Source organism: Perissodus microlepis, chromosome 6 (assembly GCF_051167445.1).
Source record: "Perissodus microlepis isolate ML-2025 ecotype Zambia chromosome 6, ASM5116744v1, whole genome shotgun sequence".
Lineage (NCBI taxonomy): Eukaryota > Metazoa > Chordata > Actinopteri > Cichliformes > Cichlidae > Perissodus > Perissodus microlepis.
The window spans coordinates 18,119,643-18,190,318 of record NC_140466.1 but is presented as its reverse complement, the minus strand read 5'-3'; the positions used below and the strand labels follow the sequence as shown (position 1 = coordinate 18,190,318).

The 70,676-nt window shown below is 38.4% G+C and overlaps 6 protein-coding genes and 1 pseudogene across 8 annotated transcripts; 5 read left to right on the top strand and 2 right to left on the bottom strand.

Moving 5' to 3' along the window:
- The first annotated feature begins 1,788 nt into the window (after positions 1–1,788).
- On the top strand, positions 1,789–7,331 carry LOC146385489 (uncharacterized). The gene is made up of 5 exons (XM_084929990.1): positions 1,789–1,838; positions 1,961–2,398; positions 5,427–5,570; positions 5,798–5,859; positions 6,998–7,331. Exons 1-5 carry the CDS (start codon positions 1,802–1,804, stop codon positions 7,118–7,120), a joined length of 804 nt encoding a protein of 267 aa, XP_084786116.1. The 5' UTR covers positions 1,789–1,801; the 3' UTR covers positions 7,121–7,331.
- A 16,656-nt stretch (positions 7,332–23,987) lies between these two features.
- On the top strand, positions 23,988–25,405 carry LOC146385488 (uncharacterized). Its single transcript, XM_084929989.1, has 4 exons — positions 23,988–24,372; positions 24,865–24,996; positions 25,131–25,192; positions 25,286–25,405. Exons 1-4 carry the CDS (start codon positions 23,988–23,990, stop codon positions 25,403–25,405), a joined length of 699 nt encoding a protein of 232 aa, XP_084786115.1.
- Positions 25,406–29,674: 4,269 nt separating this feature from the next.
- Positions 29,675–30,525, bottom strand: LOC146385487 (uncharacterized; annotated as a pseudogene).
- A 2,072-nt stretch (positions 30,526–32,597) lies between these two features.
- Positions 32,598–33,861, top strand: LOC146385486 (uncharacterized; the record flags this gene model as incomplete). Its single annotated transcript, XM_084929937.1, has 3 exons — positions 32,598–33,006; positions 33,496–33,642; positions 33,779–33,861. Coding segments are annotated over 3 exons (639 nt in total), but the record flags the coding sequence as incomplete, so codon positions are not given.
- A 4,015-nt stretch (positions 33,862–37,876) lies between these two features.
- LOC146385485 (uncharacterized) lies at positions 37,877–39,386 on the top strand. The gene is made up of 3 exons (XM_084929988.1): positions 37,877–38,029; positions 38,329–38,805; positions 38,918–39,386. Exons 1-3 carry the CDS (start codon positions 38,000–38,002, stop codon positions 39,134–39,136), a joined length of 726 nt encoding a protein of 241 aa, XP_084786114.1. The 5' UTR covers positions 37,877–37,999; the 3' UTR covers positions 39,137–39,386.
- Positions 39,387–44,474: 5,088 nt separating this feature from the next.
- Positions 44,475–49,339, top strand: LOC146385484 (G2/M phase-specific E3 ubiquitin-protein ligase-like). 2 transcript variants are annotated; one of them, XM_084931236.1, is made up of 13 exons: positions 44,475–44,648; positions 44,988–45,088; positions 45,182–45,491; positions 45,592–45,674; positions 45,849–45,892; positions 46,048–46,081; positions 46,197–46,258; positions 46,571–46,654; positions 47,042–47,253; positions 47,430–47,611; positions 47,827–47,996; positions 48,243–48,457; positions 48,574–49,339. In XM_084931236.1, the coding sequence occupies exons 1-13, from the start codon at positions 44,528–44,530 to the stop codon at positions 48,804–48,806; spliced, it is 1,851 nt and encodes a 616-aa protein (XP_084787362.1). In that variant the 5' UTR covers positions 44,475–44,527; the 3' UTR covers positions 48,807–49,339. The 2 variants fall into 2 exon arrangements, with proteins under 2 accessions (XP_084787362.1, XP_084787361.1); XM_084931235.1 differs by having other exon boundaries at positions 47,042–47,358.
- A 34-nt stretch (positions 49,340–49,373) lies between these two features.
- LOC146385483 (uncharacterized) lies at positions 49,374–53,502 on the bottom strand. Of its 2 annotated transcripts, XM_084931239.1 has the most exons (5): positions 53,106–53,502; positions 52,793–52,898; positions 51,449–52,178; positions 50,240–50,458; positions 49,374–49,626 (listed from the first exon to the last, which is right to left on the bottom strand). In XM_084931239.1, the coding sequence occupies exons 2-5, from the start codon at positions 52,893–52,895 to the stop codon at positions 49,551–49,553; spliced, it is 1,128 nt and encodes a 375-aa protein (XP_084787365.1). In that variant the 5' UTR covers positions 52,896–52,898; positions 53,106–53,502; the 3' UTR covers positions 49,374–49,550. The 2 variants fall into 2 exon arrangements, with proteins under 2 accessions (XP_084787365.1, XP_084787363.1); XM_084931237.1 differs by lacking the exon at positions 53,106–53,502 and having other exon boundaries at positions 52,793–53,019.
- Positions 53,503–70,676: the final 17,174 nt, after the last annotated feature.

The following is a 70,676-nucleotide window of genomic DNA, read 5'->3' as shown; positions in this document are numbered from 1 at the left end:
GTAGAAGCCTTCGTTGTATTTGAAGTATGTTGTGGTAAGGCAGAGGTCTAACAGTGTGCAAATCTGATCGGGTGTGAAGTTGGTCCTGTCTTCCAAGGAGCTGTCTTCTTGTAGTCGTTTTCTGACAGTCTCCATGGATCCAGGGTAAGTTTCTGGACCTTGTCAGTGAAGTCGGTGGAGTTCTTGATGTGGTGTGGGGTGTTCCCCACGAGAGGAGCAAGGATGGTAGCAAGGTGTTTTGCAATGTTATAAGTGGCTGAGTTTATGCTACTGACTATGGGTCTGAGTGGGACAGCTTCCTTGTGGATTTTAGGAAGTCCGTAAATGCAGGGTATGGCATCCCCTGGGTAAAGGCGGTGATATGTAAGGCGGTCAATGATTTTGTCCTTTTCAAAGTCTTGAAGGCAAGCTATAACATGAGTTACATTTAGTAGAAATGTAACTCATGTTAATACTAATGACAGTGGTTTTATTCATTTTTCTTCAAGGAAATTCAGAAACTAATAAGATTAGAATGTATTTTTGTGAAAGCACTTTCACTTTCAACCTAGCTATGTAGTCTACAAGAAGTTACAACAATATAAAGTTGACAGTAAACCCAACGTTAACAACCCCCTGTTCTGTGAAAGTCACAGGAAACCCACAATGATAAACAGCCTCTCACAAGCACGCACAAACCTTCAGGCTGTTGAACTAGTATTAAGTGCAGAGTGTGATTTGTTTTATTGTCAGTAGTTTAGAATGTATTTTCAGAAAAAAAAAATATATATATATATATATACATACATATATATAGCGAGAGAGAGAGAGAGAGAGGGAGAATCAGCACAATTCAGAAACTAATAATATTAGGAAGTGTTATTTGTGACAGCACTTTCAAGATTACCTTTTTTATTTTTCCAAGAAATGATATTTGAAACAAATTGTAATCATTTTCCTTGTGTCCTTAAAGTCAAGGTTGGTCATCATACAGGCTCTGTCTCATGCTGCAGAATGACGGAGGATTGATCATCCAGTGTGGTATTATATAAAAAAAAATAATATAATCAACACCAAGTGAACTACAGCATCATCAAGAAACCTCAGCATTACTTTTCATACTGCAGTGTTTTGAAGGGTTTTTTTGATTCGGGCTCCACCCAAGTTATTTACACTGCCCATAGTCCCCTGGTATCTTGCATAGATAATATCAATTATGCGCTCCTCGTTATTGCTGCCAAATTTTAACACTGAGATCACCACCTAAAGGGAACCAATAACATAACGATAGATGGTCTGTTTAGAGGAGGATCTTAAATCAAAAAATTTGAATATAAATTTTTGATTCTGTTTGTGTCCTCCATCTTTGTTAATGTGGACATATTTTCTTTATTTATAACCCAACAGAGGGCAACTTCTTCAGATTCCAGTGATATAAAACATGGTTAAACAATATTTGTGCATGACTAGAAAGTCTAGGTATGTATAAATATTTAAAATGCTTGTATAAATTGATTTTAATAAAAGCTTTCAATAAAGTGTAAGGCTTATTGATTTTTTTTTTTTTTTTACAGTGTGTGTGTTTTTTTGTTGTTTTTCCTTCTTTTCTTTCTTTTTTTGTTCATTTTTGGAAAATGATCTTTCTGGTTACCATCATAACATCACTTAGTTTTGCACCTATAGAAAACAACCACAAAGAAATGTTCCATTCAGCAGGCCAATCACAACTTACATTTCCTTTAATGGAAAAATGTGCATAGGTCATGACATCTGTTAATAGGAAGTGTTGTTGTCTTCTAACTACAGGTTATCATCATTAGACATGGACGGGGTGCATGCATTTCTGGTTGTTCTTTTAGGTAAATCATCTAAATGTTTTTGAATATCCCATTTTAACAATAAACATTTTTCTCATTCTGAATGTTTGAAAATTGTGCATATGTGAACATACTTTAATTCATTGTTTGTTTCTATCTTCCAGGAGCTTTATCTTCGAGTCAAGATCTGAGAAATGCATCAGTGATAGAGATGAGTGTGAGACCAGGAGAAAACATCACTCTCTACTGTGATTGTAAATCATCAGTTGGAGTATACATAGTGTGGTACAGGAATTGTTCTCATGAGAAGCAGCCTTCCCTGGTATTAAAAACCTGGCATAATCGGAGATATCATGTCCCACACTCAGATTATGAGTCTACTTTCTTCCGTCTCCTGAATCCATTTCCTGATTTTTATCTGGTAAAGAACAATTTATCTCAATCTTATAACCTGCTGATCACAAACATCACTGAGACTGATGAAGGCCTTTACTACTGCGGAACTGAAGAGCCCAAGGTTAAGGATGAAGAAAAAATTATCCAAAGATATGTGCGCACATATAGTAATATCACAACAAAGATCCTGCTTCATAAGGATTCTGGTGAGTCTTGCATTATCTGTGCACTGTTTTTTAGCCCTTTGAAAAACTAACCACAGTAAGAAGATATGATCCTACATTATGATGCATTTTAAAATGGACAGTTTGATTGTTTAGTAGATAGTAGGTGAATGATTATGATGATTTGCATGCCACCAGAATAAATTTAAAATGAAACAAGAAAGATGCTTTTTTTTTTTTAATTTTTTGACAAACGCAGTTGTAAATGAAATGCAAATTTTTTATGTTTTCTTTGTGGTGTTTTAACACTTTCCGTCCCTCAGAATGCTTTGCTAGGCCTTAAATAAAACTGTCTTAAGCTTTTGCCAGTAAGCAAACTGCATTCTAAACTGAAATCAAGTCAATGACGTGGCCGTTACTAAATATTTTATTTATTTATTTATTCATTTTACTTCTTTAAAACAAGCTAGATGCTGTTACAGCACATTCTGGGTTATCCTCTATAATATCAACTACATCTGTAAAAAGCCCTCATCTTTGTGGCTAAAAGATGAGCCTGGTGTCAGAATGTAGGTAAAAATGAGAACATTTATACTGTACAACTTCGTCTGAAGTTTTAAAGCACATATCTTGCAAGGTTATATGATCTTTTGTACTCTAATTTCTACTTTGTTATGATAATTCATAGACAATTAGTTTTACTATTGAAACTATCATATATAGTAATGTTCAATGCTGGCAGTAGAGCAATAGAACAAAAAATAAACTTGGGCTTCAGATTTTGAGATTACTTAAAAACTGTTTTTCTTGCAACTTTGGTTGCAATTTTTTAGAGGAGCTGATATGTTTATTTCGAACATAAAAATTTTATATCACTTGCTCCTATATTTAAAAGTTGTATTTTGTGTTGTGATTCACTGTCCACAACCTAAATAGCATTTGGCTTAATCTGAGCTGAAAGCAGATGAGATTTTGGTGAGGTCTGATGCAAAAATTCACAGAGGGTTCCTCCATTTGTTTGGATTTTCACTCATTCACACAGGGTCAAAATTATATGTACAGGTTCAAATATGTATAGTGGTGGCTGTGACACATTAAAAAATAACACATTAATGTAATCACATTATATTTTCCAGTAACATTTTACTGTACAAATTCAATAATGCAGCACATTACAGTTACAATTATGTTGTCAGTTGCGTTACAAAGGTTCATTCATTTGCTGTGCGGCAGACAGAAACCATTTGCACATTGTTAAAATCAGGTGATTTCAGTTCATGTCTGAGAGGAGAAAATTGGTGGAGCAGTACAGCAATACAGCTTTTGAGGAGTGGACATTAATTACATTTTTATTGCACAAAAGGACACAAGCACGATGGTCAAGCGGAAACAGCTTCCAGGACAGAAACAACCCCATTATACTGCTAACACAACATTAACTCTTTGCAAGCATCTACATACACAACATGCTAACACAAAGCTAGCCAAGAACTGAGAGTAATTTTAAAGCTGAGAACAAACTGACTGATCTTCAACAGGGACAAAAAACAGTGATGAGCATTGAGGCTAATAGTCACCATTTCTACCTGTTCATGTTTCTAAAGTAGAATGACTGTGTCGATCATTTTCAAGTTTCTTTGAGCTGGTTTTAATCTTTGCTTTGTGTTGTCAGGTTAGTGTTCCTATCTAAAAACTGAAAGAAATATTGTACGTGTGTCCCCATTAAGATCGAAATTTGTGTTGGTACATGGGGCTGTAGCCTACATTAGCTGGTTATTATCAAATGATGTGTTTCAGGTCATTTTATGGAGTAATGACTAACTTAATGTAACATATGAGTAGTGTAACAAATAATTTTTCCTGGCAAGTAATTATGCAAAGCATAGCATTACTTTTAAGTAAAGTAACAAGTAATGTATTAAAAAGAGGTGCTGAAGGTTCTTAATGTCTTTGAACCAGACAAAGTCAAGGCATATTAATGTCTCATTAGTGATCACAACTGACTACATTTGGTAGTTTCTTTTTGCAAACATAACAATTTGTACAATAATTATAACCATAATAATTTATTTGTTAGCAATCTTTGGATTGACCAATACTCAGAACAATGGGAAAGTCCAAGGAACTAAGTGAAGACCTAAGAGGGAGAATTGTATAAGTTGGGAAGGTCTCTTGGAGACCTTTCTAAATGACTATAGAGTCCAAGATTATCAGTTGAGACAATTATAAATAAGTGCAACTTATTTGGATGTTGCCGTTTTGCCAAGGAAGAAGACCCAGACTAACCCTGAAATAGGAGGAATCTGGTTAAGCTGTTCAGGGACAATTCAGTGCTCAAACATGCCATGAACTGAAAACTCCTCAAATGCCAGCATCACTGCCCACAGTGAATTGAGTTTTACATTGCCATGGACTGAGAGGGTGTTGACCAGTAAAGAAGTCCCTGCTCCAAAATCAACATCTTCAAGCTCGACTGACATATGCAGCTGCCCACACAGACGAGCCAAATACGTAATGGATAAAAGTCAGACATGAAAAAGACTGAACTATTTGGCTACAATATTGAGAGGTATATTTAGAGGAGTAAAAGTCATGCTTTCAAACCTAACAACACTGTACTGTCAAACATGAAGGTGGTAGCATCATGCTCTGGAGCTGTTTTATTGCTAATAATACTCATATGTTGCACAAAGTCCAAGACTACAGCCAAATTCTTTGACTACACCTCAACAGCTATACGGTTGAAATACAATTGAGTGTTCCAATAGAACAATAATCACTGAAAGCCCTAAATTACCATGATATTTGTGCCTATGATGAGTTTATGTGAACCACAACTGTAGAAAGTATATCCCTCTACACGTCAGAATCATTAGGTTTATGTGACATATTCACAAACAGAACTGGACAGTGTGCATTACACTATCTGCACTATTTTTTACATGTGATGCCATATGCTTGGATCAAGAATTTTAATTGTTTTATTCCAGAGTTTCAAAATTGTCACAGTTTCTTGTATGTTATCATCAGTCTACACAATGAGCTAACCTCGATAACTTCTGTTTTTCAGGTCCAAGTGAGAACCGCTGTTTTACAGCTTCAAGTGAGCCCCGTCATGAAACTTGTTGGATGCTACTTTATTCCTTGTGTCCAGCTTTTGCTGTTATCTCATCACTTCTCTCTTCTCTTTTGATTTATTACTGTCAGAAGACAGGTAAGTCCTCAACGTTTAATTTGTCTACCAAATTATTTTTCATCTCTTTATTTCCGTGATCATTTTGCCATCATGATTAAATTAAGTCTTTGTCTCTAAAATTGAAATATTTTCACTTTCTCTATAATTCTGATATTATAATTTTACTATGATTTTTCCTTTAATCTGGTTATAGTTGTTTTCTTTTGGTGTACTGAATTATAATAACACTATGTTAATTTCTATAGCTAAGACACCTCAGGATGATGAGAAAAGATACAGCAAAAGAGTACAGAAAAGATGGAATGAGGTAATTAAGAACTTTCATCAGTCTTTATATGTACTGATATTTAATATTTATAATACCGTATTTTCTGCACTATAAGGCACACTTAAAATCCTTTAATTTTCTCAAAAATCGACAGTGCGCCTTATAATCCGGTGCGCCTTATGTATGAATTCTGGATTGTCGGAGCATTACGGCTACCGTAGTCAGGAGCCTTGCGGACTCGGAGTAATCTGGGTCCAAAACTCCGTCCGCTTCAGCTCCCAAAGTCAAACGAACACTGCAGCATCACTGAGAGTTAAAAACTGTCTAAATTATTTCAACTTTAATAAAATAATCAGCATTGCTGCTTTACCAAGTGTAACAATTAAGTTTAACATCCAGACATCCATGAAAACAGAATTTATTAAATTTAACAGAGTTAGAAGTTAGCAGGAAGTTAGCTTGCTAGTTTCAACCTAAACATGATATACCATGTTCTGACTGAGAGATTTCTGAAAAATTTAAAACATACTGCTCTGCTATCACTTCCAACATAAATGAAGACAGAAAACTAAACAGCAGTGACATTTGTAGGGTTACTGTAGTTGGACTAGCTGATATATAATGATCTGCTACGTGATCGCTAGCGACACAGCTATGTTAGCCTAACAAACACAGTGAAGCTGGAGGATGAACGCTAACTTTTTCCACTCCATAAAAGTTAACATGAGGGTTCCCGATGATGAGGGACAAATGCAATCGCATGTCGGGATGCTGTAAACTGACCAAACTTCAGGAGAACAACTGGAATAATCCATCCACAATACGCGGTTAGTCATTAATATACTCCAACAACACTGGAATAGAGCAGCTGCGAGAGGATTCAACATTAATGAATCAATGGTACGGAAGTGGAGGAAGCAAGAAGAATGAGTTGAGTAAAGTTTGACTTATCTGACTGTTTTGTTTCGCTTATTGCACCTTATAATCCGGTGTGCCTTATGTATGAAAACAGACCGTTCATCGACAGTGCACCTTATAATTCGGTGTGCCTATGGTCCGAAAACTACGGTACTGCTAGCATTTATTTTCTGCTGTTCCTCATTAATGTTTAGCAGTGAATTAATTTTAGCATATTAAATCAATAGATGATGATAATTCTAAATAAATATATCTTTAGGATGAAGAACTGTGTTATGCTGCACTGGAATTCCGCCAGTCGTCACAGAGACCAAAGAAGACGATAGCCCAGAGCTCAGATTTCAGCACTTACTCTGCCATTAATACTGACAGCATGCAATGAACCCATCAGTGCAACAGGCTGTATAATGAATTCTATACTCTATACTTATATTTTATACTTTTGGTGTTTGTACTTATTAATTCATGTTGTGTTCACAACAGTGTTATCACAACGGGATTTATTACATCCCACAGAATTGCTTAGATCTGTGAAAGTAAAAATATATTTACTTTGTTTGCCAAGAGGATTATGCTATAGTCTTTAAGTTAGATATGTGAAACAGTTTCGCTTTACTTTTTATGCAAGCAATGTAATACATCTGTAAAGTTTATTAAAAACATTTCACTTGTTTCCATTGTTTGTGATTATTCTTCATTTTTCTTACTGTTGGTCTTGAGAACTACTGTGTATTATTCAGCCAAAAAATAGAATAGAAGATTGGAAAAATGTTGCCTGGTTTGAGTCTCATATCTTAATTTCTGCTGCAAAATTCACGCATCATGTTTAGAATGTTGTGTAACTTTCAGGCTGGTGTAGAGTAAATGTGTAGGGGATGTTTGCTTGGCACATTTTTGGCCCGTTAGTACGACCTCATTTAAACACCACACTCAACCTGAGTATGATGAGTAGATGTCGTCCCATCCAGAACAATTAAATCCTTCCCCCAAGGGCATAGATTTGGTTTTGGCATTGGTGGGGACGGATGATTCAACCACCGAACCCTGCCCTGTTTCTTTTTTTCCCCTTTTTGTCTTTGCTTCTTGATAAAAAAGGAGAAATATACTTGCCTACATATGCTATTCTACATGCTTTTAAACCATTTAAAATTACAATTCATAGTTTTACACTTGAATTATATAATGTTAAATTACTATTAAACAAATGACTGACTAAGTATTTTAGAGTTTAGTTTTCTTCAGCCATATTTCTTATAAATCAGGTATCATACAAACATAAAAATAGCTTCAAATACAGTCATGACAATAAAAGAATATGACTTTAAGGACTTAACAACATTACTTCAGTTATACTACACCAACATCTCTTATACATTAGCACTAAGGGAACACTGAATGACCTGGTGGGTTTTGTCTATAAAACTACTCATCTAAGATTACCACAAAGTAAAAGATCTCTCAGCAAAATTATGCAACATTTTAGGCACACTATTGCCCCGATCAAATCAGTGAGCTGGGATTTTTTATTCCAAACATGAACTACTGTTACAGCAACAGACATGGACTACTGGTGTCTCACACAACAACTCAATGCCCACTATGTGAAGGGACCACACACATGCCTTCTCCTCTCGTTAACTGAGATAAACTGCTGGCATATTTGTTTTACATCTATACTGTCCGGTCTCTCCTGATGGACATACAGCAGCATTTTTTAATCTCATTTGAGTCATTGTTAACCTTAGCCATCTTTTTAGTCTTCTGAGAGCACTGAAGCTTCTTTTAGCCTCAGTACATGTGTTTTATCCTCAGATTAAAATTATTATTATTATGTGCTTGATGTGCCTCACCTTTGGCCCTGGCTCTTCCCCTCTGACTGCACTAGGACATATTGCCACCTGATAAAATAACACATTGATTCATGCCATATAAAAAGTGAGACGTGTCAATTCAGATTCTTTGTCAAACATACACTAATGAATCAATTTACATCAGCAGCCTAACAATTGTCATGATAATAAATACTAGTTAATCTATAGCACCAAATCATCAGTCAGTCACCTGTGACCTTGCCTCTTCACCTCTGTCCGAGCTACAACATGGCAGAGCTGCCTCTGTCACCTGATGAATAACAGTGAGACATTCCAAATACATGCAGTCACACATGTGCTTCAAATACAGTAATGAACCATCAAGTCATCATCCAATTTCACCTGTGATCTTGTATCACCATTGTTGGTTGGAATATTTGCAAAATCATGACTACCTCATGATATTTTGTCTCAAAAATTAACCCTATGAATATGTCAGTACCATTAGGATGAAATTATTGTGTCACCAACATTTGACGTTAGACATATAATTTTAACAGCCTCTGTAAACTAATATCCTGGCTTGCTCGAGGCTGCCGTTTTCTCTGACAGTTTCAATCAAAATTAGAAATGCTACTCTGGGAGTGCTGCCTGTTGCTGGGCAGAGAGCAACTCCCGCTATCTTTTCCCAGGAAGCTCCTGGCACTGGTCATCTTGCAAGTTTCGTCCTTCTACACCCTAACAGTTAGCAGATAACATAGTGAAACATAGTTAAGCAAAGCTAAGGATTTTTTCGCCAGGTCATCCTGACACATATACATACTTCATCTAAGCATACAAAGGTTATACAAAAATCGTACAGTGAAGTTCTAACCACCTACATCTAAATGTGAGGGTTAACTACAATTTTCCTATTACATTACCAGCAAAAGTTTCTTGACCAAGTACTAAGTCATGTTTTTGCTTATTTTACTCTGACATGCAAATCAGTTTATAAGTTTTATTTAATGTGGGGGTTTTTTTTCCTGGGTTTGGGTTGGTATTCAGTCTCTCTCCATTAAAATGAAACTACCATAAGATTTTAAGACTGTTCATTTCTTTGTAAATGAACAAAGTTACAAATTCAGCAGGCGATCAAATAATAATCTCCAACACTGTATATCTTTTTAAAACTGGCTTAATGCTATAGTCTTAACAGAGAGGTATTATCAGTTTCTCTTTAAACATTTTCATGTAGCAAGTGTAATATGTCTGTTATTAAAATATAGTTAATAAAATATTTCACCTATTTTATTGTTTGTGACTATTTTGCACTTTCCTTAGTGATGGTGGCATGGACTATTGTGTCACTGCCTGGCATTTGCATTTGCTGCTCTTACCACACACCTTACCATTGTTTTCCTGTCCTCATACATGTCCTGTACCACATATCACATATTTCTCTGCCAGTCCTGACTTCCCTATGTTATGGTATCATTTCACTAGATCCACAAAGACACAATATAAGTCCTTCTGACCTTCACTATACCACCAAGTGTCCTTGTCCTCTTTCCAGAGGATTCGACTTTTGTCAAAGAAGTAAGATACTGCCCCCTCCCCTCCCCCCACCCCCTCCCTCCACTTTTAAACATAGGACACACATGGGACGAGCGACTATTAAAATATAACGGGAAACATAAACACAGAGACGAAACCCAGACTCAAGACATACAACTAGACACAAGGAAAGGGTAACAAATATAGAGACATGACTAAGGACTAACATTACAAGACATGAACCAAGAACTAACTAAACTCAGAAGCACGAGAGAATAATATACAGTATCTCACAAAAGTGAGCCTTCACATTTTTGTAAATATTTTATTACATCTTCTTGTGGGACAACAGCAGGTGCAAATGAAGAACAGGTGTATTGAATTTGATGTTATTGCTCTCATACTCTCTCACAGTGGTCACTGGAAGTTTAACATGTCACATCATAGGAAAGTATTCTCTGAAGATATGAAAAAAAGAATTGTTACTCTACATAAAGATGGCCTAGGCTATAAAAATATTGCCAACACCATGAAAATGAGCTACAGCACGGTGGTTAAGACCATACAGCAGTTTAACTGGACAGGTTCCACTCATAACAGGACCAAAGAAGTTGAGTGCATGTGCTCAGCATCATATCCAGAGTTTTTCTTTTGAAAATAGATGTATGAGTGCTGCCAGCATTGCTGCAGAGGTTGAAGGCGTGGAGGGTCAGCCTGTCAGTGCTCAGATCATACGCCTCACGCTGCATCATGTCCCAGAAGAAAACCTCTTCTAAAGATAATGCACAAGAAAGCCCGCAAAAAGTTTGCTGAAGAGACTAAGGACATGGATTACTTGTGGTCTGATGAGACCAAGAAAATTTATTTGGTTCAGATGGTATCAAGGGTATGTGGGGGCAACCAGGTGAGGAGTATAAAGCCAAGTGTGTTTTGCCTACAGTGAAGCATGGTGGTGGGATGTCATTACTGTTATGAGATACTGTACATAGAGACTATTTTGAAGCTAAACTATTTTGTAATTTCAAAGAAATAAACAAAACCAAGTCTAGAAAAAATGAAAACAATGAACATACATGTATACAATCCAGCTGATCCCACAAGTGTTTAATCAGGTTAAGGGCAGGACCACAGTCAGCCATCCCATCATCTTCACTCCAAATACTGTATGCAGTGGCTTGCAAAAGTATTCGGCCCCCTTGAACTTTTCCACATTTTGTCACATTACAGCCAAACATGAATCAATTTTATTGGAATTCCACGTGAAAGACCAATACAAAGTGGTGTACACGTGAGAAATGGAACGAAAATCATACATGATTCCAAACATTTTTTACAAATAAATAACTGAAAAGTGGGGTGTGCGTAATTATTCAGCCCCCTGAGTCAATACTTTGTAGAACCACCTTTTGCTGCAATTACAGCTGCCAGTCTTTTAGGGTATGTCTCCACCAGCTTTGCACATCTAGCAACTGACATCCTTGCCCATTCTTCTTTGCAAAACAGCTCCAGCTCAGTCAGATTAGATGGACAGCGTTTGTGAACAGCAGTTTTCAGATCTTGCCACAGTTCGGTCCAATAAGGGATTGCCACGGGTTAGAAAATTTCATCTCAATATCTTTCTTCATTGAGATTGCCAGCAATGATGACACCCCAAACCCTCACAATTTCTCCACCAAAAGCTGTTACCTTATCAGTGCAACAATCAGCAGAGTTGACTCTGTCTTCTCCACTCTTTGACCCAACAGCGATAGGCAAACACAAGGAGGATAACTTGGGAAGAATCAAAAGAAAAGAATCAAAAGCTGGCATGACTAGTTACCACTGAGATAGCTGTAATAGAATAGAAAAGAACAGATCTTTATTGTCACTGTTACAAGAATAATGAAACACAGTACCATAACAATGTGGCAAAGATTGGTAGATGAAGGGGTGACTTAATGGGCAGCATGATGAGGAGATTGGCAAATCTGTCAATCCTGCCAGCTGCAGTGGCACGACTAAAGGAATCCCTGAGGCAGAGGAAACACCAGCAAGGACCTCAAAGTGGAGAGACAGAGAGGAAGAAAGAGGTTAAAGTACAGAGTGAATGGTGCCTTTGCATGTAACATGCTACCTTATAACCAAACTGGACTTTTAAAAACTCACTTGAAAATCTATTTTTACATTTTCATATTTGAAAAGACTGAGTTTTTATATATGTTTTAAAATAGAATTAAAAATGTATTGTTTATGTGTGACAAAAAATGACAGCTACAATCAGATAATTTCCAGTTGTTGTTGTTGTTGTTGTTTTTTCTCTAATCACTCATTAGTCATATTTTCTTCAACGTACAGTAAATATTAATGTGCTCAATGTATAATACTCAAATAATAACAATGTTCAAATATCTCACTGAAAGAAGTTAAAGGACAATACGAAGGTGAAACCCACAAGGTTTGGCCGAGTAAAGCTTACAGGAAAACCACCACTTTGCTTTAATGCACTGCAAAGTAGTGCAAATCATCTGATCTAGCATCCTGTCACTGGACATGTTGTTTAGTATCACACTAAGCTTATACCACAACAGAGGCACTGCAGGCACTGCAAAGTATCATTGTTACTTTGCAAAGTATCATGTATCATGCTGGTTAACTGTTTCTGAATAAATTCCCAGAAGCATTGTCAACAAAATCACCTACCTACCCCCCACCCACATCTACATATAGCACCTTCTTCCTGTCCACCTTCTTTGCATCAAATGGCCAAAACCAAAAATCAAAAACTTCATTTGATTCACTTCAGTCTTATTTATGTAGTGCCAAATCACAACATTTCCTCAAGGTGCTTTATTGTAAGGTAAAGACCCTACAGTAATATGAAGAAACATGCAGCCGGAACACATGATCAGGGATTAGCTGGGCTGGTTCCAGTGCAGATGGCAGTTTGGCTGGTTTAACCAAGTGGGTAACCTTAGAGAAGCAATCAACAATAGTTAGAATAATCATGCTTCCTTTCAAGCATGGGAGGCCAGTGATGAAATGCAAGTCTATGTGAGACCAAAGCTGCCTGGCAATCAGAAGTGGCCAGAGGAGTACTGCAGGTGGAGAACTGACATATTTATTCTGGGCACAAACTTGACAGGCTGACACATATTCATGGATGTCTTTTACAAGAGTAGGCCACCAGAACAAGTGTTAAAGGAAGGTTATAGTGCAGTCGTTACCAGGATGGCACATGGACTTCACAGTATGTCCCCATTGGATGACTTGGGACTGAACTGAGGAAGGTACAAAAAGAAAATAGTACCTGGGTGTGGTTTACAATGCTAAGCATTTGGTACCAGAGACTCAATCTTCCAGGATAGTGACATAATGATACAGGAGGGCGTCATGATTGTGGGTTCCTCTGCCATGGCGTCAGAAAATTAGAATTAGCAGGACATGGTGTTGGGTTTCACGTTCTGGGAACTGCTTTTATAAGTAATAGCAAAATTGAATTGAGCAAAGAAGAGGAGGTTCTTGCGGTTGGTCCAGACAATGGATGTTCAGCCCTCTCTAGGCAGTGGTGCCAGTCCTCCAAGGCCATCTTGACCACCAGAAGTTCCTAATCTCACATGCTATAATTGTGATCTGCAGATAAAAAGAAAGCACATGGAGCAGGAGCAGAAATCAATTAAGTAGCTTTCTTGCCATAATATTATTACTCACTGGCCATTCTGTCTCAGGTGTTCCACCAGAGAGAGGTGAGTAGGACAAAGTTGCACCTCACTCTTTGTTTCCCCTTCAAGGGTTTCAGACTCATTTGGAGTTGTACCTCCTCTCCACAGCTCTCTCAACAAAATTTGTTAAATCAGTCTTTTTTTTTTTTTAAATGGAAAAAGAAGTTAAATGATGGTCAAGGCTCAGTCATTGTAAGTTATATTGCAAACTGTCTTTTATTTGATTGTAAAAAAGCTTTTCTTCAAGTGTCATCTTGAGAAGAACTTTCATCTTTACATCTAGACCATCACATAACATTACACCAATAGAAAACAACCACAGAATACAGTTCCTTTCAACAAGCCAATCACAACTTACGTTTCCTTTAATGGAAAAATATGAGCAGGTCATAAGATCCGAGAGTCAAACCAGTTTTAGTGTCTTTTAACTACAGGTCATCGTCACACATGGACAGACTTCACATAATTCTTGTCCTTCTTTTAGGTAATATTTTGGATGGGTAAACTTTGTTAAACTCTGTTGAACTGAAATTCGAATACGATTTACATCAACTTATGTACTTGATTAGAAGACTTTTGTCTAAAAGACGTTTGTACCGTGTTTATTTTTCAGGAGGCAATTGCATTTCTGGATCAGTGGTGGAGAGGGCAGTGAGATCAGGAGACAATATTACTCTGTACTGTAACTGTAAAACATCAAGTAAGGAATTTCTTGTGTGGTACAGAAACTGCACCCATGAAAATCAACCTTCTCTTGTTCTAAAACTAGAAGAGGATTCATGGAAACCCACCACTGACCAAGCGACTTTTGTGAATTCCCTATCTCGGTTCCACTTTGTAAAGAACCAGTCGTCTGGATCCTATGATCTGCTGATCATAAATATTTCTTATTCTGATGAGGGCCTCTACTACTGTGGAATTGGGAAGCGCAAGGTGGAACAGACTTCAGTAATTAGTCTCAAATATATTTACAGATATGGCAGCATTACAACAAGGATCCTAATTAGTAAGTGCTGTGGTGTGATTTATCATTATTATTATTATTTTTATTAGTAGTAGTAGTATTAGTAGTAGTATTAGAAAAAGTAGTAGTTTAGTATTAGTAGTAGTAGTTTGTGTTCAGTGGAGAATTATATATTTGATATATAATTATATTTGATTCTCTTTAAAATAGTCTTTAAAGGATAATGATGTTTAGAAAGACTTATGTAATATGAAAATATTAACAAAAAACACAGCACAGACCTAACTGAAAAATATTTGTGAACAATTTAGATTCGAGTAACCAACACTACTCAACTTCAACTGATTGCCTGACTACACCAGACTGTAGCATGTGTTGGAAACTGCTATTCATCCTGTGTCCAGCATCTGCTGTTTTCTCCTTTTTTGTCTCTCTTCTTGTTCACCACATCTGCCAGAAAAACGGTAACTGCTAAATATAACACTTTTATTCAACCCATCCTTCAGTTCATTCAACCACTTTTATAACTGATTCAATCTGTTATCATAATGTTCTCCAAAAACTTCAAATATTTGTAATCATATTAGAAATTGTTGGAAAATAGATGCTATATTTAAATATTGAATGAATGAATGTGCCTGTATTTGTCACTTGCGGTTGCTTGCAGCGAAATTGAACATTGTGTGTTGTTGGATGTTTTTGTAATGATGTTGTATTTATTTCTGGGGTTGAAAGTTGATCAGCAAAAACCTGAAATGAGTGGAAAAGCAAGGAGAAATCAGGTAAATTGCATTAGTATCCAATTTCTGTTATATTTTCAGGGTTTTTTTTCATAATTAATTCTACAAACAAAAAATTTCAAAAAAGTTTCTAATGGATTAAAGTCAGTAGCGACTATAGATGCTGACATTTTTACATACAAATTTTATACACACAGCAAATTTATTGTTAGTAATTTCTAACAATTACTCAACACCTTCATGCAATGACGAATCAAAATTATGGTTTGTTTTCTTAATAATAGGCATATATTTCCATCTCTTAGTGCAGCCTTTATGCTTAAGAACGAATACAGGTTTCACCATTTACAGTGCTTATACTATCTTTATGCACCAATATACAGAATTATGTTTAACAGTGACTTACAGAAAGTCAAAGTCATTGCAATCATTAATTAATCCTTAATTAAAATGCCCATTCACAGGATGAAGATGTGTTTTACGCTACAGTGAAAACCGGTCAAGCAACACAAAGACCAAAGAAGAAGATAACCTATAGTTCTGAATTCTGTACTTATTCTGCCATCAATACCTCTAAAGTTTAGATATAAAAAGGTCAAAATTGTTTGAGAAATTTTTGTATTTTTCACCACCCAAAGTTGAGCAGTGACTAAATTTAAAAGTTTCTCTTCTCAATGAACTTTAAACTGGTTGAGGTTACATTTAAGATGTATACAACAATGGGTTAATGATGTGACATTACCAGAGTTGTTAGCTTTAACACAGGGATTTATAACAGGCCTTTGCTTTTAATCAATTCACTAAATAAATGCTGTAGTAATTCGGTTGCATTCTTGTGTTTATAAGTTATCATCCCCGACCCGGAATGGGCACTCCACCCTTATCCGGCTGAGAACCATGGCCTCAGATTTGGAGGTGCTGATCCTCATTCCCGCTGCTTCACACTCAGCTGCAAACCGTTCCAGTGCAAGCTGGAGGCCATCACCCGATGAAACCAACAGAACCACATCATCTGCGAAAAGCAGAGATGAGATTTTGGGGCCACCAAAGTGAAAGTCCTCCGCCACTTGGCTGCGCCTAGAATTCATGTCCATAAAAATAATGAACAGAATCGGTGACTTTATCAGTATCCCAGTTGCTACAGATACATAAATGCTTAGTACAGACTCCTCCATATCATTGTATGGAGTAAGGGTGAGAATAATAAATAAATATGTTTTTTTAAGATTAAACATATATGGGGGCACTTCAGAATTTTAACCTAAATTGACCTTCATATTAGAAAATTGACAAAGATAATTACCCCTTCCCTCTTAGAAGCGTGTCTGGTTTCACAGGTCAGAGCAGACTTCATTTCTAAGTGTAAACACAAAGAATAAAAATAGTACGCATCTTTAGTCCCCAAGTGCTAATTTATAGCTTATGATATGTTACCATTTGGTATCTAAACTTGTGATTACAATATACAATTAATCTTATAGGAAAATTGAGAGACCAATAACCCCATTGCCAAATATTAGAGAAATATTAGATTTAATAATTATGTGAACTTTTGAAGTGACTGTGTACACAGTATTTACATTGATCAGCTGAAATATTTACAGTAATTCCAGCCTGTTTCACTTTTTGCCCTTCATGTGCCTCAGAAAGAAATCTAACATGTAAAACTGCAGACTGTAGAAGACCTCTGATGGTGCCCTCTGGTTTAGACCATGATTTTAATAGGAGATGTGTTATAGTCTGTATCATAGGATCTGGTGATGTTGTAATTAATTAAGGTATTTGGAAGAACGGAATCTCAGCGGTGAGAGGGATTAGGGAAGGACTAGTCTAGACAGTGGTGGTGGAGATGAAGATTGGCTTGAATGGAGGAGAGTAACAAGGGAGAGGTGGAGATGGAGAGAGATGGGTTGCATGAGGGCATCTGCAAGGGAGAATTACAGATGAACAGACAGATTTAAAGTACATGGAGTGGAGGCTGATTGGCTCGAAGAATGTGGTATGATAGGATTAGACCAGTGATGTCAAAATGAGTTTGAGAGTGTGTGAAAGTGGAAATGATGTAATGCTTAGATTATCTACCAAACACCTGTGAAGCAGACAAAAGTGTGACTACAGATCTTCCCTATTGAACTTATATATAAGCTTCATTATGAGATGCTTTTGGAAGCAGATGTGCGTACATTTTTTTGTTTGGGTGATTACTAAAAAAAGTAATGCATTCCACATTACATTTTCTTTAAAGTAATGTATTGATTTTTTTTAGTAAGGACATATATAGTAATTAGTAAATAGATTTTGAAAACAGTCTTTATTCATATATTCGCTTAAAAATAAAGTCAATGTTAGTTATTACTTTTTCCCTTTTTATAATTTTTGCTTCTCCATGATATTAAAGTTTTTGTGGTAGTTAAGCTGTTCTCATGTAAATAGATTTCTTTTTTTTTTTTTCAATTATTTCAAATGGTTTTTAGCATTTTAAAGGCAGGTTAAACTTTGGTTAAACAATAGTATCTATATTATAAAACTTTCTGTGATTTTTCTGTGTTTGATTATTATAGGAATTACAGTGTTTATTATTTGAAGCAGCAGTTGTTTTCCTGTCACAGTTTTTCAAAAGATTGCAGGGGGGGGGGGGGGGGGGGGGTGATCATACTACAGGTCTATATACAATGTCCTTTGTAAAATATATAGCTTTTCTCTTTAATTGTTGATTTATATCATTGTTTTCCAAAGTATTTTGTAAACTCTGAATAACAGTTTTCATCTGAGTTTTGGAAATGTTTCCATTTTCTGGATTTAAATTTAGCAGCTGTCTTATCTGAAAATAATGTAATAATCAAATAAAATGTCAGTTAAAATATTTGGAATTTTTTCTTCTTGCATCCTGACTGTAACAAACTTGCATCGTGTAGTAACTGTCTTAACAGTTAACCAAGTTAATGTGGGGTGGAAGATATGATAGATCCCTACTGTAACAAGTAAATGTGTCTGCCATAAATTTTACTAAGTGCAGAAGCTCAATTAAAGTTTCAGCTTTAATTCAGTGGGTTGAACAAAACGATGCACAAAAATGTGAGGAAATTACACATTTCCATCCATCCATCCATCTTCTTCCGCTTTATCCGGGGCCGGGTCGCGGGGGCAGCAGCCTAAGCAGAGAAGCCCAGACCTCCCTCTCCCCAACCACCTCCTCCAGCTTACACCAAGGCGTTCCCAGGCCAGCCGAGAGATATAATCTCTCCAGCGTGTCCTGGGTCTGCCCCGGGGCCTCCTCCCGGTGGGACATGCCCAGAACACATCATCCAGGAGGAGCCCAGGAGGCATCCTTGTCAAATGCCCAAACCACCTCAGCTGGCTCCTTTCGATGTGGAGGAACAGCGGCTCTACTCTGGGCCCCTCCCGGATGGCTGAACTTCTCACTCTATCTCTAAGGGAGAGGCCAGCCACCCTTTGGAGGAAGCTCATTTCCGCCACTTGTATCCGCGATCTCGTTCTTTCGGTCACTACCCACAGCTCGTGGCCATAGGTGAGGGTAGGAACGTAGATCGACTGGTAAATTGAGAGCTTCGCTTTTACACTAAGCTCCCTCTTCACCACGACGGACCGTGCAGCGTCCGCATCACTGCGGCCGCAGTGATAAAAATAATGAACAGAATCGGTGACAAAGGGCAGCCCTGGCGGAGCCCATCACCCACCGGGAACGAGTCCGACTTATTGCGAACCAAGCTCTTGCAACGGTTGTATAGGGATCAAATGGCCCGTAGCAATGGGCCAGACTCCCCATACTCCCGCAGCACCTCCCACAGGACACCCTGAGGGACACGGTCGAATGCCTTCTCCAAGTCCACAAAACACATGTAGACTGGTTGGGCAAACTGGCTGGGAGTGTGATCCCCCTGTAGTTGTTACACACCATCCGGTCCCCCTTCTTAAAGATGGGGACCACCACCCCAGTCTGCCAGTCCAGGGGTACTGCCCCTGATCTCCACGCAACATTGTAGAGGCGTGTCAACCAGGACAGCCCTACAACGTCCAGAGCCTTCAGGAACTTGGGGCGGACCTCATCCACACCAGAGGCTCTGCCACCAAGGAGTTGTTTAACTGCCTCAGTGACCTCGCCCCTGGAAATTGGCGGGTCATCCCCCTCATCCCCAGACTCTGCTTCCTCCTCGAAAGACATGTCCGTGGGATTAAGGAGGTCCTCAAAGTATTCCTTCCACCGCCCGACAGTTTTCTCAGTCGAAATCAGCAGCACTCCGCCAGCACTACACACAGTGCAGGAAGAGCACTGCTTTCCCCTCCTGAGATGCCTGACGGTTTGCCAGAATCTCTTCAAGGCAGTCCGAAAGTCTTTTTCCATGGCCTCTCCGAATTCCTCCCACACCCGAGTTTTTGCTTCAGCCACTGCCCAAGCAGGCATTCCGCTTGGCCTATCAGTACCTGTCAGCTGCCTCCAAAGTCCCACAGGCTAACCAAGCCCGATAGGACTCCTTCTGCAGCCTGGTGGCTCACCTGGTGGATTACCACCATGACAAGCATCAACCACCTTGCGGCCGCAGCTCAATGCAGCAGATTCGGCAATGGAGATGCTGAACATGGTCCATTCGGACTCAATGAACCCAGTCTCCCTCGGAATGCTGTTGAAGCTCTGCCGGAGGTGTGCGTTGAAGATCTTGCGGACTGGGGCCTCTGCTAGGCGTTCCCAGCACACCCTCACTATGCGTTTAGGTGCATCGGGTCTGTCCAGCATCCTCCCCCGCCACCTGATCCAACTCACCACCAGGTGGTGATCAGTTGACAGCTCAGCCCCTCTCTTTACCCGAGTGTCCAGAACATATGGTCGCAGGTCTGGTGATACGATTACAAAATTGATCATTGACCTGCGGCCTAGAGCGTCCTGGTGCCACGTGCACTTATGGACACTCTTATGTTCAAACAAGGTGTTCGTTATGGACAAACTGTGATTTGCACAGAAGTCCAATAACCAATCAGTACTCTGAACTGCCACTCGGTGCATAAGTGCAGATGACAGTCAGGACCCCCTGGGTCGGGGAATGCAGGGTACAGGGAACAAACCCTCTCATCCACCTGGAAGAACCCCAATGTACTGGCAGCAAGCCGAGGGGATATTAGAATATCCACCCCAGCCCGCCGCCTCTCACCAGGGGTAACTCCAGACTGAGACAGATTCCAGCCCCTCTCCAGGAGACTGGTTCCAAAGCCCAAGCCGTGCGTAGAGGTGAGCCCGACTATATCTAGCCGGTACCTCTCAACCTCACACACTAACTCAGGCTCCTTCCCCACCAGAGAGGTGACATTCCATGTCCCAATTGCCAGTCTTTGTAGCCGGGGAGTCCTCCAGGGCCTCCGCTCCTGGCCGCCGCCCGGCACACAATCCACCTGACCCCTACGGCGCCTCCTGCAGGTGGTGGGCCTGCAGGAGGATGGGCCCATGTCCCCTTTTCGGGCAGTGCCCGGCCGGGCCCCATGGACTAAGCCCGGCCACCAGACGCTCGCCCTCGGGCACCCTCCCCGGGCCTGGCTCCAGGGCGGGGCCCCGGTAACCCTGCAACCCTGTCCCGGGCAGAGTAAACTGTTCCCTCGATGTTTTTCTCATAAGGGTCTCCTGAATCGCTCTTCGTCTGGTCCTTCACCCAGGACCAATGTAGTTTTTTTTTACTTATAGGCCTTATAAGCCTATACTGGTGTTTTTAAAAGTCATGTTTGACTTCATGGTTTTCTGAATAGTTTCTGGGATACTCAGAACTCAAATTGCACTACTTTAAATAGTTTATTTTGATGCACATGCTGTTTTCTTTGCAAATTTGCATTATAGAATTTATTTAGTTTTTTCAGCAGTATATAAAAATTGGTGTATCTCAAAAATAAAATTATGAAGACACTCAAAATAAATTTGTTGTTGTAAACTCTTTTTAGCAACTTTTTTATATTTAAAGTTTTGAGGGATAAACCTCTGAAATGTCTCTAAGTAGAAATATATGTAAAAAAACAAAAACGATTTTCAATTTTTTTGTAGTTTATTGCGCTTTTTTGCAATTTATGTAGTTACTATGGACTTAATGCATACATAATATTAAAATTTGGGCTATAACAGTTGTATTGATGTATAGCGACTTGAAATGCTCTGGCGGACTTGGTTCTATGGTAGGTCTTAAAGGGATTAATGGTAAATGGACTGATTCTTATATAGCGCTTTTTTACTCTCCCTGAGTACTCAAAGCACTTAATACAACACACCAATTTATTATCTTAACCCTTTAAGACCTACCATAGAACCAAGTCCGCCAGAGCTTATATTATATTTTTACATGCTGTAGTGCCATTTTTGGGAGCATTTCAAGTTGCTATACATCAATACAACCATTATAGCCCAAATTTTAATAATATGTATACATTAAGTGCATAGTAATTACATAAATTGCAAAAAAGTGCAATAAACCTCAAAAAAAATTGAAAATTGCTTTTGCTTTTTTAACATATATTTCTAGTTAGAGAAATTTAAGAGGCTTATCCCTCAAAACTGTAAATACAAAAAAGTTGCACAAAATAGTTTCCTACCACAGGAAATTTATTTTGAGTGTCTTCATAGTTTTATTTTTGAAATACACCTATTTTTATATACTGCAGGAAAAACGAAAATAAATATTATAGTGCAAATTTGCAAAAAAGCAGCATATGCATCAAAATAAACTATTTCCAGCAGTGCAATATGAGTCCTAAGCATCCCAGAAAAGACACAGAAAGTTATAAAGTCAAAGATAACTTTTAAAAGCACCAGTATAGGCCCTGAGGCCCTGATGGTAAAAAAAAACTACATTTCCGCGAAAATGACGTCACTTCCGGTTTCGGGCAGGTAATGGCGGACATGCAACAGTTCGCGCTGACGTCTATTCCAACGTAGGAAGTGTTACGAACAGCTGATCGGATCGGCAAAGCGTGTTTCTGGAATATTATGTTTTTGTTGCTGCAAGCGCTTTTCATGCAGTTTTTGCAAAGCTATATGTGGAAGGAAACCGTGACCTAGGACAAGCTGATGGCATAAGATGTAAGTACAACTCCTCCGGTTTCATATGCAAAAAAAATTATTGCGCTAGCTTACGTGGTTGCAGAGCTACCGGGATTTAAAAATAGTTACGCAAAACAGAGCGTGCCCGCTCCGACCGGCTCTAAAGGGTTAATCTCCAGTCATAGAGGCCTGGGGTCCATTTATTGAATCCCAACTGGTTTCTGAGTAGTTGCTAGCTGGTCTAAAACCAAAAACCTCCTTACTTTGGTTGCTTGTAGGTTGCTGTGAAAGATGCCCTCTTTATGGGAAAAGAAATCCCCAAGTGGTGGTGAAACTGATAAGAGTGGACCACAAAATGGAAAGCTAAATGTTCTCCATTTCCTTTCATTTTCCTTTTCACAGTTACCACTACTTAATGAATAGTTGGTAAATGTTTGCAAGTCTGCATCTTCCATGCAAAGTACAAAGGTTTGCGGCAATTTGCGTGTAAGTAAAGCAATCACAAAGAAGTCTCTGGAGAAACACCTCTTTGTGACTGATTTCACCTAGCAACAGTCAGCACCCACTCATCGACCAGATGGGGGCATACACATTTCACCTGACAGATTTCATGGCCGGTGTGACTAAGGCCTTAACTGTCTAATCAGCCTGATCAATGTGTTTGATGCAAAGGCATTAGAGTGTAGAAAAAACAAAAAGACAAAATGTTAGCAAAGAGAAGGCTTTATACAGAACGTTGAGATCATGGAGAGGCAATCATCATCTCCTGCCATGAACAGAACAACCAAATCAGCACAGATGCAAATGCTCCTTGTTAGAGGAGTTTCTGTCTGTTTTTGTCTTTTATGGTGGATTACATCTGTATGGTTTTCTACATACTTTGAGCAATTCAAACAAAATTATATAATATTTGTGCTTAACTCAAAGGTCTTTTATATACCCTAACATGCATGTCTGTAATGGTTTTGAGCAAAGCAGAAAAATTATTTTATGCAAGGCTCGGAAAATTATATTTGAAGTGCACTTTCTGTACTATCTGTCAAAATTATCTTTTACATTCATTCCAAAAACATCACTTGTTATTGCACCAATAGAAAACAACCACAAAGAAAATGTTCCATTCAGTCGACCAATCATAACTTCCACTTCCTTTAATGGAAAAATCTGCTTGGGTCGTTGCATTTGTCAGTAAGACTTGTTGAGCTGCCTTTTAACTCCTGTTCATTATCACACATGGATACAATGCATGTTTTTCTCATTGTTCTTTTTGGTAATTAATGTGATCATTTTCAAGATTTATTGATATTTCGTCCTATTTGACATTGAACTAATGTTGTAAAAAAACTGTCTGTTTTATTGTGATTTTGTATAAAGCTGTGCATGTTTTAACCTCTTCTAATGTTTTTGTGTATAGGTCCCGTAGGAGCTTTAACTTCTAGTCATAATTTGACCAGTGGAACAGTGTTGGAGATGATGGTCAGACCAGGAGAAAACATAACTCTCTACTGTGACTGTAAAACTTCAACTGGAGAATTCATAGTGTGGTACAGGAATTGCTCTCATGAGAAACAACCTTCTCTTGTTCTAAAAACAAAGCTTGAGCAAAGACAATATAAACCAGGTATTGATTACCAAAACCTTCTAAATCCATTCCCTAATTTCCATCTTGTGAAAAATCATTCCTCTCAATCCTATGACCTGCTGATCACAAACATCAGTGATTCGGATGAGGGCTTCTACTACTGTGGAACTGAACAGTCTAAGGTGAAGGAAAAAGAAACTATTAATCTTGAATGCCTTTATAGATATGGAAACCTCACCACAAAGATCCTACTTTGTAAGTATTCTAGTGTGAGTCATCAATACATGATCTGTCTGCTTATTACAACAATTTAACATGAATATAATGGTAAAAATACAAATACAGAAATAAATAAACATAGAAATAAAACAAATGTTTATGTTTTTTAAGATATATTCTTCCTTCAGAATAATTTGCCAGGCTTTTACTACTGCTTCATCTATTTTGCTTGCTTCATTGTAAGAAAAATAGGTATTCAGGTGACTGAAACAGACACTGCAGGATATTCTTTTTCTTAATTTTCAAAGACTACTGGGTGCCTATTATTATATGTTATAGTTCATTTTCCTTCTGTACTACCTTTGGCTGAATCTGAGCAGAAAGTTCATTGCTATATGTTTCACATGTTTGTCATTCTGGTACAGGTTGGTCTTTGTAATGCAACTAACAACATCATACTTTAAATTTACTTTAAAATTATCCCCAGATCTTCTACCTGAATAATTTAGGGGAAAAAAGACTAATTTCAAAGCTTTTTTTACTCAGACCCCCGTGAGCCTCAAACCACGCAAAAAGACTGTGGTATATGCTGGATGCTGCTCTTCTCTCTGTGTCCAGCTTTTGTGGCCCTCTCATCTCTGCTATGTTCTCTTTTGATATATTACCATCACAAGACAGGTAACCGCTCTGTTTCATTTGTACAACAAGATTTTTCATCACTTTAGTTCCATGATCATTTGACTATCACAGAGTTTTGTCAAGTAAAAGAAAAGAGCCTTTGTACATTTTACATTTTTTTTAAATGTTCGTAGCCAAGAAACCTCCGGCTGATGAGAAAAGATATGAGAGCAGAGACCAGATGAGAAGAAATCAGGTCATATATCATGACACAAAGCTATTTAGCTCTAAGATGCATTTATCATTTGTCAGTGCTTGATGATAATTCTAAATAATTATGAAATTTTAGAATGAAGATGTGTGTTATGCAGCACTGGAAATCCAGCCAGCATCTCAGAGACCAAAGAAGAGGATCGCCCAGAGTTCAGATTTCAGTGCCTACACAAACATGAATAGTTTTCACATGTAATGAACTCTTTTTTTCCCTCAGTATGCTTACTAAGTATTGTTGATAAGTAGCCTGTGCTACCAGATCTGATAAGGAAAGATTATGTAAGATTATGGTCTTTTTTCCCCAAAAATTAATGTAAGGAAGTGATTACCTCCACAAGAATTCTAATGCTTAGATATTTGAAAATAATAAGTATTTACTGTGTTAGCAAAGTTTTTAAAATTGTGACTTGGTGTTATAGTCATTAACTTGGAAATATCATTTTAACTTCTTAATCCTCCTATAACAAACCCTTAGTATTTATGTGATCATTGTAATACATCTGTGTGCTGTTCTTTAAAACAGTGAATTTTCAGATACACTGTAGGCTACAATATTTTTTAAACCTAATAAAGTTCATTAAAATGTAACCTATTTTAATTGTGAATATTTTGCATTTCCCTTACTGATCGACAGCCTACCGTGAATGATGTGACTCACACAAAAAAGAGTATAAAACAAAAGGCCCAGGCCAAAGGAAATTTAACATACTATCATACCAGTTGTATTAATTTCTAAATGGTACTTTTACAGATTCATATATACTACTCAGAAAACCTACAGTTTTTGGACATTTTTGTGTCATTTTGAAGACTAATAGATATCTATGTTAATTTAACATTTCATATCCAACTCTACCATTTGGTGCTGTGCATATAGAGGGAGATGTGCTGAACCACCATCTTGCACTGCATTAAGCACCACATCTGTCCTCATCCGCACCTATCTGCTTGATAATGTTGCTTTCAGATTTGTCCAAGTGGCTTTGTTGGCCTACCTTGTGGTTATGATGTGGTTGGGGACAGGATGGCCCTTGGCAAACATGGTTCAACTACAAACATTATGTCTTAAATGGTCATAGTATGATAGCAAGATCTCTACTCTAGATGAAATAGATTTTCAAGCACTTTCAGTCAAATGTTGTGCAAAGCAATAACATTTGATTGTCAACTAACTTTGAAAGGCAGAGCTTCTCAGAAGTAATGATTGGGGGAGGTTCACCAATCTAAAACAAATCTGCATCTACAAATTGTGGAACAATTTCCTCAATGTTAAATTGTGCATAAGTCCATAATATCACCCAGAGAGTCTAAGAATATGTGGAAAGTTCTATACACACATGAAAATGCTTAAAATAAATATTGATTGCCAACGATCTTTAGGCAGCATTACATTAAGAACAGCCATAATTCTATTATGGAAATCATCGTAAGGGGTCAGGAACACTTCCAGAAATTATTGTCTATTAGCACAATTCGCAGTGCCATCCACAAATGCAGATTAAAACTTTATCATTACAAGAAAAAGCCAAATGTGAACATGATGCAGAAATGCCACCATCTTCTCTATATCAAAGCTCATTTAATATTAACTGATGCAAAATTCTTCTATAGTCAGATGAATTAAAGTTTGCAATCATTTTTGGAAAACATGAACACAACATCCTCCAGACTAACAAGGATAGGGAGATGGACAGTTAAGTTGATAGGACATCCAAAGTTATAAGATCTTGCTCTTAGTCTAATCTCAAACATGCTGCTCCAGAACCATGTACTAGAAAGGAAGTTCAGCACAGCTAAGTTATTTTTCCGTTTTCTGGATTCACTTACCCTGATATTGACAGTCAGGATAACTGGTCACATGAAGCAGTTTAATAACTTGTTAACTTAACCCAGGGTTTCCCATACACATTCACATGAAATAGGTGGTGTTGATAAGTGTACTGGCAACAAAGTGGCTGATTTTACAAAGAAAGATAAAACTATACTATGAGAAAAATATGAAGCGATTAAGCACATAACACCAATTTAAATTAGCACTGCTGCTGTAGATAAATTAGTGACATGAGTGTATGTTGCAGACTGGAAAAGAGTTGGTATATTGATGAAGTTTAGCTAATATAAAGGCAGGATTGATAGCTAGCAAAACATAACATTTATTAACAACAACTATATCATTATGACACAAGAAATTCTGAAGCACTATAATTAATATTTTGTTAAATTAATGTTTAAAAGACAGGCTTAGTTCTTTCAGCGTCAACCTCGCTGCTCTTTGTTGGTCTGAGAGCACATATTGATTAATATTATTATAAAAACAAATTTATGCTTAGTCTGCATGTAAATTTGATGTAAAGTCAGCAAGTAAATATAGCTCCTCTGTTTTAGGATCCTATATTTATGGTTATAGAACAATAAAATTGTTTTTAAAATTGCTTGCAGCCAACAGTAATGTTAAAAAATGTAAAAATCTAGTTGTTTATTAAGTTGTTTTTTAAGAATTTATGTCTCATGATTCATTAGGGAAATGCAAAGTAGGTTTGGAAATTGAAGTGAGTTTAACATTACAGACCTACCACATATGAACAAAGGACATTTTATTATAATAACGATTACAGGACAGTTATAATATTAGTTTTTCAAGTATTTTTATGTGTGCTTTACAAAAACAGACTAAAACTTATTTCAACACATATTTCAGATGATCAAATCCATTTGAATACTACAGAAAGATAACACAAGTGAATTCAAAATGCAATGTCTTGATGCATGCTCAATCATCCAGGTAAGTAAATCTCCAAAAGTTGATTCTGTTCATCTGCACGTAGCGTTTTCAGTGGGAGAAACGTTTCGTCACTCATCCAAGTGACTTCGTCAGTCTACAGTCAAAATGCAGTGTGAAAAAGTTATTCAAATACTATCAGGCCCTAACTCAAAAAGTCATTTTCCCCTTAACCTAATAACTGGTTGTGCCATCCTTGGCAGCAAGATATATATAAATATATTACTTAAATCCGTCTACAACAGTGGTTAGGATGGCTTTTTGTTTACAACAATTCATGATGCCTATTTTTAACTAATTTTCTGTGTTTTGTCTCATGTTACCAATCAGCTATTATCTTTAACAGAATGAAACACTGTAGCTAAGTTTATAATGAGCAAAGTTTGTTTCAAGGACATAATACAAAGAATAAATAATACTTTCTCTGTCTTGAAGCTACAACAATACAACTCTGACAGTAAAGTCAACCTCAGCCTCCTCGTCAGCCGTCAAACAGGAAACCCACAACATCAAAAAGCCCCTTACAGAGTTACAAAAATTCCCTTGCAGAGAGTTTGACATGCATTATAGTGTACAGTTTGATTTGCTTGACATTTTATATTGAAAATATATTTTGAGAACAGAGCAAAAGTATTTCAGCGTCCCAGATCTATGCTATCCGGACATACATAACTACCTTATAAACTTCCCATCCTACTACTTGCAACAAACATTCAGCTGTGGAATCTTCAAGCAAAAAAAAAATCTGCATCATCACTGGAAAGGTAAGTGTCATATTATCCCAGGCGGTGTGACGTTGTTAGCGTTGTCGTTTGGTTACATTAGCTTCACTAAAACGCATCTGGTTGTCAGTAGCTATTTTGTGTTTTTGGTGTACTTAACATTTGTAATTGTATTTATAGGTTCAACATTCCCAAAGGCTTAATGACCCGCTGTTAAAGCCATGGGTAGTAGTGAGAAAAGACGGGGTTGTCTTGGGAGCACACTGTAACTGCACAGCTGGCCTTGGTGAGAGCTGCTCACATGTGTCAGCTGTGTTGTTCAGGACATGGCAGCATACCAGTGGAAAAAAAAGAAGAGATAGCTGTTACATCTAAGAAGTGTAAGTGGGCCATTCCAAGTGAGGAGTCTTTAAAGAAAGTGGAGTATTAGCAATACAAGGACATCATTTTAACAACTCTAAACAAAATAAAAAAGAGAAATCTGCAAAAGATCATCCTGTCCTCCCAGCGTTCCCACCTCTGACTGCTGCTCAGCAAGACCAACTGTATCACAACCTCTCCCAATGCCACACACAAGAGGGGAAGATCATCAAACCTAAATTAAAATTCTAAATTAATGCTATTTTTGTTATTTATATAATTCAGTGTTTTGTATTGCACATTACCACTGAAGCAAGTGGCTAGTTTGTAGATTTTTGTTCACTGACAAAGGCAATAAAAAAATTTCTGATTTTGATTCTGATCTGTATCTGTCAATCAGGAATATGAAACGTGGTTAGTGGAAATCATTTAAGATGGATGTGAAGATCCAAAAATAGTGAGCCCAGGTCTGCCATTCTCTTATTCTGATATTTTTAGGACAAGTAAGAAAGCTTTCCCTTCAAAAGTCAAGTCACAATAAGCAAACAAAAAGTGAGAGTGTATTTGTTGGTTGAGCACATCAGTCACATCATTTTCATTTACATCACTGGAAGGGCACCACAGATTCAGATACATTTGTAAGCTCACAACATACACCCACAATCTTGTCAAGACAGGTCACATCATTTTCTCTGTCTGTCTGTGAAAGTTATGGGGACTGTGCTTTGCAAGATTGTGTACTTTTGACGGAGAACTCCTATTACTCTTTTATATGTATCCTGAGAGAAGCAAGACATCTGGTGTTCTCCAAATCAACAGGATCCAACTGTTTCTTTCCACGAGTAATTGCTGGAATCTTTAAAACTACATCAACTGGGAGCAAATGAGATAAAAAATGACTTTGTTCTGTAATAAACCTCCCCATTCAGAGGAGATGAAACAAATAGAACCTTGAGGTCAAATTGCAATTAAATATTTGACTGTGTGATGTGACTTGTACAAGAAGTAACACTGAGCACTGGCTAGCAATCTACTCGGTTTCTCTAGATATATTTCTAAACAATCCATGATGCAAACAGTCTTCTCAAAGCTGCTGTTCTGAAATGCATATAGCAAAGATTGTCTTAGGGATTCTCTGTCAGGCCACAACACTAGCTGAGAGCTGCAGTCGCACCGTGTGAATAAAGTTGGCTCTCAAATCAAACCTCTGGACCCGTCATGCGTCATCCTTGCCACAGTGGTGCCGAAACCCAGGAAGTGGCATGACGGGTCCACACCCGAACAAGGGAAGGGAGGAGCTGGCCTAGATAGTGGCTGAAATGCTGGCCACCCAGCGGGAGCAGGCGGCAGAGGACTAGCCCATTGTCTGCTATCGAATATTTGATACTTGTGAGTTAAGGACTGAGTGAGCTGGGACTCTGCAAACACTTTTTGACTCAAATTAACCATCTTCATCGTCTTGGCTTGGCCTTCAACTCTCCAACAATGTACATCTTGACTGTTTTGTTGAAATTCCTGTATTCATATACTAATATCCCACATGGAAAGAAAAAAAAAGAACTATTAATGAGAAACACCCTGGATAAATGGATATATTTTCCTCTCTATCTCCCCATGCAATGTTGAAATCACCCTTTGACGAAACTGACTGGGCATAATCTGAACAATTTTCCAAAGACATGCATCAATGATATCTTGCCAATGGGATGCATCATAGTTCTTCCCAAATTTTGAATTCATGTTGCCATGAGATGCAACCATTGGGGGCTCTGTTTGGCGTGTCACCCTGCCTGTCATTGAAGGCCCTTCCCTTTAGTAGAGGTTTCAAAGGTCCCGCTGCTTCCAAAGCTAATTGGTCTTTAACCCTTTAAAACCGGTCGGAGCGGGCACGCTCTGTTTTGCGTAACTATTTTTAAATCCCGGTAGCACTGCAATCACATAAGCTAGCGCAATAATTTTTTTTGCATATGAAACTGGAGGAGTTGTACTTACATCTTATGCCATCAGCTTGTCCTAGGTCACGGTTTCCTTCCACATATAGCTTTGCAAAAACTGCATAAAAAGCACTTGCAGCAACAAAAACATAATATTCCAGAAACACGCTTTGCCGATCCGATCAGCTGTTCATAACACTTCCTATGTTGGAATAGACGTCAGAGCAAACTTTCGCATGTCCGCCATTAGCTGCCCGAAACCGGAAGTGACGTCGTTTTCGTGGAAATGTAGTTTTTTTACGATCAGGGCCTCATGAGCCTATACTGGTGTTTTTAAAAGTTATGTTTGACTTTATGACTTTCTGTGTCGTTTCTGGGATGCTTAGGACTCATATTGCACTGCTGGAAATAGTTTATTTTGATGCATGTGCTGCTTTTTTGCAAATTTGCACTATAATATTTATTTTCGTTTTTCCTGCAGAGTATAAAAATTGGTGTATTTCAAAAATAAAACTATGAAGACACTGAAAATAAATTTCCTGTTTTGGGAAACTATTTTGTGCAACTTTTTTGTATTTACAGTTTTGAGAGATAAGCCTCTTAAATTTCTCTAACTAGAAATATATGTTAAAAAAACAAAAACGATTTTCAATTTTTTTGTAGTTTATTGCACTTTTTTGCAATTTATGTAATTACTATGCACTTAATGCATACATATTATTAAAATTTAGGCTATAATGGTTGTATTGATGTATAGCAACTTGAAATGCTCCCAAAAATGGCACTACAGCATGTAAAAATATAATATAAGCTCTGGCGGACTTGGTTCTATGGTAGGTCTTAAAGGGTTAAAGACTAGTTTGTTGATTACAAAGAAGTTAAATATAACTGCATACAGAACATACTTTAAAAACATGCTAAGAATTGCTCTATGTACAGGGATTTTTGTACAAAGTTTGGCTGAAATTGGCCCACTGGTTAAGGAGGAGATATATATACAGACATATGCTATGTCATCATTGTAAGATGGAATTTGTCCAACTACTCTTTTCCTCCATTGTGTTTTACAAAAACAATACCCATTCAATACAATGCTAACGTTTTATTTGTTTTATAATATCACTTATGTTTGTTCTATATCAAAAACCTCAGATACAAAAGTACGGTTAATAATTGAGGTTCAGTTGGAACAGTTTAAATGTTGGTCAGCTGTAGTTTTAAGAAACTTTATCTTTTCTTTACATCAATACAAAAAGAAAGTGACACATGACCACAAAAGAATGTTACGCTCAACTAACCAGTCACAACTTACATTTCCTTTAATGGAAAAATCTCCTCCTTTCATGGCATCCGGCAGTAAGCCTTACTTGATTCTCTTACATCTACAGGTCATCGACAAACATGGGCAGGACGCTTTTTCTTCTCACTGCTCTCTTAGGTATATTATTTAGTTAAATCTGAAAGATTGCATTTGCACTTCATATTTTTCTTTTTGTGTAATAATCGATATTTAGTTTCTGAGTGTTTGAACAATATTGTAACGTTAGTTCTGATGAAATTGTTTAGTTTTTGATCTGATTTTGTGTTTGTCTTTCAGGAGTTGTTTTCTGTAGTCATGGCAAGCTGTCTGGACCAGAGTTAGTGGTAAGAGTCAGACCCGCCGATAACATCACTCTTCACTGCGACTGCCGAAAATCAAGCCGCAAATTCATAGTTTGGTTCAGGAACTGTTCTCATGAGAACCAGCCTTCACTCATTCTAAGGACAAACTACAAATATGATCCATCATACCTTGAGGACAAAGTAGACATTCTCAATCCATTCCCTCGTTTGCATTTATTGGAAAACCAGTCTTCTGACTCCTATGACCTGTTGATCATGAACACTACTGATTCTGATGAGGGTCTCTACTACTGTGGAACTGAACAGAAGGAAATTGACACAACACTTTCTCAGAAATATATTTACAAATATGGCAACATCACAACCAGGATTCTGTTGAGTAAGTGTTTGAATCTTATTTCTGTTTGAAATAGCTTAAGTTGAGTGAAATTCATTCAAAGAATATAATCTGAATACTCAGAATAAGAACAGCCTCCATAACTTCATTTTGGGGTGTTGAAAGAATATTCTAGCTCTAGTATTCATACTGTAAATTGCTCCTGATAAATAACCAATTTCAGTTTATGATTCAATTAAAGAAGTTAAGGCACTTAAAACAAAGAGCGTAAAGTTATCCACAAAATGAGCTGATTTGGCGTTATTTTTAAATGTAATTGCCAGTGGTCGTGTACTATATAGGTCATTTAATTGTTGTTGTTTTTTTTTTCTTTTAGTCATTTGAGATCTATATTTATGTATCCACCTATATTTAAAAAATATTATTGCAATTAACACATGGGGAAAAAAATCAGTATTTTTAAACATGAACCATGAAAATGCATACAAATAAATTATACAAACTAATTATTGCAATTTGTGTTTGAGACAGCCTCCACCGTGACTCGTCATGACATCCACAAACCTCAGGAGGACTGTAGCGTGTGCTGGACGCTGCTTTTCACTCTGTGTCCTTTTATTGTCGCTCTCTTCTCTCTTTTATCCTCTGTACTGTTTTACCAGCTTCGCCAAAAAATAGGTACCTGCTGTATTTGTAACTTCCATCTGTTCCATCTGCACTTTGTACTTAATTTCCATCCTCAATTTATTGTATTATTGTATTTGTTATGTTCCATCTTTGATGTAAAATTTGTCCTTTCCTCTGTTTTCTGTAGAAAATAATACATCTCAAGATGACATGAAGACAACTGAAAGCCAAAGTCACATAAAGCAGGTAATCACCAGCGGCAGTAATTAACAGACTATCTTGGTGTTACAGTTACAATTTTCATTTTAAGTTACAGAGTGAGGTGGAGTGTTTTTTTTGGCTTGCTGTTTACTTACAAACTCTAATACTATATTAACAAAAATTTTGAAATCTCAGGATGGAGATGTGTGTTATGCTGCCCTGGAAATTCGTCAAGCATCACAGAGACCAAATAAGAAGAAAATTCAAAGTTCAGATTTTAGCACATATTCCTCCATCAATACTTCCCAGATATAAGAACATTCACATTAAAAACAAAAATGATAATACAGTAGTTTTCTACCACATTTAAGATGAAAAGCAGGTGATAGATTTGTCCCTTCTTGTTTAATCAGCTTTTCACACCAACTTTGACATGCTGTTCACAAACCCCTGATTCTATCTTGTTTTCAGTCTCTTTGGCTGAGACTAAATGAAGACCTTTGATGACTTGACATTGTTGTACTGCTTAATAGATTCCTCACAATAGACGCTGATATTTCCAGAAGTAAACTGTGTTGAATTACAGTGGCATAAAAAGAGAATACGGTTTTTCCTAGTTGGTTCAAAACTCCATGAAGTTGTATTATGAAGGAAGATTACCTATGTAGGAAGGAGTGTTAAGCCTAAATAAAGGAACAGTGCAAAATGTATTTGTGGCATTGTGTGAGAGAAAAACGTGCATGAATTTAAATGGTGATACAGTAAATGATTGATTGTGTAACTGACTGATGGTAACTGTTTTTGTAATATTGAATAAGAAATCTTATAGTCTATTTGTAGAGAGATTATTCAATGTGTAAAAATTAACTTTATTTGTCAAAAACTAACATGAATTTCACATTTCCCTCATTTTGGTGTAATGTCTGACCTGAATGTGCTTCATTAGTATATCTAAATTACTTTATTATATATCATTTGATGTAGTCGAAAGTTTATCATTTTAATAAGAGCCGGTGAAATGATAAGCAGCACTCACAGTCTGCTGAGTGGTAAATTAATGCATTAACTTTGAATTTGCTAAGTGACAGGTTTCTGCAGTATGCATAATTTGCCTTCTTCAGAGCACCAGTGCTGTGTTCGCTATTATATTTTTTCTTGATAGATTTCTATCGCCTGTTTCTCTTATAATGTCCCATCTAAAGTAGACGGTATTCAGTCTGTTCATTTTGTGAGCAACAATAGTCAAACCATTCCTCAAATACCCCCTTTTATGTGAGTATACATAGAGCCTGAAGTCTGGGGTAAAGGTGAAAGTTGATAGCAACCAGTTTGATGCCCAGGTTTTATGTTTATTCAAGTCACTTAATGAAAATAAAACCTGGCTGTGGTCAACTTGTATTCATACAATATTAGCATGCCTGAACAAATTAGAGGAGTGCAAAAATTAAGAACTGTAAGGCAAACAATGCAGGCTTTGGGATTTGTCTTAAAAATACAAAACAGACTTTGATTCCAAGACCACACTTGCCTCTCGGTTAGTTTTACAGTTGAGTTTGAAATTTGTGGTTTTCTATATTAAAGGATTTGCATGAGTATGTGTCTTTTTATCTCTCTGAATGCTGAGCCTGTACATTTTAAAAATTGACTTCTGACATGGTTTATTTACTTGTTGTTGTTGTTGTTTTTTTTTTTAATTCTTTGAAGTTCTGTTTTCCTTTACTGTCATCTTTTATTATGTTTTAAACAGTAAAGAAGCTGTTGTTTTTAAATGTGCTTGCTTATAAATGAAGTGACTTAATTTGACTGTGTTCAGGGCTGGACTGGGACAAAAAATCGGCCCGGGCATTTTGACTAGAGACCGGCCCACCAGGCATTATAGGAAAAACCATAAAGCCTTTGAATGAAAACAAACGCTGTTGTGACAGTGATGTACACTGTCTTGTTGGTATATATGTATCAATCTAATAAACTTAAATCTACACCATCCTCCCTATTCTGGTATTCTAACCCGAAAGTAGACTGCTTGGTCGAGTTAACCTCCTGAACTATCTACAACACATGGTGAAAACCTGAAATTAAAACAGAGAAGACTAGAGGTGAGACATGATCATTACTGATTACTGATGACAGATTTAGATATATTTTCATAAACTATTCATTTACCACATCAATAAACAGCATGGCAGGGCAAAATATTTTTTCTAACATGGCAACCTTTAAAAAGTGAAAGGAGATAGAAAGACAGGTGAGAAAGAATAAAACTTAATTGACTTTTTGATGGCATTTTACACACAGTACTGGTACAGTATCTAGAAAATGTGGGAAAATACTGGCATCATATACAGTACTTAGCTACTTCTGAAGAAATTATGATGGGACCCTAAAAAAATTACTATGTACAATAATGGATTTCTATACATTTTACATCAGATGAAAACGTTTGTTGTAAGATTCAGATAATTATTTATTCAAAGTTTTTAAATGATATAACAAAGAAAAGAATTTCTTTGTGCCCCCCTTTCCCTGTTAATGCCCTACTTGGGCCCCTGGCAAAACTTTGCTAGATCCGCCCCTGCACAGTTACCAGCTGTCAGCTGCATAGAAAAGGATCCTGGTGTTATTTGTCTCTCAGAAACAGTTCATAACTTCCCTTCAACTCATTCATGTCACCTAAAAGGTAAACCTGTTTCTCCATCACCTGTTCAGCTCTGATGATTCAGTAAGGACATCTCCTGGTTTCATCTTCATGTTTCCCTCTCACCACATATCCAAACCGACATCATGACCAGCAGCTTTACAGTTGTGGCTCCAGCAAACATCAGCTGATACTAGAAATTAACCCTTTAAGACCTACCATTGAACCAAGTCTGCCAGAGCTTATATTATATTTTTACATGTTGTAGAGCCATTTTTGGGAGCATTTCAAGTTGCTATACATCAATACAACCACTACAGCCTAAATTTTAATAATATGCATGCATTAAGTGCATCGTAATTACATAAATTGCAAAAAAGTGCAATAAACTACAAAAAAATTGAAAATCATTTTTGTTTTTTAACATATATTTCTAGTTAGAGAAATTTAAGAGGCTTATCCCTCAAAACTGTAAATACAAAAAAGTTGCACAAAATAGTTTCCCACCACAGGAAATTTATTTTGAGTGTCTTCATAGTTTTATTTTTGAAATACACCAATTTCTATACACTGCAGGAAAAATGAAAATAAATATTATAGTGCAAATTTGCAAAAAAGCAGCATATGCATCAAAATAAACTATTTCCAGCAGTGCAATATGAGTCCTAAGCATCCCAGAAACGACACAGAAAGTCATAAAGTCAAACATAACTTTTAAAAACACCAGCATAAGCTCATGAGGCCTTGATGGTAAAAAACTACATTTCCGCGAAAATGACGTCACTTCCGGTTTCGGGCAGGTCATGGCGGACATCATCACAGTCAGGAGTCGACGGCTAACATGGAGCAGAAATTTCTTTATTCATATAAATTCTGATAGGAAACCGAGAAACCCAGAATCTGGAAACCAGATTTGTTTGTAAAAAGTTTGTCTCTATTTCTCTTGGTTATCCAGTATGAGATATTCACACAGCTCTATTTTACTTGACGCTCCGCTTTTAAACACTGAAAATTTACCACAGTCTCAATTTGAATGTGCCTGCTCTTATTTTGCTCTCTCTAAACCAATTAGCCCCTACACCCTGTTCTTTAATGACCGTTCACCATTAAAACATGGATTGGAGATCTTTGCACATTTTACGGCTCAAAATAGTTCAGGTGAGGCTGGAGGTGAAAGTAATGAAAGGTATAGGACAGACGGGTCCCCTGAGGATTAAGTGAAAAGGTTGCTAGACCCAAAGGACCCTTTCTGATTCAAACTAGTTTGAATTTTTAATCACAGTAAATAGCTAAATAGCTTCAAGTTCAGTCAGTAACAACAAGAACACAGAAACCAAAACAACATCAGCTCCATGGTAACACTTGGGTAGTGCTGTCACTATCACCTGATGATTTTTGAACAGGATTCTCCAAACACAGTGTTTGCAGTGTTTACCTGGATATTTCATATCTAAACACCAACCTGAACCTACAAGCATCTCTCGCTATTTGCTGTGACTCGACGGACGCTTTGGAAAAATATCGACAGCTAAACAAGTGTAACAGCGACTCTTCAGTGTTTCCTGAGCCCAAATGGACCCAACATTTGTCTCAGAAAATCTGGTAAGCTTTTCTCGTGTGAGCAAGCAAAAGCTTTTTTTGAATTTTTTGCTCAAAATGTGTCTAAAGCTTTCATAATCTTCAGGAAGCAGAGTACACTTTGGAATTTAACTTTCATTTTTAATACTTAAACATTTGTAAGCACTTTTAACAAAACTCTGTGAACATTTGTGTTTTTAGAACATCTGTAGGACTCAGTTTTTGCTTTTTCTTGTGTCACCTTAAAGTTTTCTAATGCCACACATCACACTGTGTGACTGATTTTTCTAACTATGGACTACGTGCATGTTTTTATCATTCAGGCATCTTGGCCAGTGCAGACTAGCACTGCTGATAAGAAACAGCAGCAGGAAGCTAACAAGATTGCTGAAAGTGAAACGGTGCAAGAATTAAAAGATGCACTCCATTTTGCCACTCAGGAGTTGAAGACTGCAAAGGAGGAAAATGCATCTTTGAAGGAGAAGATTGCCGTCCTTGAAAATGCTCACAAAATGGAAGTGAGTAGCCTCCAAGAAGAGCTCAAACTCAAGGATGAGGCGCTTCAAAGATGTGTGAAGAAAAGAAGAGCTCGAACCAAAGCCTGGGTAGAACTCCTCCATGAATCGACCATAAAAGACATGGAGATAAACACCAGGGAACAACACTGGAGCAGCAAGTGGCAATCAACCGAGAAGAGCCTGAAAGAGGAGAAGAAAAAAGTGGAGGAGCTCCAAATTAAGAACAAGCTTCTGATGGAGAACTTACAGGAAAATCTGGACGAATGGAAGAATGTCCTTCAGGTAAGCTGTCTCCGCTATCATTTCACTTTACCATAATGTCATGTTTGGTCCTAACAACTTCTGTCAGACTGAGTCACAGTTCAATAAAATACATTTTACTCTCTCTACATAGGAGCTTGCACCCGATGCTGACCACCAGGAAGAAACCCTGGAAACAAATTCCAAGAGGAAAAGCTGGAAAACCACGAGGGAGAAGAGGAGGGAACGGACAAACCAAGAAAGGACAAGAAAAAGCAGGAAGAAAAGCAGGAGACAAAAGAGGACATCGAAGAAAACCTTGAGGGAAAAAGTGACGAGAAGATGGAAGATAAAACAGCAACTGAAGATCTAAACCCAAACCTCTGCCTGGTTCCCATCCCTCTCACTCCCTCCAACTCTTGCCCTTTACCCCCTGTCCCTACACCCCAACTCAACCCCTCTACCTCCTCCCTACCTTACCCACCCTCTCGTGCTCTTTCCTACTCTTCACCCAGCTCTTATTCTTTACGCAAAACCCTCAGTCTCCACACCTTCCCCCAATCCTCCTCCCAACCTTACTCGGTCTCTCATGCTCCCTCCTACTATTTACCCTTGTTTTCCAAACCTGTGCAGCTTTTTTGTTCATTTTAAAATGAACATGTGAAATTTCATTAAACTTACAGTCTTTGTTTGGATCATTGTTTTTTACCTATAACACAATATTACACTTTTGTCCAGAAGAGATTTATTTAAAAAAGTATAAGTCTCATTTAAGTGATCAAGAGTCTCCTGTCAAAAAGGTTTAACAGTTTATAAAGGTTAAGTTGACAGTGACAGACTTTATTTTAAAGAGCCCCAAGATAAGAAACATGTTGCAGTTAATGACCACACTTAAACTGGATATTGGCCACAAACTAGTGTGTAACTGGTGAGATCCAGCAAGAAAAAAATGTATTTTCTTTATTAATGTGGCTTTCGGATGCTAAATATCTAAACCTGACATATGGCACTATCAAGGCCTTTGAATTGGTGAAAACTAGCAATGAAAAGGCCTCCTACTAGAATGTATAAAAAATGAAGGCATATTAAGTTTCAACTTTTATTCCATATTTGATCTTCTTTCCTTTTAATGATCTACATGTGAGAACAAGACAAAATTATCAAAAAGGATTTATTTAATAATAACAACAAAAGACTGTATATAAAAGATAGACATAACCCACGTGAACAGTTGCCTTCTGTGTTTTAGGAGCTAGTATTGGACTGTATTTGAGCAAGATGGTGAAATGCTAAGTTATCAGCTGAAGCTGTCTGGCTTGGCTAATAAGTGTATCAAACACATTTTGGGTCCAACACACAAACATGGATGCAACACAAAAAGAAAAAAAAAAGACCTGAGCATAACAGACTTCTTGGATGCTCTGTTTCTACAATTGGCTGCACAGTAAGCCGTATTATGTTAATTAACTGCATTAAAATGCACCAAGAGGCACCATCACCCAGGGCTGGACTGGGACAAAAAATCGGCCCGGGCATTTTGACTAGAGACCGGCCCACCAGGCATTATAGGAAAAACCATAAAGCCTTTGAATGAAAACAAACGCTGTTGTGACAGTGATGTACACTGTCTTGTTGGTATATATGTATCAATCTAATAAACTTAAATCTACACCATCCTCCCTATTCTGGTATTCTAAACAGTACCCGAAAGTAGACTGCTTGGTCGAGTTAACCTCCTGAACTATCTACAACACATGGTGAAAACCTGAAATTAAAACAGAGAAGACTAGAGGTGAGACATGATCATTACTGATTACTGATGACAGATTTAGATATATTTTCATAAACTATTCATTTACCACATCAATAAACAGCATGGCAGGGCAAAATATTTTTTCTAACATGGCAACCTTTAAAAAGTGAAAGGAGATAGAAAGACAGGTGAGAAAGAATAAAACTTAATTGACTTTTTGATGGCATTTTACACACAGTACTGGTACAGTATCTAGAAAATGTGGGAAAATACTGGCATCATATACAGTACTTAGCTACTTCTGAAGAAATTATGATGGGACCCTAAAAAAATTACTATGTACAATAATGGATTTCTATACATTTTACATCAGATGAAAACGTTTGTTGTAAGATTCAGATAATTATTTATTCAAAGTTTTTAAATGATATAACAAAGAAAAGAATTTCTTTGTGCCCCCCTTTCCCTGTTAATGCCCTACTTGGGCCCCTGGCAAAACTTTGCTAGATCCGCCCCTGCACAGTTACCAGCTGTCAGCTGCATAGAAAAGGATCCTGGTGTTATTTGTCTCTCAGAAACAGTTCATAACTTCCCTTCAACTCATTCATGTCACCTAAAAGGTAAACCTGTTTCTCCATCACCTGTTCAGCTCTGATGATTCAGTAAGGACATCTCCTGGTTTCATCTTCATGTTTCCCTCTCACCACATATCCAAACCGACATCATGACCAGCAGCTTTACAGTTGTGGCTCCAGCAAACATCAGCTGATACTAGAAATTAACCCTTTAAGACCTACCATTGAACCAAGTCTGCCAGAGCTTATATTATATTTTTACATGTTGTAGAGCCATTTTTGGGAGCATTTCAAGTTGCTATACATCAATACAACCACTACAGCCTAAATTTTAATAATATGCATGCATTAAGTGCATCGTAATTACATAAATTGCAAAAAAGTGCAATAAACTACAAAAAAATTGAAAATCGTTTTTGTTTTTTAACATATATTTCTAGTTAGAGAAATTTAAGAGGCTTATCTCTCAAAACTGTAAATACAAAAAAGTTGCACAAAATAGTTTCCCACCACAGGAAATTTATTTTGAGTGTCTTCATAGTTTTATTTTTGAAATACACCAATTTTTATACTCTGCAGGAAAAACGAAAATAAATATTATAGTGCAAATTTGCAAAAAAGCAGCATATGCATCAAAATAAACTATTTCCAGCAGTGCAATATGAGTCCTAAGCATCCCAGAAACGACACAGAAAGTCATAAAGTCAAACATAACTTTTAAAAACACCAGCATAAGCTCATGAGGCCTTGATGGTAAAAAACTACATTTCCGCGAAAATGACGTCACTTCCGGTTTCGGGCAGGTCATGGCGGACATGCGATCCGGTTGTTCAGTGATGACGCGACGAATCCTACTTCCGGGTCTAAAGTAGTCTGCGTTTAATATGGCTTTTGTGTTGTTAACATGTTTAATGTTATGTATTTTCTTCTATTTGATCTCAAAAAGCTCCTAAAACAGTCAGTGATCACTGCTGACCTCCCTGGCTTTTATTACCGCTAATCATTTATTTAAGCTCAGTTTTTAAAACCTTAGGATGTAACTACAGCCCAGCCCATGCAGCAGTATATGAATGACTAACCTCGTATTGTGGATGGATTATCTCAGTTGTTCTCCTGGCTGAAGTTTGGTCCTTTTACAGCATCCTGCCATGCGATTACAGTTGTTCCTGACCACCAAGAACACTCACGTTAACTTTTATCGAGTGGAAAAAAAGTTAGCTTGTTCATATTATGCTAACATAGCTGTGTCGCTAGGGGTCACGTAGCACATCATTATATACCAGCTAGCCAAACTTCAGTAACCCTACAAACGTCACTGCTGTTTCGTTTTCTGTCTTCATTTCTGTTGGAAGTGATAACAGAGCTGTACGTTTGAATTTGTTTCCAAAACCCCGCAGTCAGGACATGCTATATTGTATTTAGATAGAAGCAAGCGAGCTAACTCCCTGCTAACTTCTAACTCCGTTAAATGTCATAAATTCCGTTTTCATGGATGGCTGGATGTTAAACTCAATTGTTACACCTGGTAGAGCAGAACGCTGATCATTTTATTAAAGATGAAAGACTTTAGACAGTTTTTCAACTCTCAGTAACGCCATAGTGATCGTTTGATATATGGACCTGCAGCGGAGTTTAGACCCAGACACGGCTAGTGACGTCAGACTGAACAATCGGATAGTTCGTGCTGATGGACGTAGGAAGTGTTATGAACAGCTGATCAGATCGGCAAAGCGTGTTTCTGGAATATTATGTTTTTGTTGCTGCAAGTGCTTTTTATGCAGTTTTTGCAAAGCTATATGTGGAAGGAAACTGTGACTTAGGACAAGCTGATGGCATAAGATGTAAGTACAACTCCTCTGGTTTCATATGCAAAAAAAATTATTGCGCTAGCTCACGTGGTTGCAGTGCTACCGGGATTTAAAAATAGTTACGCAAAATGGAGCGTGCCGCTCTGACCGGTTTTAAAGTACGGTGGCCCTGAGAGGCCAAACGGACTGCAACTTCAGAAAACACTTGCAAAACGAAAAATGCTGCAAAAAGGAAAACGCTGCAAAAAGAAAGACGCTGCACTGCAACTTCAAGAAAAACGCTGCACTGCAAGAAGAAAAACGCTACAAAAAGAAAGACGCTGCACTGCAACTTAAAGAAAAACGCTGCACTGCAAAAAGAAAAACGCTACAAAAAGAAAGATGCTGCACTGCAACTTCAAGAAAAACGCTGCACTGCAAAAAGGAAAAACGCTACAAAAAGAAAGACGCTGCACTGCAACTTCAAGAAAAACGCTGCACTGCAAAAAGGAAAAACGCTACAAAAAGAAAAACGCTGCAAAAAGAAAAGCGCTGCAAAAGCACACAAAGCACAACGGAAATAGGAAAAAAGACAACGGAAATGTTCCTGGGGAGACAATAACCCGACGGACCAGTTGCACGAACCAAAACATGTTAACCACTGCGCTAGGACTGGGACACACTTCAAAGAAGTGGAGGAGAGGTAAATGTGTTGTAATCTCATGATTCTAATAATACTACAGATATGTTTGCAGTGTTTGGGAGTAACGAAATACATATAACACTCACGTATTTAAAATACAAAATACGAGTAACTGTATTCCGTTACAGTTACTGTGTAAATAGGTGGTATTCAGAATACAGTTTTTTTGTTGAAATAAATAGATTACACATCATTATTTTCCTATTTCGTATGTTAGGCTATGCCCTCTCTATTTTTTTGTTAATTCCACTCTGGTGGAAACCCAAACAAAACAAGCATTAAGAGGCTCTAATGCCTGTGTCTCAGTTTCGCGGCCCATGCCACCTCTACTTGCGGCAGTATAATGACATGACAAAATATTTTCAATAATTATTGTTCAAAAAATTAGTTAATATGAAGGCAATAGGCAGAGTATTACAGGCATAGCGATAAAGGATGTGCCCTCATGTAGTCCGTGCTGCAGGGAGAATGGACGTTAAGTTTCTGTGAGCCAGGGAGTGAGAAAAAGGAAAGTGGAAAAGTATGAGTTCTCACCTAGCAGAAAAGGGAGATGGAAGCATGTAAATATAATAATAACCACTGCAGCCAAAAACAGTGCCTGACGAGTCCAGATGTAAGTACACTGTTTAGACTCGACTGTACAATGTGTTTGTGTTTTCCTCCGAAACAATAAGTTCGGTTGAAGCAGCCTTTCAACGCCTCTCTCTGTCTCTCGCTAGCAAAGTTGACCAAAACTGTAAAGCTAGTTCCAGGTGCGAGCCAGACACTGAACCCCACGTATTAGCCAAAGGTCCCTTTACAACAGTTCGGAGCTGCAGATATATATATATATATATATATATATATATATATATATATATATATATATATATATATATATATATATATTTGACTGTTTTGTAAAATAAATTGCTAAAATCATACAACTCATGTTTTTCAGGTTAAGATGTATTGTCCATTCTGTGGATTCCAGTTTGAGAACTTGACAAAATTTTGCTGTTCCTGTGGAAAAGACATAAGTTTTGTACCAGCTAAAGATGCTTCCACAGAACAAGAACACTCAAGAGGTAATTTTTTCTGAACTTCCTGCTATTGTAACTCGTTCTATACGGAAAAAAGTTAAAAGGGCAAGATTTGTTCAGGTGTTTGTAATTTACAGATAGTGTCATAAATGAAAAAAAAAAAGGAAAACTATAGACATCAGGTGTCATGTGACTAATAAATCTGCATTTCTGAAAGCAAAGACATTTTTCTGCTGGATGTGACTGTGGGGAAGAGGTAGATTTTTTTGTGCATTATGTTCATATGTTTTTTGAATAATGACTTTTTCATGTTTGCTTTTGAATTATAAACAACGATAGACCAATAAAGAGTCTCTCTGTCTTTCACCCTTTTTTCCTGTTCAGCCAAGACAGTTGTTCAGCAGTTCTTCAAGTACCGTGAAGGTAAAGAGGCAGAAAGGAGGATGTTCTCAAAATCCAAAAAGAAATCAAAGAAAACAGTGAAGGTATAAATACAAAGTTTTTTTAAATGTTAATCTGTTGTCTGACAACACTTTTCTAATATGTGACCACTTTTTTTTTCCTAAAATGTAATCTAGATTTCTGTTGGGATCATGAACAAAAAGAGGACTGGCATGAGACCCATAAGAGGGAAATCACTACCATTACATGTTGACCCAAGCTGGTCATCTGAGAGGCTGTTGGGTGCTGCCATTAAAAAATTGAAAGCTTTCAACCAAGATATGAAAGATGTAGAATACATCCTGCTCTACCCTGATGGCTCTCAAATAAAAAATATTCCAGGAACTGACACACCCTTTACGATTGAACTCTACAAAGAGGCCGTTGGCAAGCCTTACCAAAGAATTACACTATTTGTCTGCACACTTGAGGACTTTTTGTCAGAATGTGAGTTAAATATAATTGCCATTAATTCTTTTTTATACTCATATTGTTAAAGATTACTGTGTTGAAGATTTTAACCAAAGTATTTCATACGTTCCCACAGATGTTAGTGTTTCAGAAGTTGAGGAGGATGATGAAGTTATCGTTAGGGTACCACCCGTTACGTCACCCCTCTCTGACACAGTGGTATGTAAATCTCAAGGATTCATTAGTTCGAGATGTTAGTGCTCTCAGTTCCGGCATAATGCATTCAATGTCTGGATATAAGACTAATATCATTCTATCGTTGTGTATATATAGTGGTAAGAATCTGAGCAGCCATAATCAACGAGTTTGGTGTTTGATGATTTTATCTGACAGCTTTGGTCAAGTCCAGAAAGCAGTACACCAGAGCCTATACGTCGGTAAGTTGGCTACCTTCTAGCACATTGATCTGGCCTCTGTGGCAGGTATATAAACATCTAATGTTCTTAACACTTTAATGTTAGCATTTGATGGCCACAAAAGCATGTTATGTCTTATAACATTTTCTTTTTATCATTGGATCTATATTTTATAGGTCAACTTCAATATCCCAAACATCTGATGTGCAAGTACATAATACTCTTTTGTATAACAATGTTGCATATTTAATTGTTAAGTTTCATTTGCATGCCATTACATCTGCAGTTGTTATGGTATTGTGTTGTGTTTGTGTTTATGCTGAAGGTTCAGTGTGGTACAGAATCTCAAATGGCATCCACATCAGGAGAACATACTACAAGTTACAAGTTAGTCTTAAGTTATAAAATTACATGATTTCCCCTAGGGATCAATGAAGTATTATGATTCAGATTGTGATTCTAAAATTTAAAAAATATGAAATGATATATCTTGTAAATAATTATAAAGTAATAAGCTCAGTGAAACCGTTTTTTGTTGTTGTTGTTGTTTTTTAATTATAGAGGTTCTCTATCTAATCCATAACTTGAGCAAATTCAGTCACGGTGAAGTATTTCAGACCCAACCCAGCCAAATGTAGAGCCAGAATTACTATTACATAAAATGTATTTTAATCTTCTGTTTTTACTCTCCTTTGACAGTATCTATACCAATATCTATGCACCTGTCGTTATTGACAGCAGTTCTTCAGATGCTGAGGGAGAGGAGTTGCAAAAGGAAAACTGGTAACTTTCATATCTCGAATAAGTACAATAAACCCATAGTGTGTGACTTGCAGTTAACCTATTTATCAAATTTTTTTTTTTACTAAAAATAGTGCTGGGTACTGCTGCTATTTTTGATCCTAACCTTTTACAGGAGCAAACATAGCTTAACTTTTCCTGTGAAGTTATTCTGCTGATGATTGTATTCAGGAAAAAAAGATTCTTAAAATTATTTGGTTGCTGATGATTGTTCTTCAGATTACTATTTTGCTTTTTAAAATTAATTAACAGAAAAAGGCCAATTGATAAAGCAAGAAAAATTACTTAAAAGATATTAAACAAAAAAAAAAATACATAAAGTGTAAATAGTGTAAATATTTTGTTGCTTTTCACTGACTCATTCTACAGTGATGAACCTGATGGATTGACGGCTGCAGATGTCATCTCAAATCTGGCTCTGAAGATCAACAAAACCTCCTGTAGCAGATTCAACATTAACCGAGCCAATGTCTGGGATGGTGCCTACCGAGGCTTCAGAAGGTCTTCATATAGTCCCAACTCTGGCATGATGGTGAAATTCTCTGATGATGTGGGGCTGGCTGAAGAGGCAATAGACACAGGTGGGCCTACTCGAGAATTTCTCACCCTTTTGATGGAAGCCATAAGGACGAGAAGAATATTCGAAGGAAAAGACTATGCCAAATATCTCACATTTCATAGTAAAGGTATCTATTTTTTTCACATTTTTTTCCATGGTCAAAATTACTTTATTATAATGAATTGTCTTTATCTTTAGCTGCAGATGAAAATGAATATTTCTACGTTGGAAGAATGATTGCAGTTTCCATTGTCCATGGTGGTCCAGGGCCATGTTGTTTATCTCCAAACTTCTTTATGTACCTTGTTGGAAAAGAAAAGACATTCGAGGCACCAATTGATGATATACCAGATGAAGAAATCAAGAAGGCTCTACTAGAGGTAAATTTGTGATGTTATGATTATGACAAACGCCAATAAATGCAAATTTTTAGTTTTAGTTATCCACTTAACATAATCTTGGTAACTAACTGATGCCTGAAATGATTACGGATTGTGTAATCCAAGACTGTGTTAAATTGCACATTAATAGACAGCATGCGAAGGATGTCACTTGTGCATGTGTATGTGTGTGTAATATATATTTTTCTCTTTAGATAAAGAATGCAACATCTCTAAGTGAGCTCCGAGTAATCTCAGAAAAACACTCAAGCATGCTCCAGACAGCAGGATGCTGTCGATTCATGAGGACACTGGAGGATAAGAAGGTAGTAGCGGATTACATTCAGTGGTACTTCATCTACCGAAACCATCTTTCCATCCAAAGGTATAGAATTCAGACTATTATGTGCCCATTTTACAAAATCTTTTCAGAAGAATAAATTGTTACTTTTTTTTTATTCCCGTGAAATTTAAAGGACGGAAAAAACATATTCTAAATGCAAGACCTTTTTCAGGAGGACTTTTTTTTTGTAGCAGGATGAGTGTCTTAGCTAGATAAGAATGTTGTGCAGTTTTGCTTTCTTGCACAAATAACATTAAACATTTTATTAAAAATTAGACTGTTTTCTAGTTTCAGAAAGGGTCTAGCAACACTGGATTTTCTAAACGCCCTGGAACAGCATCCTTCACTCTTCTTCTCATTCATGTGCTACACTGAGACCAGGCTGACAGCTGATCTTCTTGAGAACATCTTCCATGTGCAATTTGGTCCACCTGGCAGCTCTAGGCGTCAAGAGGAGACAAGAGTACTAAGCTACTGGCAAGACTATCTGCTTTCTGTAGAAGGTATTCAATTTGGTTGAAAATGTTGAAATGAGTACATTTATGTCAGCAAAGTGTAATGGCACCTTTTTCCTGTTTATTATCATTAGAAATAACTTTTATTCTCTTTACATTTTCAGAGAGAAATGGAAGTCTGTCTCTTGAAGACATCCTTATGTTTGCAACTGGACTGAGAGAAATTCCTCCTGCAGCAATTCAGCCAAAGCCACTTCTTTTCCAGACCACTTCACGCTTCCCTGTAGCAGATGTCTGTGCAAATACTATCAAAATCCCAGTGTTACACAGTTATGAGGACTTCCAAGAAGCCATGGATTATGGCATCCAGAACTCTCCTGGGTTTGGGCTTCCCTAAGGTCCAAGTCCTTTTGCTTTTAAGCCACATTTATGGTTTTAGCAAACATTTGAAGTTTGTGATTTTAAAATCTGAAAATTTTGTTTCTAATAATTTATAATAATTTCTGTAAATCACATAAAGTTTAATGCATTGCAGAAAGTTCAATCAGGTTTTGGAATTTCAAAAGCATAGTATCATAGTGGGACAATTGAACAAGTTAGACATATTTCACTGTGTTAAGAAATTGCCAATGTAACAAAATAAAACATTTCTGAAGTATTCTAATGTACTGAGACACGCTAGTATAATAACACAGGGAAAAAAATCTGATAAATTCAGTTAAAAGGCTTTATTTAATCAAACACTTCTGTGTTTGATTACATTTTTTTGTAAGATATGCAAGTTGTTCTTGGAGTTAAAAGAAAAAAGAAAAACCCACATAAATACAGGTCTCGCTGAATGCTTTTGTAAACCTTTGTTTGTAAAACAGATCTCCAAATTAATCAACGTGTTTGTTACAACACCTAATTAAAAGGAACAAGTTATTTTGTACAGTATGGTCTTTTGATTTCTTCAGGTAGAAAGCGTACACACTGAAAAGTTGACAGTAGTGAAACTATTTATATAAAAACTATGGTACTATTTTTTTCAATACTCATTAAAGTTGGTTTGTGACAATTAGTGTCAGTGGTAATTGTACCCACTCTGTCTTTCCAAGTTTGTGAAATGAACCTGGAGATTGTCGTCCCCACATAGACTGTACTAAGCAGGTAGAATGTCATCAAACTGGTGCAGGATTTCTTGAGGCACTTGGAATCCACACTCTCTTCCACCATACCTTAGGTCAGTCAGAAAAATGAACAAATTCAGTCACTTCTCCATGTACTATCCTTCAAGGTTACAGCAAAAGCGCAAAGTCAATCTTATAATTAAAAGTCAGTTCTGGAAATTGTGATTTTAAAGAATCTTCATTATGCATATATCTACATTTGTCATTTTTAGCCAAGATGTGATCCAAAGTTAAAATATGATTGTCTAACATTTTTTTTTTTTTTTTTGGAAAAAAATATAAAAATAAAACGTATGTGCATGAAGTCAGAGAACAGAACTAATGGCAAAACACAAGTAGCAGCTTTAATTTCTATTCAGCAAAAAGGTGAAAACAACAAAACACACTATTCAATTGCTAAAGTGTGTGTAATACCTGCTGTGAGTAACAGTTAGGGCAAATTGTTAAACCTAAATGACATACTGCTTACTTAACTCAAGTAGTTAGGTCAAGAAAGAAAAGAGTGCACATAAGGGATGGACTGTTCCTGAACCATTTTATAAATGAACAAAAGGTTTAATAACAGCAAGCTGGACAGGTATCCTGCACATACAATACACTATACTGAGGAAGAACAATTTTAGTAAAACTATGAAATAAAATACATGGACTAAATACATACCTATGAGGCAGGTGATACATGGCTTCTGGTTTACCAGATGGACAACAAGATTGGCGCATAGGTCGGATGGTGTGAGTGTTCCAGAGATCTCTGTACTCGTCAAGCTCTTTTTGCAAGACATTGAGGAAGACATATCGTAGAAGGCATTTATGTTCATGACTGCCGTTGAAAAGATGCCTCTCCCTCAGGTCACTGAAGAGTTCAATCCAGAACTGAGTTCTAATGGTGGAATGACAAGGCATATAAAATTTAATAACACAAGTAATTCAATGTAATTGTCCTCTTTAAAAAAAAGTCATAATCTTAAGAATATTGAAATGTGCGCAATTTCGTTCAAAGAAAAGCTTATTCACATGTTCTGAAGTGTTTCATCAATGCACTGCAGGAAAAAAAAAGCAACTTCACACAAATAACAAAATTTAACAAAATGATTAATCCTTCTGTTATTCCTGCATTTGGCGGTTGAACTTAAGAAAAGTTGTAATATACAGGTCTGTCCATATAAATGTACTATTTTGTTTCTACATGAACACTGAAGCTGTTATCACTTGTTAGATAACACACAGAAATCCAAAAGCTAGTGAAAACATCAGTATTTTTTTTTTTGGCACACAAAGTCGAAGAAATGTCTGAAACGAATGACCTCCTCTAACAAATTTCTGTCATGTTGGATCAATGTTCTTATATTACTCATATTACAGTTCTCAAATTTGAAGAATCCCTTGTTCTTTTATTTATATGACTCCCTACAGGTAAACTATTTGATCTAGATGTTAGTTTGGTACTACATAGGCACACAAATTTGAATAAATTTTACTCAATTTTAAATACATCAATCTTTACTGATGCCATTGCCTCTAGGATTTATAATAATTTATTAAAATGTTGAATGTCAGTTTGTTTGTTGTTTTTTATAGTTCCTTTTTAGGACTTTTGTGGAATGTCTGAGTAGGATTTTCTTTTTGAGTGTGTTGTTTTAATACAAACAAATGTCACTGGTATACCACACCATTTATTATATTTTTTGAAGCAGTTGTGCATCACATGAGAAAAATGTGTAGGTGACTATGTTTTTCTTTGTTTGTTTGTGACTGTAATTTAATATTTGAGTATAAAACCCCACCCACAAAAAAAAGTATATCGCTGACCACGAAACACCTTCGGAACCATTCAATTTTAGTTTCAGAATATATTTTAAAAGCCATGTACCTTTGCTTTCTGAACGAAGACCACCAACTTTCAATCCGTTGATTTGTAGTTGAGGTACCATACATATGACTGTGGGCTCCTGCAAGTTCATCTCCATGGTCTGATCTTAAAGCACAGTGAATGGCTACCATTGTGCCATTTTCTGTGCCACAGTCTGTACGAAGGCATGCTGGAAGTTGACCAAACCGTGACAAGCACTCCATATAATATTTTGCAATGATACCTGGGTCATTATTTGAGCTGCCACAGCTGAGCCACATAACTTTCCTTGAAAATCCATCGACACATGCACTAATAGCAACACCAAAGGGCTTCAGCTTATCATAACCATCCACATGCCACACTTGATTTGGTCCTTCTGAAAAATATCCTCTTCGAACAAACCTGCGTTTACAGCGACGCTTAACACCATATGGATCTAGTCTTGAGAGTATGTGCATTACATCATTTCTTTTAACTTTCAGATTATACTTTTGTCGCAGTGTCTGACACATGGATCTGTAACCCAGAAGCTGACCTGAGCCTCTCAGTTCTTGTGTAACAGTGGAAATGACAATGTCAGTGGGAGTAAAGTCAGTCCTTCTAGTCATTCCAGCATCTTTTAGCCTCCTCTTTAATGTTCTCAGACTCATACAAATATTATGCTTGTTTTCAAGAAAATCCAGGATCACTTCATATGTATGGCCCTCAGAGAAATACTTATTGATGATGTCTGTGACTGAGACTGGGCCTAAGGTTGAAGAGAAAACATGAAAAGATAATTACGACCACAGGAATCCACAAATGCACTTAATAAGTGTTTTTTAAAAAAAAATACCACATCTGAAACAAGTCTCAATAAACATGACTCAAGTATTTAATCTTCTTGATGTGTGCTTAAATAAAGTCCAGCAAAAGCTCAAAGAACATGGACCAGGATTCAGGACTTATCACTCTCATTAAGACCTCTATGCTGACAACTCAAAATGAGCAAAATTAGAGAAGTTAGAAGAATTTCGTCACTGTGTACATATGTCCTATTAAGTCATAAACTAGTTTTTAAAATTATGCCGTAGAACCGGTGGCAGGCTTAAACCAGAATACAGTTCTTAGTACCTACCAGTTCATGCCTTTACGGTTTTTGGAATTCTGATTTATCTTTGCATACAGAGTCTTTAACAATACAAAAACCTTAGAATAAGGAAATGAATATAGTACTTTGGAATGGCACATGAATAATAATCCCCCCCCCCAAAAAAAAAGTTAAACACGCACTACTGAAGCTACTGTGGTGTATATAAGTCATTATGAAGCAATTAAAAGGTGAGCAATAAATACTAGAACTTAGGAAAGTGAAGTGCTTACCATTCTCTATAAAAGGTGCTAAAACTTGAATGTTAGTTCCACAGGACCCACAAAAAACTCCAATTTGCCCCACTAGCTGGATTCCACAATATGGACAATACATTGCCTGATGAAGACACAATGCCAAATGAAAACCTGAACACATTAACTGCAATATTCCTTAATGACTTTGACTTATTAGTATTTGTTCTCGAGTTTAAAAAAGCTTCATTTCTAAGCCTACATAAAACATTATCTTTGTTAGAATTATCTTTGAATGTATATTCCAGATATCTGTAGTATTATTAGAATCATGAGATTACAACACATTTACCTCTCCTCCACTTCTTTGAAGTGTGTCCCAGTCCTAGCGCACTGGTTAGCATGTTTTGGTTCGTGCAACTGGTCCGTCGGGTTATTGTCTCCCCAGGAACATTTCCGTTGTCTTTTTTCCTATTTCCGTTGTGCTTTGTGTGCTTTTGCAGCGCTTTTCTTTTTGCAGCGTTTTTCTTTTTGCAGTGCAGCGTTTATCTTGAAGTTGCAGTGCAGCGTCTTTCTTTTTGTAGCGTTTTTCTTTTTGCAGTGCAGCGTTTTTCTTGAAGTTGCAGTGCAGCGTCTTTCTTTTTGTAGCGTTTTTCTTCTTGCAGTGCAGCGTTTTTCTTGAAGTTGCAGTGCAGCGTCTTTCTTTTTGCAGCGTTTTCCTTTTTGCAGCATTTTTCTTTTTGCAAGTGTTTTCTGAAGTTGCAGTCCATTTGGCCTCTCAGGGCCACCGTAGGGTTTCCTCTTTCTGGCGCAAAGTGGGTGATAAACAAACAAGAGAGATGATTAGCTGATCATTGATCAGTTTCATGATTGAAGTAGAAACAGGAGAGGGAGGGGAGAGAATGACAGAAGAAGAGGCAGCTGTGCAGCAAAGACACAGAATAACTCCAGCTTTGTGTCTTTTTCATTCTAGCTGAAGTACGGGACAAATCGCGTTCCTTTTCCCCTCAATACGAAACGCGCAATATTTTCTCTGAATACCAGACGATTACGTTTTTTACGGGACGGTTGGAAACTCTAATAACTAACCTTATAAATAAAATAAGATAAAACAAGTTCAACATCAGTAATATCATAGCACCCACCCAGTAGTATATAAACTCCGTCATGCTAGCTAGTACGCAGTACGGGTTATTGTAACTGACAGTAAAAAGTCAGCATAACGAAAATAAACTCCACCTAAACTTGGTTTATATCTGACCCAGATAGACTGCAGGTCATAACTTCTTACCTGAAGTTCAGTTCACCGCCTCGGGTCTCTGCTCCTCCTGCCTTTCCCCAGCGTGTTGCATCTGCTGGCCTCCACCACTTGCTAATGTTACTGAATCGGTGGAAGCTCCGCAATAGCCACCACCAAACAACTGAGTTATTTTTACACATCTCCCAGCATCTGACCAATCCACCACCTTTCAGTGTTTATACCGTTACGGGAAAAAAAAACGAAAAAAAAGAACCCATCGGCCCATAAAAACGAAAAATCACCATCGGCCCACCGGGCAAATGCCCGGTTCGCCCGATGGCCAGTCCAGCTGTGACTGTGTTTAAGTAAAGTTCTCTTCTTGTGTTGAAGCCTGCTTGTGATTAGGGCTGCCACGATTAGTCGACTAGTCACGATTACGTCGACTATCAGAATCGTCGACGACTGATTTAATAGTCGACGCGTCGTTTGAAGCTTTGTAAGATCACAAAAGACGCAGGACTAAGTAGTAGGATTTAAGAGTGTAATAACGGACTTAAACAGAAGATGGCAGCACTGCATGTACAAGGATGCCAGCTGCCGTTAAACCCCGAAGAAGAAGAAGTAGCTCTGTCCCAGAATTCATAGCGCAGCCCAGCTCAGTTTCCAACAACGGTGGCAGCTAGTTAGTTTTAATATTACTCTTATTATTCTTTCTGGGTCACAAAATAAACGTTTAACATATTTTCAGGCGAGAATGTAGCTGTGTAAACCTCAAATATCTGCTCAGTTTATCAAGACACCACATGCTTTCAAAAGCGCTCCGACGTTTTCGGAGACGTCTGTTACCCACTAGCTCGATAGCTAGCCGGGGGCAAGGCTCACTAGAGTCCGGTGAGAACACCGGACTCCCGGCAAATCGTTTTCAAACCCACCGCTGTCTTTCGCTACTCAGGTTAAACATATATAAGTCACTTAGATAACTTAAAAATGTTATCGTTTGGCTTTTTTTTTAGTATTTTATTTGTTCCTGAGTAAATCGGTTTGGCTGAGATTAAAGTTATAGTTTTTACACAGCTGAATAAACGTCAAGCAGACAGCTGATTATCAGAAGTGTGAGATGCTCGAGAATATACTCCGTTGTCCCGTTATATTTTAGATAGCAAGGAGTTTATTAAATTTCACAGAAACAATCTGCAGATTTCATTAAACTTTAATAAACTATCATCTTGTCTTTATTTTTAGTTAGCACATACCTTAAACACTTAAAGCTGTAAGCTAATGATAGTTATATAAGAGCAGATGCTGCTGGTGCAATAAGCTGTACATTACGTCCAATGGATGATGATCTGATTAGTCGACTAATCGCAAAAATAATCGGTGACTAGTCGACTATCAAAATAATCGTTTGTGGCAGCCCTACTTGTGATAGGACATGGTATTTGTCCTCATGTGATTTCCTGTTTTTCTTCCTTGTTTTTCTGTAGTCAAGCTCTAGTTATGTATCCTTCAATGCAATAAGTATTCCAAAAGGTGTTTGATAGAAATAGATACCTAAAAGAAGTTACTGGACAATGAAACTATCAACATTTGGCCCAAAGCAAACAGGAAAACCTCAGTGACAAACAGTCCATCATACTCTACAAACTGCAACATGGAGGCAGACTGATGCTAAAATGACAGAATTTTTAACTTTTTCGACTTGTGATAATCAGGGAATTGAAGAATTAAATCCAACTCTGTTTCATGGAAGTTGCTTACTGTGTTATATACTGTGTAAATGAAAATAATAAAATAATTCTTTCTCTCATTTTTGGAATTTATCTGCTCCAAAACCATGTCAGATGGGAGACTGTTTTAAGGTCAAGACATCTGATCTAGCACACTGATCCAATACTTATTGGACAGTGAGTGACAGGTCATCCAGGTACACAACGCAGTGGCTACGACAGATGTTCACGAGCTGTCACTGTCACTCACACTGCAATCTAAATGGTGCAATCTACCATTTGCACCATCTAAATGGTGCAACAAGCAGCCGCACCTCCACTAAAGCAGCAAAACATAAAACAAATCAGTAAAAGAGATAAACGAAACAAATACACCCTAAGGTACAGTTCTTTATAAAAGCATGATTAAAATATATCAAACAATTCCGAGTAAAAGACCATAAAACCAGGAGTCGGTCAAGGCCAGTCCATAAACCTTTGTAAAATGACAACAAGGCTACAACAAGACGGCAGCAATGTGGCACAATCCTGTAACAAACGCAAGAGTCCCACTTACCACTCTCTAAAGGGCAGTACTAAAATGAGCAGCTTTCCTGAAGAAATCAAATCCTACCCAAAATCTACGTCACTACATGTTGATTAATGGTGTTCTTTCATTTTTGATCTACTGCAGAATATTTTTTAAAGTTATCTGCTATAAAAGACCAGGCCAGGAAAATCTCATGTTTTTCTGTGTTTTATCCTCAGTTACTTTGACACAAAGGCATCTGCTGTAATGCTTACAACTTTGATAAAGTCTTGCAAGTGTCAGCTTTCTTTTTATAGATATAAAAATATGGATATGTGCTGATAAGTGATCAGAATTATAATATTTCTGACTGTTGGTGGCAAAATTTCCCTGATTCAAATGGAATCGAATACTGGATCAAATCGGAACCTTGTGAATCAGAATCGAAGCGATTCTAGAAATCAGTGATGATACCCAGCCCTACTAATGATCTTCTACCTAATCACACGAGCCAAGGTGTGAAAACGGGTGTAGGAGGGAACATTTTTTGCCCCTCTAAGCCTGAAGGGAAAAAGAGGGAACACACACATGTAAAGGAAGCTCTTAAAACGTGGCTATCCCAATTGGGCTTTCACCAAGTCAGCAAAGATGCACAGAAAAGAAGATCAGACACCAACTAGGGAGGATCAGAAAGACAAACGCAAGGACATTGTTATCCCCTATGTAACCGGTGTAAAAAAAAAAAACTCGGGACAGTCTTCTCCAAACACGTCATCCCAGTGTACTTCAGACCCAGCCACACACTCGGACTGTCACGGTACTGGGTCAGTGACCCAGTGTTTTTGGTTTTTGTACTTTTACCTTTGATACGTTTATGTATTATGACTGTTTGTGTTTTGGTTTCCCAGTGTTTAGTCTGTGCTCCCTCTGTTTGGTGTCATCCCTGCCTGTGTATCCCCTCTAGTGTAGTCAGGTCTCTGTGTTAAGCCCGCGTCTCTGAGTCTGTGTCTTTGCGTGTGTTTTTCCTGTTTTACTTTGAAGGTCTGTGTCTGATCTCAGTGTGTTCAGTTTACGTTTCCCCTGTCCTGTCATGTCTGATTACTCCCAGCTGTGCCCTCCATCTGTGTCTCATTCCCTCGTTATCCTTCTGTGTATTTAAGCCTTGTGTCTGCCTCTGTTAGTTGAGATTACAGAATGCGTAATCGCTGTCCGGCATTCTGCGTTTACTCTCTGCGTCATTCTGCATCATTTTCTGTGTCTTCCCCCCTCTCTGTTTTCAGATGTTTTTGCTTAGTTTTCCCGGTTTAGGTTTTCTCTGTTCTGTTTTCAACACCCTCGCCTTTGTTGCATGTGCACGCTCCATAAATAAAGCTTCCTCACCTCAGTTGTGCCGCATCTTGGGTCCTTTAATAATTCCACACGGTTTGCCCGGCTAACCATGACACGGACAAAAACTGGTTCATCCCAAAGAAAAAACTCCTAAACACAAACTTAACAATGTAGTGTATGCTGTACAGTGTAGCGAGGAATGCCCAGACCTCTACATTGGAGAGACCAAATAGCCACTTCATGAACGTATGGCACAACATAGAAGAGCTACCTCCACGGGACAAGACTTGGCTGTCCATCTGCATCTAAAAGACAAAGGTCACTCTTTTGAGGATGCCAATGTTCACATTTTGGACAGAGAGGACAGATGGCTTCAAAGAGGAGTGAAAGAAGCCATCTATGTCCACTGTGAACGACCATCTTTGAACAGAGGCGGTGGCTTACGACACCAACTGCCAGTTCTGAGATCCCTTCCCAGATGCCTTAATGCCCACTCACATCCTGGGCCATTTAACCTCAGAAAATCTCATGATAGGCTGGGCTAGGTTTCACAATGAGCTCACCATAAAAGCTTGGTTGATTGTGACCTACACCTGTTTTCACACCTTGGTTCGTGTGATTAGGTAGAGGATGATCAGGGGTCCATTGTCCCTCTTGGGGGGAAAACTCCCACAGGGTTTAAATCTGGGACTCTCCAGCATTTGACCATAGAACTGAGGAAGCTTCTCAGATGAGAGGTGAAACGTCTTCAAGCAACTTAAAGAAGTCCAGACACTTTTCTTTCCAAACTCCTTAGACAATGTAGAGTTATACTGGCTATAAGAATTTACTGTGGTGATGAACTGGATGATGACCATCATGAGGTTACATCAACATTAAACTATATATATATACAACAATAGTATAAGTAAACATTTGCGTCTTCATCATTTATTGATCATACACATACTCACAGACTAATATTGTGCAACGAAAGATTACTGGCCAAGCCAGTTTCACAAAATAACTGTGACTCAGCCTTCGATATATTGTATCTGTCAGTAACATCTCTATACATGTTGGTTGCACAATGTTGTTTTGCTCTTTAATTTTATTTTTCTGTTTTATTGTTAAAACATAAAAAACGTATTACCTATAAATAAATAGAAATTAAAGATTTAAGAAGAATCAAAGCGCTCAGCTGAAATTGTTTTCCACATTTGGATTTTACAATTAGTAATAGTCAGGATCACCATTTGTAATTTAAAACGTAAATTCTAAAATGTTGAATACATTAAAAACAAATCGAACAGTTGATAATGTCGAGTACAAGAACTGTTACAAGCAACTTTATTGATTATACAGAAAAATGTAAATCAATTTAATAAAGAAATGCATCCACTGGTCCTATTAGGGATTCAGTTAGAAAACAAGATGATAAGCAGAGGATGCAGCACAGTGGGAAGCACTATTAAAATTATGACTCACCCTAACACTTAGTTAGGGTGAGTCACATTGCCTCAAATGGCCCAACAGCTCCATTTGCTCTCCTCCTTTTCCTCTTTATAAACCGCACCCGTGATTATGAGGGGAAACACCTGTGGTCAGAGGGAGGAGGACAAGGGGAGAGAGAGAAAGCCACACACTCACAACCACAGCTGTAACACTCAGTGATCGCCTCCAATCCACACAATTCGACTTTAAAACCAAGGGTTGCCACAAACGCCCAGTGAGCACAGTGGCTGCCACCAGGAATCCCTAATGAAAACAGAGGAACCAGGGTTGAGATCACTAGCACCACATCTTAAAAAGCACTAGTAAGCAAAAAGGTTATATTTTAAAAGTACAAAAAATTAAAAACACTAGTGAATAATAATTGACTCTTGACTGGAATTTCAAAGAGAAACAAAGGACAATTAGAATCACACATAGCATACTTAATTTTGTGCTACATCTGTCTGTGAAGGTTCTCAGTCATCCAGGTCATCGTAGTCAAAGGAGCTTGCAAAGAAAAGCGTCTGGACTTCTTTAAGTTACTTGAAGACGTTTCACCTCTCATCCGAGAAGCTTCTTCAGTTCTAAGGTCAAATGGTGGAGAGTCCCAGATATAAACCTAGTGGGAGTATCCCCCCACAGAGGGACAAAAGGACCCCCTGATGATCCTCTAATCGCCTGAGCCAAGGTGTGAAACTGGGTGTGGGTCCCAATCAGCCAGAGTTTCGGGTGTGTTCATTGTGAAACCTGGCCCCACCTTATCATGCGAATTCCTGAGGTCAGATGGCCCAGGATGTGAGTGGGCGTTAAGGCGTCTGGGAAGGGATCTCAAAACTGGATTATAGATGGCAGAGAGTTGGTGTCGTAAACCCCCGCCTCTGTTCAAAGATGGTCGCTCACAGTGGACATAGATGGCTTCTTTCACTCCTCTTTCAAACCATCTGTCCTCTCTGTCCAAAATGTGAACATTGGCATCCTCGAAAGAGTGTCCTTTATCCTTAAGATGCAGATGGACTGCTGAGTCTTGTCCTGTGGAGGTGGCTCTTCTGTGTTGTGCCATGCGCTTGTGAAGTGGCTGTTTGGTCTCTCCAATGTAGAGGTCTGGGCATTCCTCGCTGCACTGTACAGCATACACCACATTGTTAAGTCTGTGTTTTGGCGTTTTGTCTTTCGGGTGAACCAGTTTTTGTCTGAGCGTGTTGCTGGGTCTGAAATGCACCGGGATGTCATGCTTGGAGAAAACTCTCCTAAGTTTTTCTGATACACCGGCTACATAGGGGATGACAATGTTGTTGCGTCTGTCCTTCTTATCCTCCCTCGCTGGTGTCTGGTCTTCTTTTCTGTGCCTCTTTGCTGACTTTAAGAACGCCCATTTAGGATAGCCGCACGTTTTGAGTGCTTCCTTTACATGTGTGTGTTCCTTCTTTTTTCCTTCAGGCTTAGAGGGAACATGTTCTGCCCGGTGGTGTAGGGTCCTAATTACTCCAAGTTTGTGTTCCAAAGGGTGATGGGAGTCAAAGAGGAGGTACTGGTCCGTGTGTGTGGGCTTCCGGTAAACTTCGATGTTGAGTTTGCCGTTCTCTTCAATGTGCACAGCACAGTCCAGGAAAGGCAAACAGTTGTCCTTTGTGTCTTCCCTGGTGAACTTGATGTTTTTATCCACAGCGTTAATGTGCGCAGTGAAGGATTCCACTTCTTGTGTCTTGATTTTGACCCAGGTGTCGTCCACATATCTGTACCAGTGGCTGGGTACTCTTCCTTTGAAAGAGCCAAGAGCCTTCCTTTCCACTTCCTCCATGTAAAGGTTGGCTACAATAGGTGACACGGGGGAGCCCATGGCACAGCCATGTTTTTGTCTGTAAAAGCCTTCGTTGTATTTGAAATATGTAGTGGTGAGGCAGAGGTCTAACAGTGTGCAAATCTGATCGGGTGTGAAGTTGGTCCTGTCCTCCAAGGAGCTGTCTTCTTGTAGTCGTTTTCTGACAGTCTCCACGGCCTCCGTGGTGGGTATGCAAGTGAAGAGAGAGACTACATCAAAGGACACCATGGTTTCATCTGGATCCAGGGTAAGTTTCTGGACCTTGTCAGTGAAGTCGGTGGAGTTCTTGATGTGGTGTGGGGTGTTCCCCACAAGAGGAGCAAGGATGGTAGCAAGGTGTTTAGCAATGTTATAAGTGTTACATCATTAACACTACCGTAATTGTCGGGCTATAAGCCGCTACTTTTTGCACAAGCTTTGAACCCTGCGGCTTTTAGTCAGGTGTGGCTTTTCTATGGGTTGTCCATGATTTTTGTGATATCGTAAGACGATTTGTTTTGTTTGTTCCGCTGTTGTACGGCACTACGTTGCCTGGCGGAAGGGCATGTGATCAGACACACAGTATCGGGGTTCAAGAGTGGTATGTTGGTCACATGTCCGTCCGCCAGGCAACGTAGTGCCGTACGAAGTAGCGCGAAAAACAAACTTCAAAGTAGCGCTACGCGTTCAGCGGGAGGCGTGGATGACGAGCGGCGATAAACTTGCGAAAAGCAAGTTATGCTCAAGTCTGTCAATGGATTCTGACAGCGTGGAAAAGTGTGAAAACATCCATGATCACCAACGGATTTCGAAGGGCTGGACTGCTGCATGATGGAGAGGAGGACACCGCCACGGCCCTTCAGAGGGTGTTCAACTCCGACACTGACAACGAGGATTTCTTTGGTTTTGAAAGTGACAACAAAGGAGAGAAGCGGAGAGCCTGTTCGTTTCCGACACTGGAGAAGAGGACTTTGGTGGTTTTAGTGCGCAGGAAGAAGAGAAAGATGGTGGTGAATGACTGACTTTTCTTCTTGTTAAAGCCATGTCACTGCACCTGAGCCTAAAAGGTAGCCCGAATCTATTTTTCTGGTGTGCTGTAGGTTATTGTTATGTACTACATTTGTTACTCGTTTATGAAGCACAGTACATGTTTCGTACTTGTAATTACCGGTACTTGTACATATTCCCTAAAAAGTTATGCAAATATGTACCCATAACTTGTTTTTCAAAATATTAATAAAAGGGATGTGTCTCCAAACAGCCATCTCTTTCCTGACAATTCCCTTTGTGCATATTCTCTTACATATGATAAGTCAACATTGAAACACCTGCGGCTTTTAGTCAGGTGCGGCTAATGTATGTACAAAACAGGATTTTCCCCTGATTTTAGCTTGTGCGGCTAATATTAGACTTACAGCAAGTCAAAATGATCATGATTGTAAACAACAAATGTCCCTTCACAGGATAAAGATACATTTTATGGTACAGTGGAAATCTCCAAAAGTTGATTCTGTTCATCTGGACGTAACGCTTTCAGTGGGAGAAATGTTTCGTCACTCATCCAAGTGACTTCTTCAGTCTCAGCTGACTGCAGGTTTCCCCAATCTTATAAATAGTAAATTTGCATAATGCCTGAAACCAGCCCACTGAGGAACAATGGGCTGGGAGGTCAGTTCCTTCATTATAATTATGCAAATTCTCATGACCATTGATCAAAGACCACTGATCAATGGCCATGAGTACCATTCACAGAGAGTTGGGGAATGGCTGCAATCACAGCATTGTAAGATGGTGAAAGATGCATCCTTAGGCCCTCTCCTCGATTCAGAGATGGTCTTTCTCTTTTCACATAAATAGCCTCCTTGACTCTTCACTCAAACCAGCGTTCCTCCCTGTCCAGGATGTGTACATCCTCATCATTGAAAGAGTGTCCACTGGCCTGTAGGTGTAAATAGACTGCAGAGTCCTGGCCTGACGAGGTAGCTCTTCTGTGTTGTGCCATCCGCTTCGCCATTAGTTGTTTGCTTTCCCCGATGTATAAATCCTGGCAATCCTCCTGGCACTTAACAGCGTACACTATGTTACTCTGTTTGTGTCGGGGGGCCGGATCCTTGGGGTGGACCAATTTTTGGCGCAGCGTGTTTTGGGGTTTAAAAGCCACAGAGACACGATGTTTAGAAAAAATGCGTCTCAACTGCTCCGATACTCCTGACACATATGGGATCACTACAGGTTTTTGCTTAGTCAGCGGTTGTCCTTCTCTTCTGGATTGGCTGGAGCTTTCTTTAGGCGCCTTTCCAGCTTTGACAAAAGTCCAGCTGGGATAACTCCATTTACTCAGGGCCTTCTTGATGTGATGTTCTTCTGCTTCCCTGGCCGCTGTGTCTGTGGGGATGGTGTTGGCTCTATGTTGTGGCGTCCTGATGACAACCAGTTTATGCTCCAGTGGATGATGAGTGTCAAACCTTAAATACTGATCTGTATGCGTAGGTTTATGGTACACATCAGCTTTTAGATGTTCCCCATTACTGATGGAAATATCACAGTCTAAGAAGGCTAACCTGCCACTTTTCATATCCTCCCTGGTAAATTTGATGTGTCGGTCCACCGAGTTAATGTGATCCGTGAGTTGTGGTACGTCCTGAGATTTTATTTTCATCCAGGTGTCATCCACATACCTGAACCAATGACTTGGTGGTGTTCCAGGGTAGGATAACAAAGCCCTCTTTTCCACTTCTTCCATGTACAAATTGGCCACGATGGGTGAAACTGGGGAACCCATGGCACACCCATGTTCCTGCCTGTAGAGCTGACCCTTGTATGTGAAATATGTGGAATGAAAACACAGTTCCAACAGCAAACACACTTGGTCAATGCTGATAGTGGTCCTGTTACTGAGGTTGGGGTCATCCTGTAATCTCTTACTAACTACCAGCAACGCTTCTGTGACTGAGATGCAAGTGAAGAGAGATTTAACAATATACGAGACCATGGTTTCATCTGCCTCCATAATGACATCTCTCACCTTCTCAACAAAATCCAAGGTGTTCTGGATGTGGTGTTCTGAGCTGACTACCAGCGGGTTGAGGATCGAAGCCAGAAACTTCGAGATGTTATAGGATTGGATGTTTATAAGATTGGGGAAACCTGGAGTCAGCTGAGACTGAAGAAGTCACTTGGATAAGTGACGAAACGTTTTCTCCCACTGAAAAAGCACTACATCCAGAAGAACAGAATCAACTTTTGGAGATTTATTTACCTGGATGATTGAGAATGCATACAGTGGAAATCCATCAGGACACACAGAGAGCAAACCTATAGTTCAGACTTGCACCTATTCTGCCATCAATACCTCTGGTGTGCATTTGTGAGAAAGCAACAAGCCTCCCTGATTTGTTTTCCTTTTCAGAGGAGCCACAGTGTCCAATGTCAAGCCTGTTATTTTCAACATATATATGGTATTTAAATTACCTACTATAATTATTTTATTTGAACTGAGCATCAAAATAGATTAAAAGTCTGAGAAATAAGATAAAAACTCTGAATACCGGCCAAGTGAATGATAGATACAGTGGCTTGCAAAAATATTCGGCCCCCTTGAACTTTTCCACATTTTGTCACATCACAGCCACAAACAATAATCAATTTTATTGGAATTCCACATGAAAGACCAATACAAAGTGGTGCACATGTGAGAAGTGGAACGAAAATCAAACATGATTCCAAACATTTTTTACAAATAAATAACTGCAAAGTGGGGTGTGCGTAATTATTCAGCCACCTTTGGTCTGAGTGCAGTCAGTTGCCGATAGACGTTGCCTGATGAGTGCTAATGACTAAATAGAGTGTACCTGTGTGTAATCTAATGTCAGTACAAATACAGCTGCTGTGTGACGGCCTCAGAGGTTGTCTAAGAGAATATTGGGAGCAACAACATCATGAAGTCCAAATGATGTTGATGCCACAAATTGATTCATGTTTGTGGCTGTGATGTGACAAAATGTGGGAAAGTTCAAGCGGACCGAATACTTTTGCAAGCCACTGTAGGTTGCATATATATAGTGACTTAGAAGAGAGTGACCTAAAAATCCACATTTATTTGTTTTTTTATTAGTTATATTGTCTGACTTTTTGAATATTTATAATTAAATTGCTATTTGCTGTTTTCTAGTTTACTTTTAGGTAGTCTGGAGGGTTAGTGTTTTGGAAGTTATAGCAGCAGTCATTTTTGATTTCAGATAACTGCACTTTAAATTTCTACTTCAACTTTAAACTGTGCCTTGTGCATCTCAAAGATGTCACAAGATAAAAATTCACAAACCGCAACCATTATGTAGACCATGTAGTGAACAGCAGGCTCACAGGAAAACCACAGAAACAAACATCTCTCGGACAACTGAATGCAACATTCAGACTTCACGCTGCACACTGTTGACCTTAAGACCTTTTCTCAGAGACTTTGCAGAGTAGATATCTGTATTGCTGCATTAAATGTTTTTTAAGCTTATTTTTTTTAGCTCCTTTTGAACACTTGGTCTGCACCCAAAATCACATCACTGTCTTTATCACACTAGCCATAAGTAAACATCCACTGACTCACTCCCGGAGTGAAAATTAAAGAAAAAAAGTAAGCACTGAATTTTTTTTTGACTCAGAGCTGACATATTAAATTTTTTTTTTCATGTAAACTTTGTGCACAAGATACTTGGCTGTTCACACATTCATTCGGAAAACGAACAGGTTCCTGTACATCTATTAAAAACCTCTACTGAGTCATGCAGCCCTAACAGTTTAATGTTTACAATTTGTCACACTGATTCACACTTCAGACTGAGAGACATTTGTTCTCATTAAAATGTTGCTAACGCTGAGCCACACATGTGTGGGAAGTGGATTGGTTTAGAACAACAGCTCGGCAGTGGTTGCTGAGCAGATCACACCTGTATGTGTGCAAATGCATAGCTGTGAACACATAAGCCACAGCTGGGCCACTGCCCTCCCCTAGAGAACAGACTGATGGGTCATAGGGCAAACAATTGAAGAAGCCCTACAGTTATACTTTTTATGTGAAGTGACTCCAAGTGGTCATTTGAATAAGTCTTTGTTGAACTTTCACCTTTAGATAATGAGCAGGTTTTCGGATACAATTATTATGTTAATTCTGTTAATGCCTTAATTCTGCTCATCAACCATTTCAGCATTTCTACCTGCTTTGTGATTATGTTTATATTTCAGGAGCTGTTTCCTACAGTCATCACATAATCAGTGGATTAGTGCTGAAAGTGACAGTCAGACCAGAAGACAGTACAACTCTTGACTGAGTGTAAAAAATAAACTGGAAATTTGTCTTTATTGTGATACAGGAACTATTATCATGTGAACGACCCAATATCATGGCAAAGCCTGTAATAGACACGCCGGTCCACTGTGTCCGTTTCATGCTTTGCCCCTCCAAAATGTGAAATGAACATGCAGAAGCTGCAATAAGTTGCATTAAGCTGCAATAACAGCAGAGGGAAATATTTTATTTCAAGCCAGCATGAACATACGGCCGTGTCTGTTACACATTTTGCCGTGATACTGGGTTGACTAGTTTCTTTTGCATGACTACCCACAGGCAATAAATGGTTCAATCTCCATCCGTTTTTCTTTGGCTTACATGGGACTGGGGGTTGTTTCCTTTAATTCTTATTTTATTTTGGTAACCTTTGTCTCTTGTGCTTTAGTCCTCTGGGGTTCAGGGTATTGCTGGCCATTTTAAGGGTGTTTTGTAATGACTTATGAGATTAATCCTCATTAATTTTCAAATATGGGATAATGGGCTCTAAATCACCATTATATATTTTTTCGTAATAATTGTTTAACACAACAAAACAGACCTTTCACCTTTTCATGTATTTCAGAACTATTTTTTTAGGAGAACTGGATTGTAAATGTGCCTGTCTTTAAAGTACTTTGGGTCATCTTTTTTCAGTTTTTTAAATATCCTATATAAATAAAATAGAGTCAATACAAAAACAAAAATAAATTCAGATATAATTTATTCATAGTGCATGTTTGAGGCATATTTTTTCACTTCAAAAAAAGGAATTTCGTTTATATGGTTAAGTAGGTTGAGTTTGAATGTGTGAAAATAGTCTATAGGTAATTATTCAGCTGAAGTTACAACTATGATGACCACTAACAAGCAAACAATACTTCATGACTGAAACATTGCTCTTACCGTATATGAGAGATATGTGGTTATTCTTTGCCTATCTGAAAGGACTGCGACAGTGATCTCTGTCTCTGTGCTGGTGGTCTAGGTCTCTCTGAGGGATTTCCTTCCTCCTCTCTTTGTTTCTCTTGCAGTTTGTTCCAGGCTAAAGCTTTTTTCTTTTTGTGGTCTTTTATGCCTGTATATGAGTTGGTGGTGTTTCACAGTAGATGGTTTCTTTGTAAGATGCTTTTTGCAGTGTACCTCTACTCATTTGTCTGCTTTTTTACTCACTATGGCCTGAGTCAATCTGCTCAGTGCTATTGAGTCAGGTGACAGCAGGACCACTAAATACAGTAGAGCATTGAGGAGGGGGCGGAGCAAAGTATGCCTGCATGAGGCGAGTGATGTTTGTACATATATTTCTACATTCTGATGAATGAGAGAAAAAACTAAAATATCAATCGTCAAAGGAGCTTGCAAAGAAAAGCGTCTGGACTTCTTTAAGTTTACTTGAAGACGTTTCACCTCTCATCCGAGAAGCTTCTTCAGTTCTAAGGTCAAATGGTGGAGAGTCCCAGATATAAACCTAGTGGAAGTATCCCCCCACAGAGGGACAAAAGGACCCCCTGATGATCTTCTAATCGCCTGAGCCAAGGTGTGAAACTGGGTGTGGGTCCCAATCAGCCAGAGTTTCGGGTGTGTTCATTGTGAAACCTGGCCCCACCTTATCATGCGAATTCCTGAGGTCAGATGGCCCAGGATGTGAGTGGGCGTTAAGGCGTCTGGGAAGGGATCTCAAAACTGGATTATAGATGGCAGAGAGTTGGTGTCGTAAACCCCCGCCTCTGTTCAAAGATGGTCGCTCACAGTGGACATAGATGGCTTCTTTCACTCCTCTTTCAAACCATCTGTCCTCTCTGTCCAAAATGTGAACATTGGCATCCTCGAAAGAGTGTCCTTTATCCTTAAGATGCAGATGGACTGCTGAGTCTTGTCCTGTGGAGGTGGCTCTTCTGTGTTGTGCCATGCGCTTGTGAAGTGGCTGTTTGGTCTCTCCAATGTAGAGGTCTGGGCATTCCTCGCTGCACTGTACAGCATACACCACATTGTTAAGTCTGTGTTTTGGCGTTTTGTCTTTCGGGTGAACCAGTTTTTGTCTGAGCGTGTTGCTGGGTCTGAAATGCACCGGGATGTCATGCTTGGAGAAAACTCTCCTAAGTTTTTCTGATACACCGGCTACATAGGGGATGACAATGTTGTTGCGTCTGTCCTTCTTATCCTCCCTCGTTGCTGTCTGGTCTTCTTTTCTGTGCCTCTTTGCTGACTTTAAGAACGCCCATTTAGGATAGCCGCACGTTTTGAGTGCTTCCTTTACATGTGTGTGTTCCTTCTTTTTTCCTTCAGGCTTAGAGGGAACATGTTCTGCCCGGTGGTGTAGGGTCCTAATTACTCCAAGTTTGTGTTCCAAAGGGTGATGGGAGTCAAAGAGGAGGTACTGGTCTGTGTGTGTGGGCTTCCGGTAAACTTCGATGTTGAGTTTGCCGTTCTCTTCAATGTGCACAGCGCAGTCCAGGAAAGGCAAACAGTTGTCCTTTGTGTCTTCCCTGGTGAACTTGATGAAGACACAAAGGACAACTGTTTGCCTTTCCTGGACTGCACTGTGCACATTGAAGAGAACGGCAAACTCAACATCGAAGTTTACCGGAAGCCCACACACACAGACCAGTACCTCCTCTTTGACTCCCAGATAATGAGCAGGTTTTCGGATACAATTATTATGTTAATTCTGTTAATGCCTTAATTCTGCTCATCAACCATTTCAGCATTTCTACCTGCTTTGTGATTATGTTTATATTTCAGGAGCTGTTTCCTACAGTCATCACATAATCAGTGGATTAGTGCTGAAAGTGACAGTCAGACCAGAAGACAGTACAACTCTTGACTGAGTGTAAAAAATAAACTGGAAATTTGTCTTTATTGTGATACAGGAACTATTATCATGTGAACGACCCAATATCATGGCAAAGCCTGTAATAGACACGCCGGTCCACTGTGTCCGTTTCATGCTTTGCCCCTCCAAAATGTGAAATGAACATGCAGAAGCTGCAATAAGTTGCATTAAGCTGCAATAACAGCAGAGGGAAATATTTTATTTCAAGCCAGCATGAACATACGGCCGTGTCTGTTACACATTTTGCCGTGATACTGGGTTGACTAGTTTCTTTTGCATGACTACCCACAGGCAATAAATGGTTCAATCTCCATCCGTTTTTCTTTGGCTTACATGGGACTGGGGGTTGTTTCCTTTAATTCTTATTTTATTTTGGTAACCTTTGTCTCTTGTGCTTTAGTCCTCTGGGGTTCAGGGTATTGCTGGCCATTTTAAGGGTGTTTTGTAATGACTTATGAGATTATGAGAGAACGGCAAACTCAACATCGAAGTTTACCGGAAGCCCACACACACAGACCAGTACCTCCTCTTTGACTCCCATCACCCTTTGGAACACAAACTTGGAGTAATTAGGACCCTACACCACCGGGCAGAACATGTTCCCTCTAAGCCTGAAGGAAAAAAGAAGGAACACACACATGTAAAGGAAGCACTCAAAACGTGCGGCTATCCTAAATGGGCGTTCTTAAAGTCAGCAAAGAGGCACAGAAAAGAAGACCAGACAGCAACGAGGGAGGATAAGAAGGACAGACGCAACAACATTGTCATCCCCTATGTAGCCGGTGTATCAGAAAAACTTAGGAGAGTTTTCTCCAAGCATGACATCCCGGTGCATTTCAGACCCAGCAACACGCTCAGACAAAAACTGGTTCACCCGAAAGACAAAACGCCAAAACACAGACTTAACAATGTGGTGTATGCTGTACAGTGCAGCGAGGAATGCCCAGACCTCTACATTGGAGAGACCAAACAGCCACTTCACAAGCGCATGGCACAACACAGAAGAGCCACCTCCACAGGACAAGACTCAGCAGTCCATCTGCATCTTAAGGATAAAGGACACTCTTTCGAGGATGCCAATGTTCACATTTTGGACAGAGAGGACAGATGGTTTGAAAGAGGAGTGAAAGAAGCCATCTATGTCCACTGTGAGCGACCATCTTTGAACAGAGGCGGGGGTTTACGACACCAACTCTCTGCCATCTATAATCCAGTTTTGAGATCCCTTCCCAGACGCCTTAACGCCCACTCACATCCTGGGCCATCTGACCTCAGGAATTCGCATGATAAGGTGGGGCCAGGTTTCACAATGAACACACCCGAAACTCTGGCTGATTGGGACCCACACCCAGTTTCACACCTTGGCTCAGGCGATTAGAAGATCATCGGGGGTCCTTTTGTCCCTCTGTGGGGGGATACTTCCACTAGGTTTATATCTGGGACTCTCCACCATTTGACCTTAGAACTGAAGAAGCTTCTCGGATGAGAGGTGAAACGTCTTCAAGTAAACTTAAAGAAGTCCAGACGCTTTTCTTTGCAAGCTCCTTTGACTACGATGACCTGGATGACTGAGAACCTTCACAGACATAAAATATCAATCCTATCACACTCATATCGATCCATTACTAATGCCAGTGTTGGTACTGGCATTGTTGATATTTGGATCTGCTCACTCTCACTGCTCATTATCACATCTTT

What these genes read in the sequence shown, in the direction of transcription:
- LOC146385489 (XM_084929990.1), top strand. Translation starts at nt 1,802, where the DNA reads ATGGACGGGGTGCATGCATTTCTGGTTGTTCTTTTAG. An exon ending in TTATTACTGTCAGAAGACAG is followed by an intron (nt 5,571 to 5,797) that starts GTAAGTCCTCAA and finishes TAATTTCTATAG; the next exon opens with CTAAGACACCTCAGGATGAT. An exon ending in TACAGAAAAGATGGAATGAG is followed by an intron (nt 5,860 to 6,997) that starts GTAATTAAGAAC and finishes ATATATCTTTAG; the next exon opens with GATGAAGAACTGTGTTATGC.
- LOC146385488 (XM_084929989.1), top strand. Translation starts at nt 23,988, where the DNA reads ATGATGGTCAGACCAGGAGAAAACATAACTCTCTACTGTGACTGTAAA. An exon ending in TTGTAAGTATTCTAGTGTGA is followed by an intron (nt 24,373 to 24,864) that starts GTCATCAATACA and finishes TTTTTTACTCAG; the next exon opens with ACCCCCGTGAGCCTCAAACC. An exon ending in ACCAGATGAGAAGAAATCAG is followed by an intron (nt 25,193 to 25,285) that starts GTCATATATCAT and finishes ATGAAATTTTAG; the next exon opens with AATGAAGATGTGTGTTATGC.
- LOC146385485 (XM_084929988.1), top strand. Translation starts at nt 38,000, where the DNA reads ATGGACCCAACATTTGTCTCAGAAAATCTG. An exon ending in CATTTGTCTCAGAAAATCTG is followed by an intron (nt 38,030 to 38,328) that starts GTAAGCTTTTCT and finishes TTTATCATTCAG; the next exon opens with GCATCTTGGCCAGTGCAGAC. An exon ending in AATGGAAGAATGTCCTTCAG is followed by an intron (nt 38,806 to 38,917) that starts GTAAGCTGTCTC and finishes CTCTCTACATAG; the next exon opens with GAGCTTGCACCCGATGCTGA.
- LOC146385484 (XM_084931235.1), top strand. Translation starts at nt 44,528, where the DNA reads ATGTATTGTCCATTCTGTGGATTCCAGTTTGAGAACTTGACAAAATTT. An exon ending in CCCAAACATCTGATGTGCAA is followed by an intron (nt 46,082 to 46,196) that starts GTACATAATACT and finishes TTTATGCTGAAG; the next exon opens with GTTCAGTGTGGTACAGAATC. An exon ending in GAGTTGCAAAAGGAAAACTG is followed by an intron (nt 46,655 to 47,041) that starts GTAACTTTCATA and finishes CTCATTCTACAG; the next exon opens with TGATGAACCTGATGGATTGA.
- LOC146385483 (XM_084931237.1), bottom strand. Translation starts at nt 52,937, where the DNA reads ATGTGTTCAGGTTTTCATTTGGCATTGTGTCTTCATCAGGCAATGTAT. An exon ending in AGCACCTTTTATAGAGAATG is followed by an intron (nt 52,179 to 52,792) that starts GTAAGCACTTCA and finishes CTTCAACCTTAG; the next exon opens with GCCCAGTCTCAGTCACAGAC. An exon ending in TCTTCGTTCAGAAAGCAAAG is followed by an intron (nt 50,459 to 51,448) that starts GTACATGGCTTT and finishes TTCCACCATTAG; the next exon opens with AACTCAGTTCTGGATTGAAC.